The sequence below is a fragment of the Camellia sinensis genome, chromosome 6 (assembly GCF_055761805.1).
Source record: "Camellia sinensis isolate YWXY chromosome 6, ASM5576180v1, whole genome shotgun sequence".
Classification (NCBI taxonomy): Eukaryota; Viridiplantae; Streptophyta; class Magnoliopsida; order Ericales; family Theaceae; genus Camellia; species Camellia sinensis.
Genome location: NC_138966.1, coordinates 125,364,984 through 125,437,072, shown reverse-complemented (window position 1 = coordinate 125,437,072; position 72,089 = coordinate 125,364,984). Strand labels below are relative to the sequence as shown.

The 72,089-nt window shown below is 36.8% G+C and overlaps 3 protein-coding genes across 5 annotated transcripts; 2 read left to right on the top strand and 1 right to left on the bottom strand.

Annotated features, from left to right (window-relative positions):
* Positions 1-16,699: 16,699 nt before the first annotated feature.
* On the top strand, positions 16,700-17,491 carry LOC114292014 (uncharacterized). Its single transcript, XM_028235922.2, has one exon. The coding sequence runs from the start codon at positions 16,700-16,702 to the stop codon at positions 17,489-17,491; it is 792 nt and encodes a 263-aa protein (XP_028091723.2).
* Positions 17,492-18,254: 763 nt separating this feature from the next.
* Positions 18,255-68,120, bottom strand: LOC114292034 (WAT1-related protein At1g43650). Of its 2 annotated transcripts, XM_028235941.2 has the most exons (7): positions 67,829-68,120; positions 54,657-54,719; positions 25,694-25,810; positions 24,737-24,974; positions 19,039-19,197; positions 18,799-18,950; positions 18,255-18,655 (listed from the first exon to the last, which is right to left on the bottom strand). In XM_028235941.2, the coding sequence occupies exons 1-7, from the start codon at positions 68,059-68,061 to the stop codon at positions 18,499-18,501; spliced, it is 1,119 nt and encodes a 372-aa protein (XP_028091742.1). In that variant the 5' UTR covers positions 68,062-68,120; the 3' UTR covers positions 18,255-18,498. The 2 variants fall into 2 exon arrangements, with proteins under 2 accessions (XP_028091742.1, XP_028091743.1); XM_028235942.2 differs by lacking the exon at positions 54,657-54,719 and having other exon boundaries at positions 67,829-68,117.
* On the top strand, positions 19,838-24,641 carry LOC145792864 (zinc finger BED domain-containing protein RICESLEEPER 1-like). 2 transcript variants are annotated; one of them, XM_082874668.1, is made up of 3 exons: positions 19,838-23,371; positions 23,465-23,550; positions 23,698-24,641. In XM_082874668.1, exons 1-2 carry the CDS (start codon positions 22,396-22,398, stop codon positions 23,533-23,535), a joined length of 1,047 nt encoding a protein of 348 aa, XP_082730794.1. In that variant the 5' UTR covers positions 19,838-22,395; the 3' UTR covers positions 23,536-23,550; positions 23,698-24,641. The 2 variants fall into 2 exon arrangements, with proteins under 2 accessions (XP_082730794.1, XP_082730793.1); XM_082874667.1 differs by having other exon boundaries at positions 23,713-24,639.
* Positions 68,121-72,089: the final 3,969 nt, after the last annotated feature.

The window sequence follows — 72,089 nt, the reverse complement described above, 5'->3', positions numbered from 1 at the left end:
TTTATTACTATTTTATTAAATTGAATATTATATGTGTGAGGTCAGTTATACCTTTTAAAATGTTTTAGGCTTTAAAATAAAATATCCTAAATAATTCTTTCTTATTATTTTCTCACTCTTACTTAGAAAAGTATATATGCTTATTGTCCAAATATCAATATCGTTGTTAACTATTGTTACTTTAGAAATTAATATTTTGTCTATTTGGTTATTATCTTTATTAAGAATGGCTGATAAAAAATATCTAAAAAAAAAAAGAGGGTAAGATGGTGATTTTACATAGGAATCTTTGTCAACTTCTTACTTATTAAATTATGTGATTATCATTCAAAATAACATTTTTGTTGATTTAAGTCTAAATATTTTATATTCATAAGATATATTTAACATCTAAATGTGTAGATATATGTTTTTAAGTAATTTAGAAAAAGTGACCAAATCTTTACGATTCACGATTCGATTCGATTCGCGATTTGGTACGAGGCCATTTCGATTCACGATACGAATCCCGATTTGACAACTATGCTTGCAACTCTTTTAGGCAATTTGAATATAGAAATATAGTATCCTGGTAAACTGTCAAGGACAGACTTGATCAGAGTTAACCTACCAGCAAATGACAACAACTTCTTTTTCCATAGCGCTAATTTGGATCTAACCTTATCCGCAACAGGCTGCCAAGTCTTTTTCCTTCTTGGATTTGCACCAAGTGGTAATCCCAAGTACTTTAAAGGTAGTTTCTAACATAAGCAAAACAACTCTGAAGCAAAGGCTTGTGACTCTTCCTCACTAATCCCTACTCCACACACTATACTCTTGTGATAATTTATCTTTATCCTTGACATTACCTTAAAACATCTCAGAATTCTTTTCATATTCACCATTTCAATCCACTCTGCTTCACAGAAAAGGATCGTACCATCAGCGAACTAGAGGTGTGATAATCTCAAGCCTAATGTCCCAACAGATGCCCCTTTTAATAGCCCCAACTGTTTTGCTCTTTCCAATAGCACATTTAGCCCCTCCGTTGCAATGTTGAACAAAAAAGGAGAGAGCAGATCTCCTTGCCGAACCCCCTTTTGTGGACTAAATTCCTCCGTTGGCAACCCATTAACTAAAATAGACACTCTTACTGTGGTGATACATATTCTCATCCATCCCATCCATTTCTCGCCTAACCCAAGATTATTCAGCATAGAGAACAAATACTCCCAATTAATTGAATCATAGGCCTTTTCAAAATCGAGTTTGAGTATGACTTCCTTTTTTTTTGACTTCTTCCACCAATCTACCACCTTGTTCGCAATCATTACTCCATCAAATATATTCCTACCACCCAAACAAGCTGTTTGCGCTTCGCTAATAACCTTTGGTAGAACTTTTTTCAATCTTTTTGATAAAACCTTGGCCAAAATTTTATAGACCACTCCAACCAAACATATAGGCCTATAATCTGCCAACCCTTCAGGACATATCTTCTTCGGTATAAGGGTTATAAACGAACTATTTAGCCCTTTGACCAACTTACTATTAGTGTAAAAATCCTGCATAAACTGGAACACATCACTTTGCATAAACTTCTAACATTTTTGAATACAAGTTGTTAAAACCGTCTGATTTTGGTGCCTTATTACCATCACAATCTTTCACTGCTTCCCATATCTGAGTCCTTGTAAACTTTGCTTCCAACACCTCCACCACCTTTGATCTACTAATTGAAGCAAAATTTCCTACCAGTTTTGGCCTAGATTTCCTTTCTTCAGAAAATGCTTTGAAAAAATACCACAACACTTCATTGAATTATAGATTGTATTATGTTGAGGTTGCTTTCGAATTCTTGCCTTCATAGATGAGTTCATAGTTGTTATAATTATTAAACTTGTTGTATGTTATGTGGAGTGAGAATTTCTTATACAATGCTCCATTTGCTTTGGAAACTATTTTTTAATGAAAACCTCTTTATAAATTTTTTTTCCTTATAATTGGTTGTAATCTTAAAATTAATGTTTTAGTGATTATGGGGATGGTATTACAAGAAATTGCATTTTTTGCAGCGAAACAAAATATGTTGCTAAAAGGGAAAACTCGTCGGCAAAGAGTTTTGCCGTCACACAGAACAACGTCGACAGCCTGTAGGCAAAAATGAGTTGGCAAAAACTTATCAGTGCATTGGTAAAAGTAACTCCTTTAGCGACAAACATAGTCATCGATAAAAGCCTTCATCTATCGTCGGCAATTTACCTTGCGTCGGTATAAGTAGTTCAAATATGTTGACTGTGTGGCATTTTTTCCGACACAAATTTGCATTGGCAAAAAATACACTTTCAGCAACAAAATATGAGTTGCTAAAAGTAAATTTTTGGCTATACATTTACATCGGTAAATGTTACCTTTTGCCTACGAGTTGTTTGTCAAGACAGCTTCACTTTTGGCAACGACAAATTTTGTCACACCCCAAATCCGGGCATGACCGGCCGTGGCCCACAGGGACTTAGCCTAAGGCACACGTAAGCCTAAACACGAATCCAATCACATTGAACAACTGAACAATAGTCCAATAATAAATAACCAAAACTCAATCCAGACATGCCACAATTATAAACGGAAAAATCAACCGTAATCAAAAGCCATCCAAACTTATGAGATATAAACAACCCACATATCAAAAATAATCCTAAATGAACTTTGATAAGAATAAATATAAATATGCACAAACTTGACATAACACTCTAAACTAAAGGAATGTCCTAGAGGTCCATGCAATTGAGTCCCCGCTACGCCATGAGTCCACTCTAAGTCCTTCTAACACCTGGAAATGGTAAACAACTAAGTCAGCTGATAGCTCAGTGAGTAGCAACATGGATAGTAAATACAATTTTGAAAACAGGGTTCAATTCCAAAATAAGATATATATCACAGAAACTAGATTGGCATACAGTTTGGTAAATACAATCTGTTTCAAAAAGAAGGTTCCACAATTCAACACTTAAAATACTCATGTCTCGCAAGAATATGATAAACGACATTTTTCACTTAAAACAGATTATAACATGAACACCAATAATTTTCTGGGTACCAATAAAAACAAATAATCTGCCACACATTTCTCAGGCTATAAGCCCCGTTGGATCCAATACCGAACTAAGAGTCATCCTCAGGGTGGCACCTGGGCCTTTTCTCAAAGACGATCCGATTGAAGGTCACCTAGTTGTTTTTAAAGGTCTGTTCCTTACAATCGTTGAGCACTAGAGTCATCACGGCCCAACCCGGATCTGTTCCCTAGTGGCCAGAGTCACCACACACAGTGGAATAATTTTCCTAGACTAAATACACACATGGTCCCAATAATCAATACACATCAGTTTCGCAAAACATGGTAGTTCATCATTATAAACATGAGACCAAAACAAATAGTTTACAGTATGCCAAGTTCACACATGTTTCAGAAATAATTTGATTCAATTGATAATATAATAATTTATCAAAACAGCTTAATCATGAAACAACAATTTAATTTTTCAACAGTTCAGGGTAGGGGAACATTTATAAAAATACGTAGCATGAAACTACTCACCTGAAACGCAATAATATAATCCTCGAATACAGTGTAAAAGTCCAACTAGTAACCTGAACCAAGTATAAAAACTACGCGTCACAACTACTTTAAAAATACTAAAAAAAAAATAGGAACTAAGTAATCTCAAACTAAAACGCACTAACACGGCTCAACCCAACTCACCGTTACTCTTAAATATTACCTAAGTTCATATTCTTCAAGGTCTAAAATCACCCAAGACATAGATTCCGATCGAAACTTAACTAAAAATAACTTTAAGATGAAACAGTGTTTTAAACAAGTTTTCCCAATCTATTCGCTAACTTTGAAAATTACAAAATCCACTCCACGCTATTCGAAAAATTCCAATAACCTCCAGATATGATCTAATATATCCTAAGTTTCAAACCCAATTGGTTTCACTTGATTTTCTTATCAAAATAATTTTCTACAATTTATTATATCCAAACAGGTTGTTTTCTGCAGCACTTTAAAGAAATTGACGGTTCTCTTAATATACACGAGCAATCAATGCAAGGCCAAAAAGGTACGAAACTAGACTCGTAACCGGTTCTAATGACGGTAATTTGATAATTTTTGGATTTATACCCAAAGAGAACAACACTCCCGAATTTACTGTTTCGGACTGGTTTCCTGGACAGATTTGAATACCTCAATTTATATGGATTTCGACTCCCAAAAATTATGAAAAAAATCAGATATGCAATTCAATATGTAATTGATCTACTGTAAAAATTTCAGATTAAAATTCATCCGTTTGATATGGTTTCTTGATTTTTAAAGTTCGTGATTATGCGCAGAAATTTTTTTTTTTTAAACTAAGAATAATACCCATTCTTTATACATGAATTTAACTCCTCAAATTTCTTAACAATATATATATATATACAAAATATATAAACCTACAACCTCCATGAATGAATTAAATAACAATATTATTAGGATAAAGAACAAAGAAAGAAGAGAAGAAAACCTAGGAGGCCACACAGCACAACACACTCAAAGCTCTCCTTCTTGGCTACAACAATAATCTTGATGATTGAAAAACCCCTCTCTTTCCTTCATAAACCCACGGCTGCTAGGGCTGCTAGTGTTGTGGAAAACAGTTATAACAAGAGTTAGGGTTTGTGTTTATTTTATTTTATACTAGTGGTGGGCACACTTAGGTCAAATAGATAGATAAATATACAAAATACATATATAAGTTACATGCAACTCAAATGGTAAGAGCCTAACTTATTAATTATGTGGTCTAGAGTTCAAGTCACACCCTCTTCTCCATTTTTTTTTTAATAATAAATCTTGCTTCTAAATTAAATGCTTTCACCACAAATTTATTTTAAGTTTAAAATTAATTAAAGAATCCTCCAATAATATTTAATGTGCACTTTAGAATTCACCACCAAAATATTTGAGATTGTAATATTATTATTTAATTATTTACTTAATTTTTATATTCGGGTTCTCACAAATTTGCATCGGCAAAATCAATGAAAAATTATTTATATTGACTATAGGATTTCTTTTATCAATGATTGATTGTGTTGCTAAAAATATATAAATCACTGGCATATATAAACTGCATATATGATATTTTTTTTTATATAAAATGTTCTATGTGATTTGTTTTCCTCGTAACCTATATATACATACAAACAAATCTATATATAACAAACTATACAAACTAAACTTAACGCTATACATCGTAACAATTACTAATGCAACAAAATTAATCTGAAATGCATTCCAATATCAAACAATCCCAATTGCGTACAAATATCCAACAATGCCAAACATAAGAATCCTAAAATGTGTCCAAATATCCAACAGTCCCAAACATAATAATTCCAAAATATATTCAAATATTTAACAAAATAACCTATAAAATGAAACAAAGCAAAATAAAATAAACGACTACATTGTCGAACGACAAACTCTTGTATCTTTAATAACCATGTCATTACCCAAACCACGAACACCCATCACCAACCTGTCAATAAAAAGATAAAAACATGAGTATTTTATCAATGCATTAACTTCATAAATAATATACAAAAATAGTTAAAATTAATTGAATTAGCTAAACTTATTTCATTTTTAAGTGTCAAGTTCATATACGAAAGTTTGAGATTAATTTTGAAACTGCGAGTCTTGTGCTTATTCCATGAGTTTTTACAAGTCATTTTTTCCCTAATAAGGTGCTCAAACCAATTCCTGGGCATTTTCATAGCTATTACACAAATTTTCCCTTCGAAAATGCCTATTTTTAAGTCTTAAGTGTTCAAAAATACAAGTTTGAGCTTAATTTTGAAACTAGGATTCTCATGTTTGTTTTGTGAGTTTCTATAAGTTGCTTTTGTCCTTCCTCAAGTGTTTGAACCAATTCTTGTTTTAGAGAAAAACTCCAACACTCCCGATTTTTACCTCAGAGTGGGGCTAAAAAGAAATTTTCTATTTTATGGAGTCTCTTTTTCAATTAGTTTCTCCAAAATACTCTATTGTTTTTTCAATTCTATCTAAATATTCCTTTTTTTTTACCTTTTTAAATTTTAAGTGTGCAAATCCTTTTATTCATCATCCAATTCAATGTAGCAGATCAATTTTCCTATATCCAAAACCCACAAACTATTGGCAATTTAAACTATGAGCATTTAAACTACGTTATTAGAATTCACTACAACTATTTCAACTGATATTCCAAAAACAATCTAAAACATTGTGTAGTCTAGTGCCACCTCTAAAAATGCACTATATAAATTGGGTTTGCAACAACAAATATATGAAAGAACACATATCATAAAAAAATGGAAACAGAAAATAGAAAAAATATAAAAGAGGTGTTAAAAAATCTTGAGCTGTTTGTTCCCTTCATCATTTGGAGTTGTTTGGTGAAGAGACCACTAAGAGCAGTTGAATAAAAAATAGTTTTATATTTTTGAGGTTTCTACATTATTGACCATTAGAAGTTACTCTTCTTGAAAGTATATAAATATGTACTCTAGACTAAAGCTCAAGGTTTATGCCTTACATTCTCCTAAATTATATTTTCATAAGTATCATATATATATATATGTGTGTGTGTGTGTGTATGTAGAAGACAATTACAGACATGTAAAGTTTATAAGCACATATAGATAATACTAATTTTAGAGCTCGACACAAATCCCAAATGGGTTAGAACCATTTACTTACTTGTGCATCAGAAAGTGCAGGACCAATAATGTTATTTCAAGTAATTGAGGTGGCAGGCATTGGAACAGATTTCTCTTTGAAAGTATATGAAGCAACAATATCAAGATTTGATAATTGTAGAGTTAATTCTATAATCTTGACAATACATGCAAGTGTACTATCAATTTGCATTCATAAATAAAATTCAGGACAAAAGAACGAAAAAGATTGATAAATATTGTCAGAGACATAGATTGATTACATCGATTTGACACCAGAAGTTTGCATCTAACTTGTAATATTTTGGAGTGTAATAAACATACCAGTGAATCAATGATAAAGTCTGTCTCTTCCACGAAATGCTAACACTTTCCATCTTCATTGCGTACTCTTTCACACTATGAACTTGTTCATTTACTGACATCAAGCCCTGCTTGGCATGTTGGCACTTTCTTTCACAAGCTCTTGACAAGCAGAAAGCAGTTGCTTTGCAATCGCAATAGGTGTTTCAAGCTTAAGCTTCATTCTTTCAATTCCTGTACTTGTTGACCCATCTGAAAAGCTATACAAAAAAATTTCAAATTCAGAGAAACTACAGGTTCTCCAATGAGGATCAGTCATAGATAGTTCTTCAATCTCTTTTTGAACATGGTAAGCTGAGAGTCTTGCTTCGAGGGCAGATTGTGTAGATATAGGATATAATGTCACATGTTCTAAATTAAGCAACTACTATGTATTTTCCTTGACAAAAGCAATAGCTTCCTCGAGTTGCATCAAATCATGTAAAAGAATTGAAGATTAGAATTATTACTTCATTAGCAAACCTAAAGCAGGGGAAATTTGTCCATTCTTTATAGTCCTTCCTACAAGAAATCCCTTCGAATAAAATTAACAATCAAACTAGAGAATGCATAATTAAACCTCGTTAGAATTCTAATAGAGATCAGATTTATTCAACACAAACACAACTCTCTTTTTTTTCCACTGCTGAGTGTAACGGAGAAAAGAAACCTGGAAAGCACCACAAACGGAGCCAAAATTAAAAAAAAAAAAAAACAAAAACAAAATATTTTACATTAACTTAAATACTAAATGGACAATACACAATATATGATCTTATAACAAGAGAATACAGACATCAAGTTAACTACCCAAGCAACTAGTCTTACTAATTTAATTTCCAATAAAACCCTATACCCAAGCCCTAAAAATGGCAAATTTTTCACAATGACCAAATAAAGCTTCTCAATTTCTAAAATCCACAGGTCTCGAGTTCGAGTCACACCTTGGGGCCACTGGAGGTTTGCCCGGTCGTTAACTTCAGGGCCCTGAGATTAGTCGAGGTGCGCGAAAGCTGGCCCGGACACTCAGTTATCAAAAAAAAAAGCTTCTCAATTTCTCAATCCAATCATTCCTTAAACCAATTTAGAAAGTCGAACAAACAGTGAACCAATGCAAAAATCAAAGCAATTTCCACACAAACAACTAAATACACACTGTACCATGTCATTGGTGTAACCAAATCCGCCGAAATCAGACCAATCGTCATTGTAATGTCTTGCATCATTCTCTGCGATTGATGCACAAAGCAATTTCCATTTTTTTTACTATGATTGATGCACGACCCATCTTATTAGGTATGACTTGTTTAACAATTTTAATATACAGTAGTGAAAACTATTGTATAACATGCACTCAATGCCTTGAATACATAATTTGAATAAAAACTTTATTGCACAAATAATCTTATTTATACTACTGTATCTAAATTACATCAAAATTAAAATACCAAATACAACAAAATTTCAATTATTTGGTTAAGGTTTCATCTCTATTCTAAGAGAAGGTTATTTCCTAACACATATTCTAATATTTACAAACACTCCCCGCTTTTCTTCCTTGCCAAAGCCTCTGCCTGCTCCTTGCTGGAGCTCCCCGAACTCTGCTCTCTCTTTTCACTGCCTCTTCACTTCTTTTAAAGATGGAATGAGAGACCTGCAGAAAGAAAATAAATAAATAAAGTAATATTATTATATATACAAGTGAACGGGCGAAGTTGATGATGCCGACAGCACCTAGCAACAATAATTACAATAACAAAAGAAAAGAAAAGTAGAGCAATAACAATTAAAATAAAATGAAAAAAAGAAAAGATGGTGGACGGGGAGGGAGGAGAACTATGTTGTCTCCACCGAAATGTTTTATTATTATTTTTATTATCTTATTTTGTATTAATATTATCATATTAAAATATATTATTTATAATATGTACAAACATTCAAAATATGAATAAATACACAAAATTATATAAAATTATAAAATAACATAAATAAATAGACTAATAAAGTATATATTAACAAATCAATTGTGTAACATTTAGATACTGATCACACCCCCAACTTACACTTTTTTGCTAGTCCTTGAGCAAACCATTTTCATAAGGAATACGATTGCATTTAGCGTATACAACTAGTCTTTGAACCCCTAGGTTATCCCTAGTGGACGAGTTGTGATCTCATGAGGGTTTACCGTGAATATACCCACAATTTTTTTTTTTTAAATTTAAAGAAAATATTTACAGAGATTATTTTTAATTTTAATATATTAGCAAAAGAATTATCAAGGTTCAGAATACTAGCAATTAGTAAAAATAATTTATCTATCTCTATATTCGGCGTGTGTATAAATTATAGCCAACAAAAATATTATTCAATCTCAAAATGGAATAAGACTCTAGTTCTATAAGAGGTATGCTTTGACTCAAATCTCTCTAATTTACTCTCAACAAATGAAACACTCTGAAATGGCTCAGCTCACTAGTATATGTATGTGAGAGAAGATTTATGTTTAACAAAATGAAAATTTCTCACATTTAGAAATGAAGAACGTTGTATAGACAAAAAATAATATATAGTTTCATGATAGGAAAGCCGAAAACAATGAAATTATGCCAATTTGTCATTTGAAAAATCATGTTAATCCCGAGATCAAATAGGATTTTATTTTTTATTGTAATGTCAGGTTAAAGGGAATTATTTACAAAATTGGGTATAGGGTAGAAAACAAGTATCCATGAAATGAATTAAACTAAATCAGCATATATAAAACACTACTTCACTAACCCACCCTTTTAACTCCTTTTTTAACATGTGATTCACAACCATCTTAAATATTGTCGATTAATTTTTTTTTTAATCTTCTTGTTCTGCTCACAAGATAAGAGATAAAATCCATTTTTGAGACACCAGAAGAAATGGCTAAATGAATAACAAGTTTTTTTGTATAAGCTTAACAGACTAACAAGGAATAATTGAAACAATTTTTTTTTTTTTTTTATATTTTTAATAAGGCTTAAACAAAGAAAGATAGCTTAAAATCATTTCTCAAAATATAGCATGATCCATATGTTACAAGGACAAAACGACAGAAAAATGACAATTTCAATATTTTTTCGACCAACCTGAAAGAATAATTAGACTCACAACAACATAATGATCTGTCAAAGAAAAATTAAGAGTAAATGTCGAATAACCCTCCAAAAATAATGATAGGGTCAAAATCTCACATGGGTTATAGTCTCCGCATTAGATATCAAGATTTCAAGTCTAAGTCTAAAAACTAATCAAAGAATATTTCAGCGGCTATGTGCATGTGCAAAATCTGAATATGAGATAGAAAATTATTTTTAACCAAAAGATAGGATAATAAATTAAGATATAATTAAATTGCTAAGACAACAAAATTAACAATTAATCGCATTTTTTTTTCTTTTGTATCACAACACAAACAAGAACACATAGGAACACATTTTTTTTTTAAAAAAAAAAAACAAAAATTAAAGCACACACAACCGCGCAAACAAAGAAAAAAATGTTTTTTTATTTATTTTTATTTTTATTTTTTTAAACACAACTGCAGAGCACACACAAAGACAGTTTTTTTTTTCTTCTAAACAATTGAAAATAAAAATAAAATCAAATTTTTTGAAAATAAAAATAAAATTAAAACACACAATAAACTTCCCCCCAACTTATATGACATTGTCCCCCCAATGGGACACACCACAAAAGACTAACAAGAACAAGAGAAGAAAAATACAACAAATAAAAATTGGTTTTTTATCGTTAGATTTCAAGATAGTTTAAGGTTGAAATTTTATTCTCCTTTAAGTTATCCGTCTCAGATCAAATTTATTTAGTCTTACTCATCAGTTCTCCTCAAAGGTGCACTCGTCTATTTTGTCCTGACACACAATACTGAAAACATACAAAACAAAATAAACTAATCTATTTTACCTAAGGGCACCAATTCCACTTTCTCCACTTTTTATGATTTATGAGATATGGCTCATCCCAACAGAAATTATTTGACTCGTCCAAGAGAGGATAAAAGTGAGTTACAAAGTCATCTTTTAATAGAGCATGAGTAATATATGCAAATTTAGGGTATATGTCTTTTAGGAGAAAATCATGAAAACAAACCCTAGGAACAGAAATTAAAAGTTCATTGCCAATCACAAAATCCCAGTCTAAATCACTGCCAAATTCATTCAACTCACTCATTATTTTCTTAGGCACTGGATAAACAGGTGGAGGGGTTTTCATGGAGATAGTCTCGACCCTATCTAAAATCTCATTAGTATAATCTGAGGGGTAATGGTTCGGACTCCAGATGCGATACTTTCACACAAGACGAAAAAACTCTTCTAAAGAATTTTCTATCGGAAAACAGGAGACAAACTCGTTTTCCCTATCGAGTATTTTAACTATTTGCTCTAAATAGGCATCCATTCTGACAAAAGATTGACTCTAGAAATGCAACAACTCATAGGTGGAATCTAAGGTGCTTTGAAGAAATGTTAACACTCTATTCTCAAATTTTGTTGAGGTGAGATTTGGGAGTGTAACATTTGTGTACAGTGAAGAATTTGCAACACACTCTCATGAAAATAGGGAGAATATTGAGGTAATGGAGTACAATGTTGATATTGAAAATAATCAAAAAAAGGTTTCAAAATAATCGACATACTGACTCTCATATCCCCAAAAATTATTTCCAAAATATGCCACAACTCCACTATACGCAAGGCTCCAAAATACTAGATAATTCTAACTTTTACAACATATTTTCAATATGTTGATATTGAAAATAATCAAAAGGGGTGTCAAAGTAATCGACATGCTGACTCTTATATCCCCAAAAATTATTTTCAAAATACGCCATAACTCCACTATACACAAGGCTCCAAAACACTAGACAATTCCAACTTTTACCTCTGTCAAAAGGATTTTACAAGAATACTCAACTCACTTTTTTTTTTCTTTGAAAAGCACGCTAAAGAAACCTGTAAATTAATACAAAGCAAAATAGAACAAAAAAAAGGGTAAGTTTGCGATAAATAAAAGTGTAATAAAATAAAAGGGAGTATAAAACCTCTCAAAGAAGGGAAAAAAATGCGATAAATTAAATTGCAATAAAATAAATGTTAGTAATCAGTAGTTAGCAGTTAGTAGTCAGAAATTTTTTTTTTTAAAATTTTTTTTTAATCTTCGAAGTTATATGTCCAGCAAAGGTCATCCATAATGTCCAGCACAGGTATTTCCTTTGTGTCACAGTATGGATTTTTTTTATGTTTTTTTTTGGTATTTTTTATTTTTTGGTTCACCCGGACAAGACAATCTGCACACAAGAAGGGGGAAAAAATTAGTAACACTTGCACAAGAAATATATATATGTATATATATTAAAATAAAAAATATATATTACAATACAAATTACCTCTAAACCAAACAACTTACCTCTAGTCCACAGCAACGGTGCCATAATTTGATGCGCTATCATTTGCACACCAAAAATTCTATTTAAAACCAAGTAATAACTACTATTCCGAAGTATAGCGATTGAGACCAGGTGTCGATCCTTAGGGACTAATCGAATTGTGTTGTTTCAAAAATAATAATTAAAGTAATTTAAAGAAGATTGGTTTTGAAAATAATAAAACTAAAATTAATAAAGCATAAAATAAATCAAATAAAATAAGAAATATCTTAGGATTTTGAATCCACCATTAACCTTAAGGAGTTATTGATATCTAGTTTTTAAAAAATCATTGATTTAGATATTGTGATATAAGTTTGTAAAAAATAAATGTATAAAGAGAGAATAAATTGTGTATATATTGATATATGTTATTGTGTATTTACAAGAGAATAAGTTCGCTCTCTTTATAGAGAGGAGAAGGAGACAGTTGGAATACTGGCTCACCGAAAGCATACAAATATACATTAAGATAATGCAAAGGCGTCTGAAGGTGGTAGTGGGTGAACTCTTTACAGCCTACAAAGGCACTACAATTACAGCCTACAAAGGCACTACAATGCATAGTATAATATATACAAAAGGCACTATAATGTATAATATAATATATGTTAACAGCCCCCCGCAAACTCAAGGAGGGTAGGAACTAACCAACTTGAGTTTGGAGAGAGTAACAAAACAGAAAAATAAGCTGACAAATAAAATTAAAAAATGGGATAGGAGACACTGTATGGTTGTGTCAGACCGTTGTAGAAGACACGGTATGGTCGTGTCGGACCGTTGTAGCAGACAGTTTACGGGGTCATGTCGGACCGTTGTAGCAGACACTGTGTGGTCGTGTCAGACCGATGTAGAAGACAGTTTACGGGGTCATGTCGGACCGTTGTAGCAGGACAGTTTACGGGGTCATGTCGGACCGTTGTAGAAGACAGTTTACGGGGTCATGTCGGACCGATGTAGCAGTTGACCGGAATCAATGTCGGGACAGTTTATGGGGTCATGTCGGACCGTTGTAGCAGACACTGTGTGGTCGTGTCAGACCGATGTAGAAGACAGTTTATGGGGTCATGCCGGACCGGTGTAGAAGACAGTTGATGGGGTCATGTCGGACCGTTGTAGCAGACACTGTGTGGTCGTGTCAGACCGATGTAGAAGACAGTTTATGGGGTCATGTCGGACCGATGTAGAAGACAGTTTATGGGGTCATGTCGGACCGTTGTAAAAGCTTGTGGTGGTGCACCAAGGAGGCGACTTAGGGAGTGCGCCATGGGGTGGCTTGAGTGGTTCCCATGGTGTGTAACCATGCTCACCATGACACATGTATAACCCCCCCTCAAACTCAAATAGGTGTGAAGATAGAAACCTATTTGAGGTTGAAACAAAGGGATTGATAAAGCTGGCCGGTGTAGAAGACACTGCATGAGTGTGTATATAGGCTGCCCAAAAGATATACATGGATGTAGATATCGAGCCCTCAAAAGTCGTGCCCTCAAAAGGTGTGCCCGCACCCTCAAAAGGCGTGCCATCAAAAGGCGTGCCCAAATGCATCAAAAGGCGTGCCATGAAAAGGCGTGCCAGGTTGTCGGCGAGCGCCGAGCGGCGCAAGATGCGCGTGTCTGCCTTGGCTATATAACCAAGACGAAGGCTGAGGCTGAGGCAGAAGCAAAAAAAACCCTGCGAAATCCTCTGTAAAACTCTTCGTTGTGCTGAGAGAGAGAGGCTGTAATACCGTTGTGCTGAGAGAGAGAGTCTGTAACACTCTGTTGTGAGAGAAAATGGCTTCTTCGTCCCGCCCTCTGCTTACTCTCTTTCCCGACCTCAACGAGTCCACAAGAGAGATAACTGGTGCGGTGTCCCGTGAACCTCAACCAAACACCACTGGGTTTGCTCCGTTGAACTTTCCGATGCAGTCGGTGGAGCAAAAAATGGCAGTGCAAACGGATGTGGAGGCGAATCAGTATACTTTGAAGGCATGCGTGGAAAGCATGACGGCGGTCACAAATTTGTCGAACCGGCTGCAGAGTAGGACAAATGAGGTGCAGCATTTAAACTCCCAGCTGGCTCTGCTCCAACGCATGTATAAGGATGCGCGAGCAGAGATAAGCGTTTTGAAAGCGGAAAACAAGGAGCTGAAGCGAAAGGCCACCGTGATGTTCCGATTTGGAGGGCCGCCATATGCGACAGTGGAGGAGCAGGGAGTGAATGTGCTTGGTGGATTAGGAAGCACAGAGGCAGCACCGTCAAGGACCGCCCAGGACGGAGGCAAAAAGAAGAGACCGGCGGCAGAGTAGGTCGGTGGGTGGCCCGTCTGCAGAAAAGAAAACAAAGCTGTTGTTGTTGTTGTTTTTTTTTTTTTTTTTTTTTTTGTGTAAAATGTGGATCAGGGTTGATCCCAATATGAATAAAATGAGTGTATTGTGCAAATCTGTTTTTGCTTTTTTTTTTTTTTTTTTTTTGTTTTTTTTGTTTTTTTTTTTTTTGTTTTGGTAATAAGAATAATAAGAATAAGATATTAAAAGGGAAAGAAGGTGCACTGGTGGGTGAATAAAAAAAAAATGGGTGGAATAAGGAATCATAAAGTGCATGTGGGGCGGTGGGTTGAAAAGTAAAAAAAAAAAAAGAGAGAAAGAAAGTGGGGTTTGCAGGTACATTTGTGACTGGCAGTGAGCATAATGATGAGTTCTTTGTAGATGAAAATGGCCGAATCAGGACAAGAACAAACCGTTCTGGTGGGATCCAGGATGGAATATCCAATGGAGAAATAATAAACATGAGAATAGCTTTAGCGTCTGGAAAGAGCAGAAAGTGTTTGGCTTACAAGGTTGTATCTATGTAGGTATGTATATTTATGTGTTGATAGAGGTGACAGCGGAATAGGTTGAGGTCCGGCGAGCGGCCAAGGCGAGGTTGCCGCCCGCCGGTGAAGCGAGAAATACTAAGATCTTAACCTTGCTCTGATACCATGTAAAAAATAAATGTATAAAGAGAGAATAAATTGTGTATATATTGATATATGTTATTGTGTATTTACAAGAGAATAAGTTCGCTCTCTTTATAGAGAGGAGAAGGAGACAGTTGGAATACTGGCTCACCGAAAGCATACAAATATACATTAAGATAATGCAAAGGCGTCTGAAGGTGGTAGTGAGTGAACTCTTTACAGCCTACAAAGGCACTACAATTACAGCCTACAAAGGCACTACAATGCATAGTATAATATATACAAAAGGCACTATAATGTATAATATAATATATGTTAACAAAGTTGATCAGAAAATATATCGTCAAGAAGATTTGTATATTAAAATCATAAAGTCACGAATCATCTTCGCTTAGCACGGACTATCACCACCATACTACGATTGTTGCATGACCCCTCTTTCTAGGTATGACTTGTCTAACAATTCTTATATACAGCATTGAAAATCATTCTATAATATGCACTCAACGCCTTAATCTGAATAAAAACTTTGATGCACAAATAATCTCAGTTATACAACTATATCTAAATCAAATCAAAACTAAAAATACCAAATATAATAAAATCCCAATTACTTGATCAAGATTTTATCTCCACCCTAAAAGAAGATTATTTCCTAATGCACATTGTATAATATGCACTCAATACCTTAAATACATAATCTGAATAAAAGAAGATTATTTTATTTACAAACACTCTCACTCTTTCTTCTTTGGCCAAAACCTCTGCCTGCTCCTTGCTCGAGCTCCCCGAACTCTGCTCTCCCTTTTTACGGTCTCTTCATTTCTTTTATAGATGGAATGATAGACCTCCAGAAAGAAAATAAATAAAAAAAATATTATTATTATATATACAAGTGAGCTGGTGAAGTTGATGATGCCGACAGCACCTAGCTACAATAATTACAATAACAAAAGAAAAAAAGAAAGTAGAGCAATAACAATTAAAAAATAAAATAATAATAAAAAAAGATAGTGGACGGGGTGGAAGAATGATGACTCCATCGAAATGTTCTAAGGCTCCATTTGGGAAGTGCTATTTGGGACTTTTTTGATTATGGTAGTCATAAAAGATAAAATAGATTATTTTAGTTACAAAAAAACAAAACATCCTATTCAACTCATAATCATTACACTCTTCTTGTTCCAATATCTATGGAAAAAGAAAGGTCATTGAGTTCTTTCATGCAAATGAGGGATAGCTTAGGGGTTTGGAAGTTACTGTTCAGAAGACCACTTCTTGCTTGGGAGGAAGATGAGGTTAGTAGGTTGCAAGTATTGATAAGAGATGCTCTTGGGCTTAATATGGGGCTGAAGGACTTTATTAGGTGGAATGCATCCCTGGATGGTCAGTTTACTGTGGCAGGAATAAGAGAATGGTATGAGTCGAATCAAGGTCCAAGATTGCAGGTCCCTAGGTTGATTTGGAAAGGTGTAGCTCCACCAAAAGCTCAGTTCTTGAGTTGGTTGGCATGGAGAGGAAGGGTGAAAACAATTGGTATGTTAAAGAGGTTTAGGGCTGTGAGTAGCAGTGTAGAGAATCTATGCCCTTTCTGTAAGCTGGAAGAAGAATCAGTAGATCATATTCTATTGCAGTGCTCTATGGTTTGGAAGGTTTGGAAGGTTTGGTCCTCTCTGCTGAATTGGTGGGGCTTATCTTGGGTCACACCTGCTACTGTTGATGGAGTGCTGCTATGGTGGCTAGGAACACAATTCAAGAAGACAGTTAAGAAGATTTGGCGGCTTGTACCAGTTGCAATGCTGTGGTTAGCATGGAGGTTAAGAAATGACTGTGTTTTTCATGAGAGGCAACCGAACTTGGAGAAGCTTGGTGAAATTATAAAGGTAAGGATTGGGTTGTGGGTGAAGTCTGGGTTGCCTGCGATCCCTTATTCAGTGCATGATTTTGTGGAGAATTTGAATCAGGTATGCTATTGTGTGAAGTAGGGACTCAGTTTTGCTGCTGCTGCTGTTATTGCTAGTTTTTTGCGAATGCAAAGCTGCTGCTAGGTGTTGTTGCTACTGCAGAGTTGTTTTTGCTTGTTTGGTTGAGGTTTTTTTTTTTTTTTTTTTTTTTTTCTGGCTGTTTGATTGGACTCTCTCTAATCTTAGGCAATGTGCTGGCATATGATTAGGTTGGCTCTTTGGTATCAACCTAGTTGGGATTGTTGAGTTTAACTATGATATTTGTTGCACTCCCTTGCTTTATTGATGTATGTTCTCCGCTTGTATATAGCTTCTTCATTAATAAAGTTTTTCTTTTTTGCTGATAAAATATATATATATATATATATATATCCCAAAAAAACTCTTTAGTGTAATTTTTTCAAACGTAATACTTCAATTAATGCAACACACAAAAACTCTTTACTATATTTTTTTTCAATTGTAACACTCTAATGTAACACATTATAAAAATTCCATAGTGTATTTTTTTCAAACGTAACAATGTAACATTTAAAAAAAACTCCTTAGTGTATTTTTGTCAAACAGAACACTCAAATCAATGTAATACACAAAAATTCCTTTATGTACTTTTTCCAAACGTAGCACTCTAATATAACAATACTCCAATTAACACCAGAAAGTCACACAAAAAAAATCAACCCCCCAAAAGAATTTTCCACACCTCACTTTTCCATTTCTATCTAAAAAACGAATCAAAAAATTAGAAAAATGAATTACAAAAGGACATTCACCTAAACTTAAATGGCTCCAAATCAAATAAATACAACTTTCTAAAAAAAAATAAATTCATTGGTTCATAAGAAAACTCTTACGATTAAATGATCAACATTCCCCTATATGAGATTTATTGGTAAATTTTTTATTTTTTTTCCTCGACATGAAATCATGGACAAGGTAATTATGAAAGTCAATAATATAGTGTGACTCACACTCAAGTTCTTGACATGTTAGTTTTTTCGAGTACACAGTATTTTGATTGTACACCGCTATACGCTTTCCTCTTTTGTTTCTAATTTCTGTTCAACTGATTTGGCTTCTTTTGTTTCTGATTTTTGTTCAAGTAATAGTTTGGCTTCTGCTTCTTTGTGCTTCCCCCACAAAACACCATAGAGGCCTCCCACTAGCAGTAAAGCTCCACAAACACTGCCACAACATGAAAATTTTATTTCTCTCACATTGACACAACACGAACACGAACAAACAAACACAAAAAATAAAATAAGTAACAATTGAAATTACATGGACACAAACGCATAAAACAAGAGTTGAGAAGAGAGAAAATGGACCTTCCCCAATGAGGGGTCTCCTTCCACAAGATTGCTGAGAAGATGGCTGTAACAATGAATGCTAATGGATTAAATGCAGCTGAAAAAACCGGGCCTCTCTTCTCTATCACCCAAATTCTCAACCAGTATGTCAGCGCTACAAAAATTACACCCTGCCATTTTCATTAACACTTAATTCAACCCGAAAAGAGAATTTAAAAAAAAAAGAGAAGAAAAAAAAGGTTGAAGAAGATATCTTACACAATAGGCCACAACAAGAAGGTTAAGATCCCAACCAAGTTTCCATGCTGATATGTTCCTCTCAACTGCCAGAGCCCATATTGCCGATTGTATGCAGCTAAAGAAGCATTGTATTGTTGTAAGTCTTAGTTTATCTGGATATATCTTTGTAAGAGGACCCTGAAAGCCAATCAATTCATACAAAATAAGTCTAGGAACAAATAAATCGATTGCAAAATTGTATATATAGATAAAAACAAATTTTGTAAAATCTTGTCAATTCATGTGTATTTTATATTTTACTTTTGTGTTTAAAGTAAAATTGTTCATGGAATGAGTTTAGGAACACAAAAACGGGTCACAAAACTAGACATAGAATGGAAAAAACTATTAGTAGGTTCTAATGGTTAGACTTAATTCTCATTAAGTCCTATTGAATATAAGTCGCTAAAAGTTGACAATTAGCAATTTTTTTTTTGCCACAACTGTTATAAATTATCGCTAAAAACTTACAATTAGTGACGTTTTTCTATGAAGAATTTTTCAAATTTTTGCTGAAAGTTGAAAATTAGTGATATTATTTTAAACTGTCGCTAAAACTTATAATTAGTGACATTTCTTGTGACAAAATTTTCAAACTATCACTGAAAATTAACAATTAGTGACATTTGTTAGTAGTGTTTGATGAAAAAGGCCATTAATAATCATAGGATCTATTGGATAGTAAGTCCACCGATTAGGACTTGCACGTAAGTATCCTAATAGAATATAGGGCTGGGCATAGGGTTATCCAACCCGCCCAAACCGCCCTACCCGATTCGACTCGCACGCATATGGGCAGTTTCGAAAATACATTAGGGTCGGGTGTGGTTTGGATTTTGGCTGATTTTCGGGTTGCAGGCGGGTCGCTGGTTTGAACCGTACCCTTCTAACCTGCCCACATTAATTTTTTTTATTTTTATTTTTATATTTCAAATATGGACCGTTCATCTTCACTTCATCTATACCCAAACCAAACAAACAAAAACCCTAATCTAAACTCTCTAAACACATCTGCACAGCTCTCACTCTCTCGTTTTTCATCTGGACCGATCAACCTCGCAAAAGATCAACTCTCTCTCATCGTAAGATCGACCGATCGATCTCACTCTCTCATCGCACCGGTCGACCTCACAAGATCGAATTTCTCTCTTCAGCTATGTGTCTCTTTGTCTCTGTTTCTGTCTCTCTCCCCGATCTCTATTTTTATGTGGGCATTCAGATATGTGTCTCTTTGTGTGTAGCCTCTCTTCTAATCTCACTCTCTTGTTCTTTCATCTGTGTGTGTGTGTATGTGTGTGTCAGCCGGCGAAGAGACTGATTGACCTTCGCAAGATCGAATCTGCTTTGTAACTTACAGAGGTAAGCCTTTCTGTCTCTGATTCTCTCTCTCTCTCTCTCTCCCTCCCCGACCTTCTATTCATTTTTGTCTCTAAGTCTGTTTTTTATTTTTTATTTTTTTTGTTCATCTCTATCTTTGAGTTTATTTGTTCATTTTTGTTTTTTTTTTCTTAAAAAATTCTATTATTCAATCTGTGATTCAATTTGTGTTAAATCTGAGAGTTGGAATTGAATCTGTGTTATTGGAATTAAATCTGTTATAGAATATGTGTTACTGAATCTATTAAAGGGTTATTTGTTCATTTCTGTTTTTTTTTTTTAAATCTGTTATTCAATTTGTGATTCAATCTGTGTTAAATCTGAGAGTTAGAATTGAATTTGTGTTATTGGAATTAAATCTGTGTTATTGGAATTAAATCTATTATGGAATATATATGTGTTATTGAATCAGTTAGAGGGTTAACATTTTTTTTTTTGTTTTAAATCTGTTATTCAATCTGTGTTAAATCTGAGAGTTGGAATTGAATCAATTTTATAGGAATTAAATTTGTGTTATTGGAATTAAATCTGTTATGGAGTATGTGTTATTGAATCTGTTAGAGGATTATCATTTCTGTTTTTTATTTTTATTTTTTTAAATCTGTTATTTGATCTATGTTAAATCTGAGAGTTGGAATTGAATTTGTGTTAATAGAATTAAATCTGTGTTATTGGAATTAAATCTGTTATGAAATATGTGTTATTGAATTTGTTAGAGGGTGATTAAATCTGCTATTAAAGCTGTTACGTTATTGAATCTATTATGTTATTAAATCTGTAATTATGTTGTTGATATTGAATATGTAATCTGTTATGTTATTGAAATTGAATTTGTAATTTTTGTAATCCAATTTAAATTGAGGATAGTGTTCAATCTCTCACAATCAATCTTTTACCTCTGGAATCCTTTAATTCTCAAATCAATCCCCTCTTAGTCGAACCCGAACTTGAACCTAAACCTCCTAGACCTCCAAAGAGAAAGAGTGAGGGTGGAGGGGGGAGAGCACCATCCACAGTTTGGGATCATTTTGATAAGGCTATAAGGATCGATGGGAAGCGTAGAGCCGTATGCAAATATTGCAAAAAAGAGTATTTGGCTGACTCTAGACTTCATGAGACTAGCAATTTGAGGTGTCATACACCCAATTGTAAAGAATATCCAAATAGGGATAGAGATGGTCAACAAACATTAAATCTTAAACCGAAACAAAATGAAAAGGGTGTTGAGGTTGTAGTAATAACTTTTAATTTTGATGCTTATAAAAGGTCTCTTGCGAAGATGGTTGCCATTGATGAGTTGATTTAGATTTGAAGAGGGAGTTGGATTTAGAAGATTTTGTAATGTCATGCAACCGAAATACACACCAATCCCCTCTCATCATACCATATCTAGAGAAGTGCTTAGCATATTCAAGAATGAAAGAGATAAGTTAAAGAAAGCCATGAAGGGTCGTAGAATTTGCTTTACTACAGACACTTGGACATCTAATCAAAATTTGTGTTACATGTGTTTAACTGCTCATTTCATTGATGATAACTGGAAACTTCAAAAAAGAATCATAAATTTTCAACAAGTTAAAGATCACAAAAGAGAAACATTAGGTAGGAAAATTGAGTCATGTTTGATTGAGTAGAACATTGATAGCATATTCACCTTAAAAGTTGATCTAATAATCTTACCATTCAATATTTGAAAACAATAAACAAAGATTGGAAGGAGACTATTTTGCAACATGAGTTTATTTACATGCATTGTTGTGCACATATTCTTAATCGCGTTGTGAGTGATGGGTTGAAAGAAATGGATGATTCTATTTCCAACATTAGACTTGCGGTGAGATATGTGAGGTCTTCTCCTCATAGGCAGATGCTTTTAAGAAGTGTGCAGCCACACTCAAACTTGATTCAAAAGCTCTTGTATGCCAAGATGTACCAACTAGGTGAAACTCTACCTATTTGATGTTGGAGGCAGCCGAAAAGTATGAAAAGGATTTTAACCGCTTGAAGTTTGTGGATTCTAATTTTGAACATTATTTCAAGGATGTTGATAGTGGCATAAGGAGAAGTCCTAATGAGTTGGATTGGAAAAAATGTAGATTGTTTTTGAGGTTTCTAAAATTATTTTATCTTGTAACTGAGAAGTTTTCGAGGTCTCTCTTTGTTACTTCCAATGCTTTTTACAAAGAAATGTTTGTTATTGAAAGCAAAATTAACCAATTAATTTTGGAGGAGGATGATACTTTGAGCACAATGACAAAGTCTATGAAACAAAAGTTTAGCAAGTATTGGGGGGATGGAAGTAAAATCAATTTGTTATTGTATGTTGCAATTGTTCTTGATCCTACCAAAAAAATGATATACTTGGATTTTTCCATTTCAAATTTATTTCTTGGAGATAATAAGAAGGTGGAAAATATGGTAAACAAGGTTAAGGGTTGTTTGAGTCGTTTGTATAGTCATTATGTCACACTTTATCTTTCAAATGAGAAACTTTCAAGTGTGAGTGAAGTTGTGAATATGGTGGAAAATGATGATGATGATGATCCTTATTCTTTGGTTGACTCCCAATTTAATTCCTATTTGGAGAGGCGATGCACTAGTGGATCTAAGTTGGAATTGGAGCAATATTTGTCCGAGATTGAACATTTTGCGAAGAATCAAACAATTGAGATTTTAGATTATTGGAAGGAGAATGCAACTAAATATAGAGTGCTATCGCAACTTGCAAGGGATGTGTTGGCCATGCCTACTTCTACCGTTGCGTCGGAGTCAGCTTTTAGTACGAGGGGGCGTATTCTTGACCCATTTCGTAGTTCACTCTCGCCTTCTATGGTTGAAGCTTTTGTATGTGCTAAAAATTGGCTTCGAAGAAACCTTCCAAATTCTCTTCGAAAGGCGATGGATGATGTAGAGGAATTTGAGCAATATGACTCGGGTAATATGAGAATTTAATTATCTTCATTTTTATTTGTATTGTTCATTTTCTAATGTAAGTTTTATTGATCTTCTTTTGTTGACTCTTAATTAGGTACTTTGGAGTCAAGCTCATCTTCAAGTTCAATCTATAATGTTCATGTTAATACTATAATTGAACTCTAATCCATTTGCTCATTGGTAAATTTTTCATATACTCAACACATTTTCTTATTATATTGAGATGCAATATATAGACATTTGCTTATCTTTTCATTCCTTTATTCTTTTACACTTTTTTTGTCAAAGGAATTATGAAGATTGAAGATTAAAATTTTTATTTTTTAGTTTGTTTTTGTGCAGAGTTCATCAACCAAATGCATGGAATTGAAATTTTTGGAACTTAGATGTGATTCATGATGATGGAGTTTGAGATATTGTGTTGCAAATGTTTTTATTTTATTTGACAACAATTTTAATTTTTTTTATTGCATTTTGGGTGAATGTAATAGTTAATGAAGAATTACTTTTAGGTAAGTTTAGGATTTGGAATGATTTTATTTTAATTTTGTATTATTGGGTAGTAGTAGTAGATGGAGAATGTTAACAAAGTAGTTGGAGAATGAGATTGATGATTTAGCTTAGGATTGTGGATGATTTTACTTTAATTGCATTGTTGGGTACTAGATTAATTTTCAATGATTTTAGGATTTTAAATGATTTGTTTGTCTTAGGAATTGATTTTATTGTGTTTTTAATTTTATAATTTTTAATTCATCAATTATTAATGTTGAAGCATTTTAGAAAATTAGAAGAAAATAACCCAAAATAAATATTCACAAAATGGGAAAAAACACTAAAAAATTAAATTTTAAAGAAAAAAATTCAAACTGCAAACCGCCTACACATTCGCAAACCTTATCTGCACAAATCGCAAACCGCACTGCGGGCGGTTGTGGTTTGACTTTTCCCCAAACCACATACGTGCGGACGGATCAAAACCGAACCGCAAACCGCACAAATCGGATCCGCTAGCACCCCTAATAGAATGTATAGAAATGGCCAAGATTTTTCAAATCTCACCAATAAATTCTATAAAATTTTATCTATCCATGTGTATTTTGTATCTAATTTTTGTGCTTTTTACAAAATTGATTAAGAAGAATACAAAAATTGATCACAGGATTAGACAAAAAAAGTATACAGATGAAGAAATTTAATAAAATCTTTTTCGTTCATATATTTTCTATGTTTAATAATTTTTATATTTGTAGCAAAACTGATTCACGAGAGAAAGAGAGAACCTGCATAATAAGCCACAAAGATCAAGTAGCCTAGGCAGAGAGAGAGAGAGAGAGAGAGAGAGAGAGAGAGAGAGAGAGAGAACCTGCATAATAAGCCACAAAGACCAAAGAGCCTGGGCAGAGAGGGCAAAAAGAGAGCCTTTTAGGCACTGTGCTTTGGTGCCACACCCTGTATATGAGTGTGAATTTTGATCTTGGGTAGCCTGTGGATACACAGGAGGCCCCTTCACAAAAGAATACACCACAGCCCCACCAACACATAGCATTGTACCCAATACCTTTGCCACTCCACTCCATTCAGTTATGGCAACGCTTTCCATCCTAAAAAAAATGCCAACCGCTAGGTTTGTCGTTAGCTTCTTGGTAGTACTTATGAAGATAATTCCTTTAGAAATAACGATAAGATTTATTATTAGCGTACAAGATTGAATCGTGAAATCAATTTCTTTAGTAATATTAATAAGATTGTGTACACATCTTATCTTTCCAGACCTTGGTTTAGCACGATTTATATTCTATCAATTGCATGATTGGAATTGAGACTTTCATTTCATGCATAAAGTTGCAATATGTCATTAAAATCCAAAATCAAGGGGTTTATAATTGTTACATCAATTTGAATTTTAAATCTCCCTTAACTGCTTTTGAATTTAAAATAAAAATATGTTGATGTAGCTCTTTTATAACTATTGATCACGAAATAGATATATCTCCATTCTATTCATGTAAAGGAGAGAATCACATCGACTTTAGTAAGTGCCAAGAGCTTGTGCGCTAAATCACTCTTTATTTGTTTAGTGTAAATTATACTTTTCACACTGTATTTTGCTTCAAAATTCAATTTGGTTCCTAAAGTTTAAATTTGGCCTTTATGTTCAAAATGGAAATAAAAATCACAATTTTTTTGACATAAACGAGTCACATGGGAGTACAAGTAATTAACATGGTTCAAATTAAAACAATAAAACTAAAAGTAAAATTTGGATTAGATTACAAAAATAAAAAATATAATTTATTTAGGATTTTATTTCTTGATGTACCTTAAAAGAATGGCGATGATAAAGGTAATAGCAGGAATTGTGTTAGTAGTGGCAGAAGCAAATGTTGCTGGGACGTAACAAAATGAAGCATTCAAGAGATTTATGCACAGTGTAATCCTGAAAACATTAAATATAATTAGAGTAATACTATAAAAACAAAATAAAATAAATCCTACATAATTTTATGTACGTTTAGAATTTTTCATATAATTAACATGGATGGTTAGATTAAAGAGTAAATTAATTTCACGTTTGGATCCAACATTCTTTGACATGTTATCCTTTGTTTTAATAAACAGTGTTTTTTTTAAGACAGAAAACTGAAAATGAATGAAAAATATTTTTCCTAACCAATAGAAAACAAGTTTATTTGGTAAAGAACATTTTTTATTTTAAAATATTAAAATTATTTAGGTAAATTACACTTTGCCTTTTTTATGTTTGGTTATTTTCTCACTTCGGCTTTTGAAGTTTTTTTTCCCACTTTGACCCTTCATGTTTTAAGTTTTTTCCAAATTATTTTTAAAACTAATTTCTATTCAAAATTAAACATAAAATACCACGTTACTTGACATGTGACATAGAAATATAGGGTAAACTACCAATAGGTTCTAATAGCTAGACTTAATTCCCATAAAGTCTTATTGAAAATAAGTCCTAATAAGTAAAAATAATTTTTTGTGATAATTTTTTACATATGTTGCTAAAAGTTAATAATTAGTAACCTTTTTTTTTGTCACGATTTTTATAAATTGTCGTTAAAACTTACAATTAATGACATTTTTTTGTGACAAAATTTTCAAATTGTCGCTGAAAATTGAAATTTAGTGACTTTTTTTGTGACGATTTTTTTAAACTGTCGCTAAAATTAATAATTAATGACATTTTTTAATAGTGTTTGATAAAAAATGCCATTAATTCTTACATAACCTATTAGATAATAAATCTATTTATACTACACGTAAATCTCCCAAAAGTATATTATTATATTGAAGTTTGGGTTTATGTAGGGCTAACGTGGTATTTTATATCTAATTTTGAACATAAATTTGTTTTAGGAATATAAATTGAAAAGAGAAAAAAAACTTTATATATAAAGGGCTAAAATTAGGGGTGCAACTTAAGCGGGTTCGGTTGGATTGGGAGGCTGTCCAAGCCCAGCCCAAGTTGTGCTGAGACCTGCCCAAATCTGCCCAAGCTCGAATTGTAACCCCGAGGTTGTCTGTCCAAGCTCGACCCGCGTGAAACTCGAATTGTCCAAGTTGCCCAAATTGTAAATGAATTTTAATTTTTTTTTTTTTGGCAACTACATTATTAAATTATTAAAATTTGACTCTATTTATAATTTTTTTAATAGAAAATCATTAATACCATCAAAATAAATAATTTATATAATGTAAGAGAGATACCATTATAGTAGTCCTTACAATTTATGAGTGAAAATAAAAAGAAAAAAAAAAGATTTTATGTTATTTGTATATTGTTGGCTACATATTTTGTAAAAGCCAGTTACAGTTCGACACGTGGCAGAGTAAGGGTAATAAAGGAAGGTTATTCAAGCCTTTAATCCTGATCGTACACGTGGCAATAAATATTGGTCCTCACATGATCTGAGTAACACTAGATCAATAACGGGATGCAAGATGACATATCTTCAACGGTTACTCATATTCAAATTCAAGTACAAGAGGGAAGCTCAACTGCCAGTAATGGCGTAATGGAGCTACTTGTAAGGAAGCATGATCAGCGATCATGGAGGAGCAGTTCGACGGTTCGAAGTGCAGTTCGAAGGTCATCACTGACGAGTATAAATAGCAGGGCAGCCCCAGAAAAAAAAGAGGGACTCAGATCATACAAATCAGTCATTTACTTCATATATTTTCTTTTCCAGTCTTTTACATTTCCAGTCTTTAAATACCTGTTCTTTAAATACCTGCACTTTAAATACCCGCACTGTACTTCGATTCATAGGAGTAGCTTCAAGTAGATTCAAGTAGATTGCTGTTGTAAACCTCTCCGAGGCTGAGTTTGGACCATTGTAAGTGTTCATTTTTATGAAATACTTCAATTGTTCTTCGTATTACTGTTATTTCTCTTAATTTCTCCTAAGTCAAGCCACCAGTAAAAGTCCTCTTCATTGAGGCTGAAAAGAACTAAAACACAATCGTCTGATAATTGGCTGGCAATCACAATTTCTGTAAGGACTGATTGATCCTTGCTGGCACGCTCACATTTACAAAATACCCTTCGAAGAGGACAAGGAGAAAATGAACGCTTGGAAGAAGGCGTGGAAGGAGAGGTAGAAATACCAAATCCAGAGGATAATGTGGTAACACATCCTGTGGAAACTCCTATATTGTCAGAACCTATGGTCGAACAGACAAGTACTTCTGGACAAGAACTATATGTTCATATTACTGGACGAAACCAAGGAATTGGACCATCCACTGTGCCATTTACTCAACCAACAAATCCATGGGATGGTTTAGTAAATGCCATGGGACAACAATTAATGAACACAATGGAAAGGTGGGCAACATCCTTTTTGGATCGAATGAATAACCACCAACCCACAAACACAAGACACACGGAGGAAGTTGTAAATGTCCCCCAACAAAGATTGGCTAGAGAAAAACAGCCTATGCAAGTTAATGGACATTCTAACGGTCAAACTAGTACCCAAAACTTTGAAAGACCATCACCTCAGTCTTGGTATGAACCCATTTCAAGACCTATAGCAGGCCAAAATGCCTCAGTACTTAATAATGAAGCCACACAAGTTGGTGGATCTGGCCAAATACAAGAAACTGGCATAAGAATGGTTACAAATCCCATGTTCGAAGCCATACCTGGCACAAGGGAGTACACTAATCCCTTATTCGAATTTACACCCGGGGGGTTGGAGGGTTTTCCTACAAATGGTAGAGACACAACACCTGTTCCAGCACCTTTTGCAGGTCCTTTCGCAGGTCATGCTCAAAGAGGTTACCCATACCCTCAACAGCAACCTGCACCGCAAGGACAACCAGCCCCAAATTTACCACCTTATGGACCAAGAGGACCACAAGCACAAGTTTGTCCACCAAATCCTGTGTTTGCCCCTCCAGTAGTGGTTCAGCAGGCACAAAATATGGTCCCTAGAGACCAGATTGCTGATATTGTTAGGGAGATATGTGGACCAATGGCTCGGGGGGTCCAGACTCCTATATACAGAAAACCATACCTAGAATGGGTGGATAGGGTACATGAATACCCAAGGGGATTCAGGATACCAGATTTTACCCTTTTTTATGGGACTGGAAATCAATCAACGATAGAACATATTGCTAGGTTTGCTGCTCAATGCGGTGAATTTACTAACCATGACTATATGAAACTGAGATTATTTCCAAATTCCCTAACGGGGGGAGCATTTGTATGGTACATCAACCTTACACCTGGCTCCATTCAAAATTGGCAACAAATGGAAGAGGCATTTCATGCCCAATTCTTCCAATCAGAGCCAGAAGTATCTATGGCAGATTTGGCTAGATTGAGTCAAAGGCCTGAAGAAAAGGCTACTCAGTTTATTGCCAGATTTAAAAGGGCTCGAAATAAATGTAGAGTCATCCTGCCAGAGCCAGAATTCGTCAGATTGGCTCAAAATGGTTTAGAATTCAGGCTTCGAAAGAAGTTTGATTCAACTGAATTCAGAGATTTGGTCGAACTGACCTATAAGGTGTCTCGATATAAAGCATTATTAGAAGAGGAACAAGATCGAAATAATGCATCATATAAGACATATTATAGAGATCCTAATTATGAAATAGATGCAGCAGAGATTGTAGGCAAAGAACCTGTAATCTGTGAAGCATTAATTCATAAGGATACAACTATAGACCAGCAGTTTAAAAAGAAAGACTTTCACAGAAAATACTCTTTCGATTTAACAAAAGCAGATGACATCTTTGATCATTTGCTCGCGGCTAATTTCCTTAAGTTACCTAAAGGAGTAAAACTACCATCTCCAGATGAACTGAAAGGAAAAGTATACTGTAAATGGCATAATTCTTGGTCTCACTCGACTAAAAACTGCATTGTTTTTCGAGACAGGATCCAAGAACAGATTCGAAAAGGAAGTTTGAAGTTCTCAGCTAAAACAGAAAAAGCCATGGGAATTGACAGTGATCCCTTTCCAGAAGTTGGAGAGGCAGCAGCCAATGTCATTACATCAGACTTCCAGAACTTGTCCTTGACAGAATTGGAGGAAGTCAATGTGCAGATGCATGTTGCTAATCCGTAGACACCCCATTTTTGACCGACCTTAAGACTCAGACGTCACCGATTGAGCGCTTGGTGATGTTGCATATCGTGCTCGTTCAGAAGTCTCAGAGTCGCGGCCGTGAGCCCTGCCTCCAGACTTCCGAACCCTCTTCTGTGCCTTGTCTCGGTTTGCGAACCAGACTCGGTTTTCTCTGTTTCTTTTCCTAAGGGAAGGGAGAGGTCCCGTAGACCGTCTCTCAATGTCCGTAGGCTACATTTGGTGGCCGTAGGCCATTTTGCCCATTTCGGAGTCCGGTTCCCGGTTTTCGGGACCGTTGGCCGTGTGCCTCGGTTCGGGACCGCTTAACCATCTCCTATTGCTCTGATTTTTGGCATACTTCCTATTTTCTCCCTGTTGAGGGACACTGGGGGCTGAGAAACCCACTTCGTGGTCGAACGCCATTTTCGGTGCTTAACAGCCCATTTTCGGGACCCCGAACTGCGTGTTTTGGACCCCGAGCATTCGTTTTGCAACGGTTTTCGTTCATTTTTGGCAGGTACCTCTGTTTTATCACTGGAGAGGTCACTAAAGGGTGGGAGGCCAGCAATTGTTGCAGCAGCCAGTTATACATCCTCCGGAGCCTCCCGGCGCCCGTTTTTCCAACTTCCGGGCTAATGTTGAACACCCTAGGGTTAGTGTTGCCAACTTTCAACCACATATCTGTGATCTACACACCTGGGAGGCCCCTAAAAGTTGGTGGCCGGCCATTAAGGTTACCTGACCCTTTTGACCCCTTTCTTCCGGGCTAATGTTAAACCCCTTGGACCTTTTTTCTTGAACTTTGAACCACATATCTGTGATCTACACACCTGGGAGGCCCCTAAAAGTTGGTGGCCGGCCATTAAGGTTAATTGACCCTTTTGAACCCCTCTTTTCGAGCTAATGTTGAACCCCTTAGACCCACTTTCTTGGAATTTTAACCACATGGTTGTGTTGTACACACATAGGAATACCTCCCCAGTAGCTGGCCGGCCAGAAAATCTCATTGAACCTTTTGACCCCTAGCCGGCCGGCTAGGGGGTGTGGCCGGCCGGCCACCTCCAACAAAAGTGAGAGGCCGGCCGTGTTCCTTGCACTGTGCACTTTACAACTGTGGGGCAATATCCCCCAGACAAGATATTTATCCAGGGGATATTTTGTGGGGGAATTTTGCTCTCCTTTTCCCCCACCTTTACACCCCCTTTTGAACCCTTATAACCAGCTGGTGGCCTCCTTTGTTGGGGTTAGAAAATTTCACCTTTAAGCCTCCATACACAACTCCATCTCCATACCTCTCATTTCTTGAAAAATCTGTAAGTCCCTAACCATCATTCCTTCTACACCACCAAGCTCTACCACTACCACCTCATTTCCAGCAACAAGGAAGGTTTCTCAAAGGCCAAAGAAGCTGCAAATTGATCCAAGAAGCAACAAAAGTTTGAGTCTTCAAGGGTAAGTGATACTTTTCCCCTTTTGACCCTTTTTCTTGATTTATTTGTAAGCCCCACTTGCTTTTTGTTTCAAGCTCCGGCCCTAACTGAAAAGGGCCCTCTTTTGAGCTCATCTTCACTTTTCATTAAGGACTCAACCCTGTTTGAGCCCTCCATGATACACTTGCTTCATTGATCCTCTTATATGTCATAATCTTGCATGCTATTTTTTGCCCATGAGAAATCTGTTTTTGAGCATGTTGTAAACTGATATTAGGCTTATTTTGAGCCCCTCTTCAACATTGAAGAAGGGCTCAACACCATTTGGGGTTTCCATGTTATACCTACCTTTATATCTCTCTTTTATTCCCCATTCTTGCATGTTTAGTTAGCCTACCATGCTTTTGTTTTTGGCCATTTTACAGTTCTGGAAAAGTTCTTATTTTGGTCCATACTTCATGTTTCATTTAGGTCCTTTCATGGTTTGGGGCCTCCATAGGTCACTTCATGTTATATCTCTCTTTTATTCCCCATTCTTGCATGTTTAGTTAACCTACCATGCTTTTGTTTTTGACCATTTTACAGTTCTGGAAAAGTTCTTATTTTGGTCCATTCTACATGTTTCATTAAGGGTCTTTGGCTGTTTGGTGATTATTTTGTATACCTCATGTTATAGCCACTTTTGAGCCTTATTTTGCATCACATTTCTATCATGTTTGTATACTGATTTTGGGGCTGTAATATGCTGTAAATATTCATATTTTTGGTCCCTCTTCAATGTTGTAGAAGGAAATTTTTCAGTTTGGGTTTTGCTTATATCACTTGCTTCATTACCCCTCTTTTGGCCCCTATTCTTGAATGCTATTTTTGCCATACCTATGCTTGCTGTTTGGCCATGTTTATAACTGTGAAAGTGCATCTTTTGGGACTTTCTAGCTTCTGTCTTTGCATTGCATGTCCATATTGTGCATGTTTGGCATAGCTATAGGTCATTTTGGGTGCCTAAATTCACATTTCGGGACAATTCCTTGCATTTCATGTCATTTCGCCTCATTTCGGGACTGTTTTCCCCCATATTTTAATGCTGAAATTCCATTAGAATGATTGCATGTTGTTTCTATGTCATTTCATCGCATTTTGTCATTGCCTCGGTTTGCGTGCCCGTGTGCACGCATTTCGAGGCACTTCATTTTTATCCGCCAGCCTCTTATGTGAGTGTGGCTGAGGCTCACTCATGTTAGTATAAGTCCATGTTGCATTCTATATGCCATTTTTGCCATATTGCATTGCGTATGCCATTGCCTCGATTTGCGTGCCCGTGTGCACGCATTTCGAGGCACTTCATTTTTATCCGTCGGCATCTTATGTGAGTGTGGCTGAGGCTCACTCATGTTGTTATAAGCCCATATCATGTTTCCATGCCATTGCATCACATTCCGTCATTACCTCGGTTTGCGTGCCCGTGTGCACGCATTTCGAGGCACTTCATTTTCATCATTCGGCATCCTATGTGAGTGCGGCTGAGGCTCACTCATGTTAGTATAAGTCCATTGTTGCATTTTCCATGCCATTTTAGTCATTTGCATCGCATTCTACCATTGCCTCGGTTTGCGTGCCCGTGTGCACGCACTTCGAGGCACCTCATTTTCATAGCATAGTGCATACTAGGTTGTATCTTAGATTGCATTCTGTCATTTTTTCGGTTTGCGTGCCCGTGTGCACGCATTTCGAGGCATATCATTTTCATAGCATTGTGCATACTAGGTTGTATCTTAGATTGCATTCTGTCATTTTCTCGGTTTACGTGCCCGTGTGCACGCATTTCGAGGCATGTCATTCCATAGCATTATGTATGTTAGGATTGTATCTTAGTCGCATTTCATGCATATCATGCATTTTGCGTCATGTCCAGAATAGGAGTTAGCCCGGGCACAGGAAGCGAGGTACATTTCGTACTCCGAGTGACGGAATGTGTCTCAATTCCCCAGTCACCGACACTCCGGATTATCCATGATGGAGTTAGGTTTTAGCTGTAGTTTCATGTGCATTCATCCTATATTGAATTGTGCAATTCGACTCCTCGGCCATCATGCCTCGGTATGCGTAATTGGCGGCACGAGGATCGAGGCATGCATATATCTGTGCAAATACATTGCTATGCCCCTTTCCTGCTCTCTGTTGTAGCAAAACGAAGAATCAGCAACTTTTCGGGGCTTGGCACGCATTTCAAGAACAGGTGTAAACAGAGGCTAATTGGGGCATTCCGGTGGATTTCCGCGCAAGACAACCCGGACATGCATCATCCATCAGAAGCAAGGCAGTCCCTGGCTTGCATGCCAGTTTTACAGCTTTCTTAGTTAATTTGTTAATTAATTAGGATTTTGTATATTATTTGGACTGTAATATTCTTTTATTCGGGACTGTAATATTTGGACTGTATTATTTATTCGGACCCTCTGCGCGAGGGCACAACTGTAATAAGTGTGCGTGAGTGTGATGTATGTCTTCCAACCCCACGTCTTTCTCCCTTTTATTTATCCGCTTATGATGGTTAGATTAGGGCATATTTAAATTAGCATACAGTATGACAGCATGTTTGCATTCATTCATCTGTATTGCATGCACCGGGCTCGGCGCATCATACTAACTGCATTGTACTTTCAATTTCAAAGTTGAATACATGATAGTTGTAACATTTCATATGCCATCTTAGAATAGCCGAGCCTGCTATAATTGCATTTTGCATGTGTTGCATTAGGCATTTCTGTATAATTAGGATCATGCATGATTTCTAATGAAGTTTCTATTTTGGCTTGGAGTACTCGGTAAGCTTTATGCTTTAGCATCCTTGCATGCGTGTGAGTGAATGCCATGATAGCATGCTTACCATGAGGCTATGTGCTTATCTGATATATCTGCCTGAATGCCTGTGGGTGAAGGTTGGGTTATCTGAATTGGAATAAATCATCAAATGTTTTAAAGCCTACCTGCGGGTAGCAAACCACTTTAAAAAACAAGCATGAAATGTTTCGTTCCAATTCAGGCGACCCGGTCTATATTTGTATACTGTGCGCATCACATAGTAACCTAGACTAAAAACCAGTATAAGAACTCACAATGTTTTCAAAAATTGATATCATGGTTAGTAGAGGCCGGTCTATGATCGGGCGAGCGGGGGTGCTCACGAAGTGACCTTCCCCAATCGTACCCAAGTTCCCGAGCCGAGGCAACTTTGGTGATGACGGACACGTGGCCTTTGGCACCGAGTCAGGGTTTCCTAAATTTCCCATTAAAAAACATTTAGGTGGTGACTCTGTATCTGGCAAAGCAGTCCATGTTTGGCACTTCTTTCAAAAATCTGTTTTCTCAAAACGATTTGCCAGATTTGGACTCTTTGGTTCAGACTTAGAACCGTGACTACAAATCGAGTCCGAGCTATAGCGAGGTCCCCCGCGGACTTGTTACAGTTTCTGGTGACTCTGCTGGGGATTTAGAGAACTTGACTCGAACTCGTGATATCTGTTTTTGACTACACTTGTGTGTTTCTTTGCATTGCATTTGCATTGGTGCGCCTAGGACACCGTGTTTGCCATCTGCTATTCCTGAACGGTTTGCCGGAGGCTTGTCTTGTCAAGGCATGACCATAAGGCTGACCGGTTGTGGGCTCTGCCAATATGGGAACATGAACCCTGGTTTTACCAGGGCACCCTCTTTGACCATTCAACCTAGTGCATATTCGGATCCATAGTGACCATTCCAAACTAGGACAGGTTGCTTACCCGTTTATAGGTTGTTTGAAGCCGCTACGTGCGTAGTGAAACCCTAGCTCCTGACAAAATAGGACAGGGAAACCCTACCCCAACATAGGGGTGTTTTGGCTCACACTTATCTGTTATGTGCTTTAGAGTGCGTCTCTACAGGAATGCATGTATCAGTGTATGAATTTGGGCGTCAAGCCTGCGGGCACCAGTTTGCGAATTTTGGCATCAGGCCTGCGGGCATTACTATCAGTATTTGGGAGTCAGCTTTACCTGTGGGTATCAGACTCAGATTTGGGGCAGAATGTTGGGGCAGAATTCAGTAGAGAGCACACTCATTCAAATAGGCTCATATCTATTCAGGTGGAATTAGGCTGAGATGCTGTCTGTTTTCTCTTTTGCAAGGTAGTCTGGGAACCATAGCTTCAGAAGGCTCCGATATCCCCCGAGGTTCATCGAACTTGTGCTGATAGACTTTGTTAGGTCAGAAATTCAATTCAAGGGCAACCAGTGTTCTTTCGCTGAGGCAAGGTAAAGAAAAGCCGGTCAGGGCTCATCTGTTCATCTAATCCGTCAGTCGCCAGTCACATCATCTTTGTTCGGATTCAGCAGACCGTGATGGCACAAGGTTCGGAAGAATTTACGGCCGTGACAGCAGCGCTAAATCAGGGAACTGCCATGCAGGCTGAGACCAGTATTGAAACGCAGCGCCCATCTGGGGCATCTGCCTCACATCCAGCTTTGGGACCCCAGCCGAACTTTGACCCAATTCCGCCAGTTGAAGATTTGCAGTGTCTGAATCCTCGAGAAGGGTCGACTCAAGCTCAGGTGCTCAGACCCCTGGTGCAGCCTGATGAGAAAACTCAACCCTTTCATGTTGATGAGTTCAATCCGACTGCAGTGAAAATTGCAAACCTTGAGAAGCAATTCAAAAAGGCACAGGGCCTTAACTCCATTCCTGGCATTGAGGATGGGCACACCGAGGCTTCCATCCGGCTCCCAGACAGATTCAAAATGCCATATATCGACCGTTTCGACGGGTCTGGAGATCCAATGGTACATATCCGAGTTTTCTTAGATGTCCTGAAGCCGATGGGTCTGACTAAGCCACATAAACTCTCTTTGTATGGAAGAACCCTGTCGGGTGTGGCAGCCACTTGGTATACCAAATTGGAGGATACAGTGAAGCAAAACTGGGAAGAACTGGCTGAGGCTTTTGTCGATCAATATTCCTACAATACCCAAGTTGAAATGACCATCCAAGAGCTTGAAGCAACTCGCCGAAACCCAACAGAGCCTTTTGTGGAATTCATTGCAAGGTGGAGAGCAAAGGCAGCACAAATGACAGATCGTCGCCCTTTTGAGAAGGATCAAGTGCAGATGATGGTCCGAAAACCTCGAGCATGATATGTTGCAAAAGTTGATAGTCGCTCCACTATTCACTTTCAAAAGTTTGCATGAACTGGGGGTTCAAGTCGAGAATGCGTTCAACAGCGGGATCATTCCCAGGACAAGGGAACTGACAAGGAAGGTGATTTCAAGGAGTACCAACGCTGGTAGTAGCGCTATTCCCAAACCCACCGAAATCAATACGGTCGCCACAGCCGACCCTTTTGCCAAACCGAGCCTACAAACAGCTGGCCCAGCCCGAACTCAGGGTAGAACTTTCACCCCCCTCTATATGAGCCTGACTAGCACACTAAAAGCCTTGATGGAAAAAGGGCATCTCAAACCCCTCGATCCTCAACCTCTTCCCAACCCACTCCCAGCCAGACATAACCCCGCTAAGTACTGTGTGTACCATCAGCAGCGCGGTCATGGCACCGACCGTTGCTACCGCCTTCGTCATGAGATCCAAAATCTCATCGACAACCGGACGATAGCTCCACCTTCGGACCCCAATGACCAAACATCTCCTGCCTACCTCAATCACATCCACATACTGCCATCCACCTTTGACCCCAGTATATACATCACCCTGGCCCATCTACCCAAGCCTGAGGTGTTTGTCCCAGAAAGCATGGACTTATGCATGATGGGTGCACCCGAACTTCAACCATCTCAAACCCGTGAACCCACTACTTCTGAGTTGATGGGAATGATTAAAGATCTTCAAAAAACCGTGACGGATCTGGCCTCCGGGACATTGGCTCCATCATCGACCACACCACATACCAGGAACTTCATGCCAAGAGACTCCCCGATGTTGGGACGGGCTGCATTTGAGGAAAGCCAATCCCTTGGCAGAATGGAGGTGAGTGGGAGGAACAAGATAGGGGCGGACATGGATCCCAATGAACATCTTCTGTTGGCTGTTGAGACTTTGAAAGCCGAGGGACTGAACAAAGAGCAAGTCCTCGCAGTTGTTGCAAAAGCTGTGGATGACACTTTCGCTACTCAAGTTGGAGGCAGTCCGAATCAGAAGGAACATCGGGGGAAGGGCTATCATACCAGAGACGATCCTGCTATCTCTAATCCTCCACTCGGAAGAGATCGGCAAACCAGGCCAGCATCTGCCAATCCTCCTGCTGGTGCGTCCAGCAAAAATCCACAAACCTTGAAATACCAACCCCGAGGTCGAAGGGTCTTCCATGCCCTCTATATGCCTTTGTCCAAAGCTCTCCAAATCCTTGTTGGACAAGGCCATCTCAAACCCCTTGAGCCTCGGCCTCTCCTGAATCCTCTTCCGGCTACACATGATACTACCCAGTACTGCGCGTACCATCAACAAACTGGCCATACTACCAACCCCTGCTTCCGTCTTCGCCATGAAGTACAGGATCTATTTGACAATGGGGTCATCCCCGCACCAGGTCCTGCAAAGTCTATCGGCACTTGATCAGTGAATTTGTAGGGGATAATGTGATGTGATTGGAGGGATGAACCACCTGCGGGCAGCGCTCAGTTTACTCCAGATATGGTGGATGGCATGCACTGTTTTGAGCATTGGCGAATGCCGGTTTCCGACTCGGGTATTGGGTCAGTCTTGTTGTTTTGTTTTGAGTCTGTCTTTTTGTTTTGAGTCAGTCTCTTTTTATTTTGGATCTGTCTTGTTGTATCGAGTCAGTCCTGTTGTACAGGAGTCGGGTGATTCCGGGGGGGTGTTACCTCGGGCGTCACCATTTTGTTTTGTGTTTGTCTTTTCGTTTTGTTTTGAGTCTGTTTCTGCTAGGGAGCCAGTTGTACCAAAAGATTTGAATGAACAACAGTAATATTTGCACTTCTATGTTCGCTTCTGCCGTGTGCCAATTGTGCCAGAAAGTTTGAATGAAACGACAGTACTTTTCGCCTACTCTTCTGCACCCCAAAATCATTGCATTGACCTAAGTTTTTTAAAACTTTTTGAACACTGCGGCGAAAACGAAGAAGAAGTAATTCCTCGGGTTTTGCAAAAATTTGATCATTTGAGAGAAAGAGAGGCGTGCTAAGCCTTTAACGAATGGAATCATGCTTGTTAGCGTGAGTACTGAGAAGGATCCTGGCTTGATCTAGATTGGTTCTACACTATCTTCAGCGCCAGCGATTTGTCGCTTTCTTAAAAATTTTCAAAAACAAAATGTTTTGCGCGGTCCTGTGAAGACTTGTGTGGAATCGCTCTTGAGATTGTGCAGCTTAGGATCGCTCTCAGCCTCGAGACTCGAGCCCTTGATTTTAAACCTTGGGCCCATTCAGAACGTTCAACGGTTAACTACAATGTGAAGCATGTGTGGCCAGATTCAAAGCAGCCCTCGAACAAGAGGCAAGGAAGTCGGGTCAAGAAGATCAGGTCTCATCAGAAGAAGTTTACGAAGCTAGAACAGCAGCCATTCTCCTGGATTCAGATGACTTCGGGATCTCAAAACCATTTAAGATGGACAAAGCTACACTTTTACTCTTGAGAGGCTCGCTGGGCCGAAAACCCAGAAGGGCGGCCCAGGCAAAAGTTAGAGTAAGAAAAAAGAAAGATGCAAAGAAAAGAACAAAAAAAAAAATCAAAAAAGAAAAGAAATGAAAAGAATTGAAAAGAAAAGAAGAACAAAGCTCGCAAGGTCGAAAACCCGCAACGGGCGCCTTGGCAAAAGTTAGAGCCTAAAAAGGAGAGGTTAATACCCGAGTGTACCTTAACCCCGAACTACGTGAGGCTTGATTCCCATCTTTGGGATACGTAGGCAACTTCATTCTGAAGTCCAGCCATAAAACACTTCAAACTCAATCATGTCCATGTAATGGTTCTGATAATCTTTGCCTTCCCTATATCTGAGAGTCTGGTTGCGTTCGTCGCTCTGAGGACTGACTACAATACACTACGGTGCCATTCAGACAAGGGGCAACTTTCCGTTGCCATTCAATGCACCGCGGTGTCATTCAAACAAGGGGCAACTTTCCGTTGCCATTCAATGCGCTGCGGTGCTATCCAAACAAGGGGCAACTTTCCGTTGCCATTCAGAACGCCGCAGTGTCATTTCAAACAAGGGGCAACATTCCGTTGCCATGCAGTGTCCTTCAGACAAGGGGCAATTTTCCATTGCCATGGATCCGAGGTTGCGCATCTCAAGAGTAGGTTCCATGCTCGTTGAGCAGTGGTCGTTTGCGAAAATAGTTTTTGAGAATTTTTACTGAGGTTGACTAATCTTCTCGAAAAGTATTCCATTTTCAAAACTGGACCATTTCTTGGACCCAAAAAAGGAAAACTCTCAGTGCTCACTGCCTAACTTGCATGATTTTAAATCAGAAAATTGAACAAGTATGTTAATCTAACTCTCATTTTGGTCAAATTTTTTTTTTTTGTTTAGGAGAAAACTAAAACTAAAAAATGGTCAAAATGATGAACTACGGGCACAGTTGAGTCAGGCTTCCTGTCTTTTCCCCATTGCCAACATACTTGCCAGAGAGGCCACTCTACCCGCCAAAAAAGAAGAAGGGGGATGACCGAAGTTAACAACAAAGGGCTGAAAGCTCTCTCATCCTCCAAGCAGCGAGGTATCAAGCCGAGTGCGAAGCACGAATTGGAATGGATCAAGATGCTCCATTCCCTCATCCGGCGCATCGACAGATGTCACCGAAGGAAATAGCCGCGAGCTGATTATGTTGGGCGTGAGCCCGCAACTTCCTGTTCATCCGTCAACCACCCAGGGGAGGGATGAAAAACGAGAGATTGAAGAATAGAGAGATGTACGATGAGAGAAAAAGTGAGAAAGGGGCTTTTTCAGAAAAAACAGAGCTTGAGGGCCGAGTGATGTGAGAACCACAAATAAGAAAGGGTGGGAAACACTACCCGGTGAAACAGGCTCCCTGTGCACATTTGAGTGTTGTGTCTTTTTGTTTTATCTCGATTCTTGTTTTGAGTCGTTTCGAGTGTTACCCAATGTGTCTAGGTTGTATGCCTTTTATTTCCGTGTTGAGTTGTCTTACTGTGTGCAGTCGTAGGCTCAATACCCGGTCGAGAGCTCATTTATCAATTCCAAAATCAAATCGTTTTATGCTCCGAGTGCCGTGCCGTTCTCCACATCTGTGCAAAACAAGATTCATTCTTTCATAAAACCGCAGGGTTCAGCCCAAGTCATGTCAGAACAGCAAAACAAGGACCTATCTGAAGCTATATAAGTTCCGGACTACGAAGCAAAAGAAAATAGGGAAAATTTTGAGCATCTGAGTGTGTTTCACCTTCAGAAAATTCTGAGATTGCATTCCATATGTAACTCTTCAGGCCTTGCCAGTGCCCTGAAGAATGAACGTGCCTCTGCTCCAAGCTTAAGCATGCTTCAAGCCAGAACGGCAATTAAAGCAGCAGCAGCAGATGTTATCTCCCGCCAATATGAACAGGGTGTGCCCCTTTTGAGCTGAGTGTGTTGCAAAGTCCTCTAAGAGGTAAATCAGAGGCACCAGAGTACATATTTGATGCTCCTCTACTACATGGAATGTGAACTTTCATATACACTGTTGTTGCATACGTGCCGCGCATCGTAATGATTCATGCATAGGATATGCTTGCTTTTGATTCCGCATAGAATATGCTTTGCTTGTTTTATGCATAGAATATGCTTGCTTTCAATATTGCATAGAAAATGCACTCTTCCATACTTGCATAGAAAATGCACCTCATTTGCATAGAACATGCATTCACTCGCACTATCTTGTACACTTACACTTTGTATCTCACTAGCACTGTCTTGTGCATCTTGTGGTTGTATCTCACTCGCACTATTTTGTGCATTGCATTTCAATCGCGCTGTTTAGCGTATCGCACTGTCTTGTGCATTTCAAAATCAATCGCGCTGTTTAGCGTATCACACTGTTTAGTGCATTTCAATCGCGCTATTTAGTGCATTTCAATCACGCTGTTTAGCGTATCGCACTGTCTAGTGCATTTCAAATCAATCACGCTGTTTAGCGTATCGCACTGTCTAGTGCATTTCAAATCAATCGCGCTGTTTAGCGTATCGCACTGTCTAGTGCATTTCAAATCAATCGCGCTGTTTAGCGCATCGCACTGTCTAGTGCATTTCGAATCAATCGCACTGTTTAGTGCATTTCAATCGCGCTGTTTAGCGTATCGCACTGTCCTGTGCATTTCAAATCACTCGCGCTTTCTTGCGCATTGCACTGTTTTGTGCACCTTACTTGCATTTTGCATGCATTCCATCGCGCTATCTTGCGCATCTCACCTGTACTTGTTAGTGCATTGTATCGCGCTATCTTGCGCACCTTATTTGTATCAACCAACATTAAGAAGAATACTAGAAGCCCACCAGTTATTGAACAGGGTTTCTCGCACCAGATGGAACGTTCTGATGAAGAATCACTGGATGATGATTCTTTAGAAGCAGCGGTGATGCAGAGAATGTGCCCCAGGTGCAGACTCAGTTACAAGTGGTTGAAGGGGCTTCCAACTGATGGGAAACAATACTACAGGGATGTTCAGAGACGTCCTAAGTCAACCAATGCTTACAACAAAAGGTCGTATCCGGCTAGTGATAGGCAGAGACCACCAGTGGTTGAGCCTGTGGTGAACAGAATGCATGACAAAGGCAAGAAGCTCTTGCATGAATCCGGGCCACATAACTATTATAGAATGGAGAGTAGCCATTCTGAAAGAAAACTGGAGAGAGGTTCAGTTCATAGAATCAAAGCCAGAGATTGGCCCCCTAGACCAGCTTCATGCAGGACAGAAAATGGTCACCCTTATCGAAGGTCTGAATCAGATTCAAAACATGAGGACAAAACCAAGCACTTACCTTCACGGCCAGTTTCGAAGATGGCTTCGAAGGTGGAAAAAGGCAGGTCAGCATCTGAATCAGCAAGCTCATGGGTACCTGGAGTCCCAGACTGGTTTGTAATGCAAAACAAACCTAGGGAATTGCCTATTCGAGGAGATGTTGTAAACCAAGGCAGGATGATCAGGCCTCCTATGGTGGCTCCGAATAACTGGGTGCTGCTTAAACACCCAAAGACGAGGGAACCAGGCATGGTCCCAGTCATCTCAAGATCACAGAGGAGAAAAATTCAGCGCAGGTACACCCAGTACCAGAAAGATCTGAAGGGTGGAGAAAATTCTTCACCAGTCAAAACGGAAGGAAGGAAGAACCCAAAGTCAGACCATGCTCCAAAGCCGGTTCCACAGAGCAAAGTGGTCTGCAGCCGAGAACAATTGGCTAAGGTTCATGCCGAACTAGCAGCCAGAGAGAAGTCTAGTTTAGCTGGTTTGGAGAAGACTCTGATGGAGAGTGATGGTGAGACGGAAGAAGAGATTGGCACAAGCCAAAAGAAAGAAATGATGGAAGAAGAGATGTTCGAAGCCTTCATGGCTGAACAAACGTTTCTGACTGAAGAGCCAGTTGAGAAAGATCCTTCGAAGGGATCAGTTAGCAATGAAATACCAGAATGCATCATGCAGGATGTTTCTGAGGGAGTCGACCAATGTAACCGAGAGGGGAAACAAGTACAGCCAACCATCCAGTTTGGCTCGTTTCCCCCAGTATCAGTGAACATGGTACACATACTACCACAGGAATTCCAAGCTGGAGATGAAAATCAAGAGGGGCAGGAAGCTGATCCAGTTCAGATCTCTAGTGAAGACTCACAAGCAAATATGGTGCAAGATAATTTCGAAATGGTTACCCCGATGGAAGATGAATATGAAAGTGAGGAAGTGATGAGCATCAATCTATCGTATCCATTTGAGTACCCCTTGAGTTCGATGACGCAGCACGTCAAGCCTTTGTACATCAAGGCTTTCTTTGATGGGATACAGCTGAACCGAGTCCTGATAGACAATGGGGCAGCAGTAAACCTACTCCCAAAATCTTCTTTGAAGAAACTAGGAAAAAAGAATCCCAGGTTGATACCAACCAGCACAACCATTGCTGGTTTTGCAGGAGATAAGCAAATGGCTCAAGGGATTCTATCCATTAATTTAAGTGTGGGAACCAGGGATTGTATGAAAGCATTCTTCGTAATCGACAGTAATGCTAAATACAATGCTTTGCTTGGAAGGGATTGGATCCACACTAACAAATGTGTGCCTTCTTCTTTACATCAGAAAATCATGATGGCTTTAGGCAATGGAGAGACAGAGGAAATCGATGCAGATCCTCAACCCTTCATAGCCTGTGCAGACTTTGCGGAGGCTAAATTGTATATTGAGGGAGTGACACCACTCAGTATACTGATGAAAGATGACAGTTCAGCCGAAGTAACGGCTGATGAGGAGGTGACACACCTGAAGCACTTAGTCCAAGAAAGTGCTGATGAAGAGGTTGTCCTTAGAGATGACAATGATGCCTGGTTATAGGCAAAGAGAGGAACCACAAGAAGCCAAGTCCTTGGCTTTGATTAAATTTTCAGCATTGGATATAAAAGCAATAGTCCAGAAAGTTCAGGAGCAAGAGAGAGAGGCCATGATAATTGGCTGCAAACAGCAGAAGCAACAGGCTAGAGTCTTGACTCTTGGTAAGTACTATGCCTTGGACATTGAAACAAAAGTCTAGGAGATACAGGAAGAGGAAGCCTTGTGGACAGATTTTGTCTATGAAGAGGAGGGCAGAGATATTGAATTGAAGAACCTGGGGGCAGAACCAAGCTTGAAGATCACTTCAAAGGTAGAAGAAACCAGAGGGAGTTCTCATGCACAAGACCCTTTAGAAGAAGTAAATCTAGGGGAAGGTTCTGTACAACAGCCCACTTATATAAGTGCTTGTTTGAATGCTCTGGACAGAAACCAGCTATTGGTTGTTCTGAAGAAATACAAAGATTGCTTTGCATGGTCTTATAATGAACTACCAGGATTGGATAGGTCATTAGTGGAACATAGGCTCCCCATGAAGCCTAATTTCAAGCCTTACAAGCAGAAACCAAGGAGGATGAGTCCAGAAGTAATTCAGAAGGTTAAGGAAGAGATCCTTAGACTCCTCAAGGCAGGGTTTTATTAGAACAGCCAGGTATGTCGAGTGGCTATCTAATATTGTGCCTGTAGTCAAGAAGAATGGCAAAATGAGGGTATGTATCGATTTCAGAAATTTAAATCTGGCAACTCCCAAAGATGAGTACCCTATGCCTATAGTGGACTTGCTGGTGGACAGTTCAGCAGGTCACCAAATCTTGTCAATGATGGTTGGGCATTCCGGCTATAACCAAATCTGCATTGCAGAGGAAGATATCCATAAGACAGCATTCAGATGTCCTGGGAATATTGGCACCTTTGAATGGGTTAAAATGCCATTTGGTCTAAAGAATGCTGGAGCTACATATCAAAGAGCCATGAACACTATCTTTCATGATCTTATTGGAGGATATTTGGAATGTTATATTGATGACATTGTGGTTAAATCCCAATCCATGGAAGAGCACCTGTTTCACTTAGAAACAGCTTTTGAAAGGATGAGGAAGTTCAAGTTAAAGCTCAATCCTCTTAAATGTGCTTTTGGTGTATCATCTGGAAATTTCTTGGGCTATGTTGTTCACAAGAAAGGAATACAGATTGATCAGAATAAAGCCAAAGCAATCATTGAAGCCAAACCCCCATCAAGTAAGAAAGAATTACAAAGGTTCCTTGGGCAGGTTAACTTTCTTAGAAGGTTCATTTCCAACACTGCAGGGAAAACTAAAGTATTTTCTTCCTTGTTAAGGCTGAAAGATGAAGAGGAATTTGTGTGGACAGCAGAGCATCAAATTGCTTTCGAAGGTATCAAGGCCTACTTGGCTAACCCTCCAGTGCTGATGCCACCAAAGGGGAACAAGCCCTTGAAGTTGTACATAGCCGCAGCAGAGGATTCATTGGGAGCTTTCTTAGCCCAAGACAATGAAGGAGGCAAGGAGCAAGCTATTTATTACCTTAGTAGGTTTTTAAATTCTTGTGAATGTAAATATTCAGCTGTTGAAAAGCTGTGTCTTGCTTTGTATTTTGCAGCAATAAAATTAAGATATTATCTTTTGCCTACAACTGTCTTGGTAATTGCAACCACAGATTTGGTTAAATATATGTTATCTAGACCAATGTTGAGGGAAAGAATTGGCAAATGGATGCTTGCCTTATCAGAATTTCATCTAGAATATGTCCCTCAAAGGGCAGTAAAAGGGCAGGTTTTAGCCAATTTCTTGGCAGATCATCCATCTCAAACAGAGAGCCAGGAGATAATGGAACTTGGTATGGCCAGTGTTGAGCCATGGCAAATGTGGTTCGATGGGTCGAAAGCAAATGGGTTAATTGGAATTGGTATTGTAATCAAGTCTCCACAGGGGACAGAAACTACCCATGGTTTTAGAGTAGATGAAGCTACCTGTTCCAATAACCAGGCTGAATATGAAGCCTTAATTGTGGGATTAGAGATTCTTATTGGATTACAAGTACATGCAGTTGACATATTTGGAGATTCTCAATTGGTGGTTAACCAAGTGAAAGGAATTTTCAAGTGTCAAAGCATAAGTATCCTGCCATATTATGTTGTTGCATTACATTTGCTTTCTCAGTTTCAAATAGCAAATGTAACCCATGTTCCAAGATTCTTGAACACTAGAGCCAATGATGTGGCTCAAAAGGCTTCGAACTTCAAGAGAAGGGATAATACCCAAAGGGACATAAGCCAAACAACATATCAGAGATTAATACAACCTTTGAATAAAAGGAATGTGATCTTGGAAGTCAATCATAATGACTTACAAGAACAAGATTGGAGGCATCCAATAAAGCAGTACTTGACTGGTCCATCTTCGAAGGCCAGTAGAAAAGTTAAATTGCAGTCTATGCAATATATGATATATGGTAATGCTCTCTACAAAAGGGGGGGAGATGGCTTATTGTTAGAATGTCTAGGCCCGAAAGAAGCATTAACAGCCATGGCTGAGGTTCATGAAGGCATCTGTAGTGCTCATCAACCTGGTGTAAAAATGAGGTGGTTGCTTCGAAGGCATTCCTATTATTGGCCAACCATCCTTAAAGACTGCATAGAATATGCAAAGGGGTGTCAGGCATGTCAAAAGCATGGCACAATAAGGCACGTGCCCATAACTGACCTACATGCAGTAGTGAAGCCTTGGCCATTCAGAGGGTGGGCCATGGATATGATGGGAAAAATACACCCACCTTCTTCGAAGCATCATTGTTTCATTCTAGTGGCCACTGACTGCTTCACTAAATGGGTCGAAGCTAAGCCATACAAGGCTGTAGACCAAACAGAGGTTATTGGTTTTATTAAAGATTTGATCCATAGATTTGGCATCCCGCAAACCATAACAGTTGATAATGGAACTGTGTTTGATGGGAAGATGGTGAAGGCTTTTGTTGCAGAATTTGGAATTAGCCTTATTAATTCCACACCCTATTATGCACAAGCTAATGGTCAAGCTGAGTCATCCAATAAGTCCTTGAAAAAAGGAATACAAAAGGTTGTGGATGACAATCCCAGGGATTGGCATAACCTATTATTGGATGTTCTGTGGGCATATAGAACCTCACCGAGGTCAAGCACAGGAGTCACTCCCTATGCCTTGGTGTATGGACATGATGCAGTCTTACCAGTAGAGATTAATGTTAAATCTTTGAGAGTAAGATGTCAAGATCAATTGAATCCTGAACAATACCATCAAAGTATGTGCTTAGAATTAGAAGGCATAGATGAAGCCAGAATTTTGGCATTAAATAGCATTCTTTTCCAAAAGAAGAAAGCAGCCAAGAATTATAATAAGAAAGTCAAACACATTGGCTTTGATGAAGGTGATTTGGTATGGAAGACAATACTCCCAATTGGGATTAAAAGCCATAAGTTTGGCAAATGGTCACCTAACTGGGAAGGACCATATCAAATTCATAGGGTTCTGCCTTTTGGAGCATACCATTTAAGAAATTTGAATGGTTATGTACATCCCAAAAAGATTAATGGCAGATATTTAAAACCTTATTTTCCAACCATTTGGGAAACAGAAGGGATAGAGTAAACATCATATGCAAGCATCATATGCAAAAACACAAGCTTGCTCAAATGATATACAAAATATTGTGCTTTCATAAAGAATCAAGTACATTGTGCCACAAATTGGCCCAAAAATCATTACAATGCTTTAGTTGTTTTTGTACAATAGCCTTCCCATTGCTAAGGGAAGGAAATAATTGGATAGCCACAGCCATGTCTTCTTTTCGATTAGCCAGCCCTTGATTGGTGATGTGCAGTTTCTTATCAGTTCGAACCAAGGCATGGTTTACTGCGGCTAACTCTTCTTCAAGCTGAGCTTTCTTCTCCAGAAGTTGGACTCGAAAGTGGGAGGCAAAAGAGTGTTGTTCTTTCAGAGTCGATACTTCAGTATGCACTTGAGAAACAAAACTCTGGTCCTTAGCCAGCTTCTCATCCGCAGTCTTAGCAGCATGACAAATATTGAGATAAAAATCAATAGTAGCTGCAGCCTGAGATAGATGACTTGAGACACTCATGGCAGACTGCTCAGCAATGTTACAGCATTGAAGGAACCCATTCCTGATGATAGGCCTTTGTAGAGCCTCGAAGGGGATCCTTGAAAAAGAAGTCAACAGTTGCAAGCATGTGTCCAAATCTACTGAAGGTGCAAAAGGCTTGTTGCTGGAGGAAGGAGAACTCTTGAAGATTTCCAGTAGGGAGTCAGCCAAGGCTAATGGTTCAGCTTCAGCAGTAGAGGTGGGAGAGGTAAAAGGTATGTCAAAGAGACTAGCTAGTCTTCCTTCGAAGATGTCTACCTCGTCCCTTGACATGAAGGGCATAGAGAGTGTTGTGGTGGAAGACACAAAGGGCTGCATGGGGATGGGAGAAACGGATGGAGCATCTTTGGCAGCCTCTATGGTCTTAGTCACCAGCAAATCAAGTGAAGAGGGGCTGGAAGTTGGCATTGGTGATGAGCCATGAATTGAAGAGCTACCAGTGTCCTCTGTGGAAGAATCAACTGCCACTAGGAATGGAGCAGCAGTTGGAGTTTCTGTAAAGGATGGAAAAAGAGCATGGCTCGAAGGAAAAGTAGACTGAGGTAGGTCACGAGCCAAAAAAGGGAGGTATGGCTTTAATCCAAGAAAAGAAGATGCAGGAATACTGGGACTTAAGGAAGGTACGTCAAATATAGGTTTTGGAAGTGGAAGTACGATTCGAACAACCCTGACATTTTTGCATTTGATCAACTTCAACCGAAATTGAGGAAGGCCTTATTGGAAAGGTGAGTGCAGTAGTTGTCGCTGCAAAAAGAAGAAATGCAGAACAATGTTGAACTTCAATACCACAAGCTGACAAAGTAAAAAACAGTAGAGGTATGAAAGGAATTACTTGTTCCAGAGGCACTGGTACTGATGGGAGAACTGCGAAGAGAATAGTGTCCAGCAGTCCGTTGTTTTCTGGCTAGTTCCCTTTGCAATGCATCAGCAGCAGCAACTCTCTCTCTTAAAATTTGTTGTTGCCGTCTTTTCTCAGCCCTTTCAAAGACGACTATGGCTTTGGAATGTTCTTGTTCCACGGCCTTGGCGGCTGCCTCATGAAGGGGATCTTCAATCAAGGCAGTAGTTGAAGCAGCCATTTTCCTTCTCTTTCCTATGGCTTGGGCGATTGTCTCAGAATCAGAATCCTCATCAAAGTTGGAAGGGGAGATATCAAACTCAGAAGAAGAGACAGTAATCTTTCTTCTCTTTTTTCTTTGAATTGGCATTGTCTGCTCCTCAATTGTTTTCTCAGCTCCTTCAGCTTGAGGTTCGGATTCCTTAAAAATAATCTCCTCATCTACTTCCCTAGTGGTTGTCTCCTCTTGGGACAAATCAATCGCCCTTTTCCTCCTCATCAAGGGTGACTCATGCTCTTGATCTTGGACATCTTCTTTTTCTTCTTCTTGCACCTTAATTGTTTTCTTCTCAGGCTCAAGCAGTCTCCGCTTCTTTTGTTTCTGATCACCTTCAACTAAATAAACTTCCATATTACTCACCCACCAACTCTGATATCTCTTCAAAAAGGTGCCTTGAGGTATGAAAGGGATGTACTCAAAAGTGGCCAAATCATCCATAAACTTGAAGGTTGCCTCTTCTAGCCTTGACTTTCGAACCTTCAAATCTCTCTTGGTCAGAGTTAAGTTGGTGTTGCTGCAGAGAGGTATTGGAACTCCTTGTGTGAGGCCAAATTGTCTAGCAAATTGAGCAGGACAATAAGGCTCAGCTATGCATTTATAGGCTCTGGGGTTGGTGGTCCCAATAAACAGTTCTCTGGGGATCAGTAGGGAAGCCCACATGTCTTTATGAATAGGCAAGGCACAGAGCCTGTCACTGAGGAAGTGATTCAACCAGGCTGGACCCATGCTAGCTTCGAAGGGACGGAAACGGTGATCAGGAAGAACAGCTGGTAGTTGATGAAAGAAGGAGAAATAAAAGGCAAAAGTAGCTGGATAAAGTGAAGCATTGGCTAGTTTTATGCCATGAGTGAGAGAGTGTAGCCCAGAAAATTTAAGGCATTTGGATTGTAGTTCAGTAAAATAGGCAAAGAGCCAAAGCTGAAGGATCCAAAATGGTCCCCCTTGACTAGCATCTAAGGGTTTCTCACAAAAGAGGGAACAAACTCTATATACATGACCCAGAATGTATGGGGCTAAGGCTACTCTTTTCTGCAAAACCAAGGCTTTGGCAAGAGGAGCAAATTCAGGCATGATTCTTTGGGAGGAGGTGCAGAATAGAAATTTGCAAAGCCAATATAATAAAAAGGAAAAGAATTCCCTATCAGTTACTGGACTCGGCTCTAACAAAATCACTGTAAGATGAATTAAGAGAGAGGAGGGAGAAAGGGACTGCTAAGTCAGGAAAATCTGGTGTGATGGGGGTACCAATGGGGGATACTCCTAATAGATGGCAAATATCAAGAATAGTGGGGGCCATCATCCCGCATCTGAATTGAAAGAAATTGAAGACGGGGTTCCAAAAGCACAAAGCAGTAGGAACTAGGAAAGGGTCCTCTGAGATAGTTACCCTAGATAGTCAAAGAGCATCGAGGAGGCAGAGCTCCTGGAGGTCCAGTGTCTTAGCAGGAATGATCCGATCATACCATTCTTGCCATTCCGGTCTTAACGTGGGCCAGCATCGATGAGGACGATTGCTTCTCCAGTTCTTCCAGTCAAGGCCACCTTCATAAAGGAGACGTTGGTCCACCAGACGCGGATAAAAGGTTGGGAGCTCAGCAAGGACTTCCTTGAAAATTGGTCCAAGCACGTAGTTCTGCTGCTCATGACGACGAGGGACGAAGATACGCCCATCGATAGCGCTTTTCTCTCCAGCCTTGTACTTCTCACATTCTGCGTCAATAAGCCTCTTCAAAGCTAAAGATGAGCTTACGCGCTCTGGGGCTGGTACTTTTTGTGAAGAAGAAGCCATTGATGATACACTCTTCAGAAGATGAAGACCGAAGCAAAGAGGAACCAGTAGAGAGAAGGGTTTGTAAAAGGCAAGAGATTTCGGAACACGAAACGAGAAGGTTTTAAAATCTCTGTGTCCGAAATTATACCCCGTGAGTCGTTAAGTACTAAAAGTACGAATGCGAGGAGTCTCTTCCAATTTTGGTAGTTTTGGAGGGAAGAGCTTATTCTGGGATTGGGGCCAGCTTCGAAATGAAATATTTGGCTTTGAAGACAAGAAGTTGGCGCTAAAAAATTAAATAACAGCGGCTTCGAAATACATAAGCCGGCTTCGAAGCCTATTATATGCGTAAAGGTGCTAAATTGCTTGATTATTGGTCTATTTCAAAGGGTTTAAAGACCTGTTTAGGGATTATGAATCAAAGTAACGACCTTCGGAGCAAACCCTAATATTCTCTGAGTATGAGAAACACTGTTCAAAGCATCAGAACCAATTGTTGGTTTTTTATACATATTACTCTTCGAAAGAAAAAATGGTCAATTTGGAATTGATTGATTATATTAACCATGACCATATGTTGGTTGTAATTGGTTTTGAGGAGTAATATTGTTAAAATTTAAAGCATTAATTCCAGACGATATCGGCCAGAATTGTCAATTTTACTCCATAAATTGGAATAAGACATGTTGGTTCTTTTAGTACTTCATTAAACAATTGACTCGAAGGATGAGATTGTTCAATTCGAAGTTATGAGTTAGCTGTTAGAGATAAAAGGAAACAGAGTCAAACAGTGTTAAGTACAGAAAGACTTTGTTTATATTAAAGCCAAGACGATTACATTAAGTGACCCTATCTGGGTACAAATTCAAGTTCATAAAAATAAGGAATAGAATAAATAACGAGGTCATGAAATTTTGTCCAACAATGGTCAATAAATTTCTGTTCTTTCTTTATTATTTCTTCTATCTCTTCTAAAGTTGGTTGCATAAGCTGATGAGCTCTCACTTCATAATAGAGTTCTTCAGCCTTTGTTTCGAAAGCCTCTTCCCTCGATTTTTGTTCCGATTCATCTATAACCAAATCGTCCCAGTACGCAGAATCTTTATTCTTGAAGTCATCGAACTCTTCGATAAAATTTTCTGCTTCATACTGGGCATGAATTCAGAGAGATAAAAGTTGATCCAGATTTTGGATGGTGATCTTAGAATTCCGATGCCAGTAGAGGAGCACTGGGAGTTGGTCCAAAAACAAATGAAGCTCTGCATGGGCAAGAGGGTTGAGGACATGACCCCTAGTCAGGACATCACAAGCCCATTGAAAGTTCTTAAGAGGAATGTCATCCTCAAGAACATTGAAGGGCAGGTGGGAGAAAGCCGCGAGCAAAAGTTGAGCTTGCTTTCGCTCGGCTGGAGAAGGGGGTGACGGAGGTTGGTAAGGTGGAAAAACTTTGTCCATTGGAAGGGCAAGTCTTAGTTTCTCTGTCCAGGAAAGAATGGGAGAAGGAGAAGGAGAAGATGATCCTGCTTCGGAAGATGGGAAGAGAGTAGATGGCTCTGCTTCAGAAGACAAAGGGGAGGGAGTAGATGTTTCTATCTCAGAAGATGCAGAAGAGGGTGTGGATGCCTCTATCATGGGAGATGGCACGGGAGCAGAAGGAACAAAGGCATTAATGTAATCAAGCCAATCAGAAGAACAAATCTTCGCCTTCTTGGCTAAGAATGAAGGGGTGTACCCTTGTGCTTCTTCTGGACGCCGGGCAGGGTGCATTATCTTTGTAGGCATGGAAGAAGTATACCAAGCCACAAGCAGAGTCTCTTCCAAGCTACGTCGAAGGTCAATGGGCACGTAAGGGTAGACTACTGAGCTTCGAGCGTAGGAGGGAAACTCCAAGGGGTCAGTGAACTCAACAAAATGGTGATTGATTCGCTCCCTTAAATCATAAGTCTCAAGAGTTGACTAGCTTGTCCAGCCAGAAGCCCCAGAGGGTGAAGTGGTTACAGTTTCATCCCATGCAGAGGTCTGTGAAGAAGAGTTTCCTAAGTCCATATTTGCAACTTGTCGAAGCAAAGGCTTGAGAGTAGTTCGGTCAAAATACAAAGGGAGTTTAGGGGAAGAACTCTTTGTATCTGTAAGTTTATAAACCAAGGGATTAAAGGCAATGTGTTCGTAGTCCAAAGGTTTATAATCTGCAAAAGCCTCCATAACCTGAATAGAGAAGGGCGGGTAAAGGTGGCTAATGAATGCGTGGAGGTTCTTTCGAGGGGGAATAACATCACTCAAAGGCTCTTCATATGCTTGATCAGTAGTAAGGGAAGTTGATGCAGCCATAGCCTGTTCGAATACTAAGGTATTGGGATGTTCGACGAGTTAATGCAAATGATCACCAAATGGATGATGGTTGTGTTTCCAGAATTTGGACTCCATACACGTTCTAGAGGCGCGGGAAAACTATAATCCACTAATATCACCAAGTATTGGGTATATTAGTGCGGGGGGTAATGTTGGCTACATATTTTGTAAAAGCCAGTTACAGTTCGACACGTGGCAGAGTAAGGGTAATAAAGGAAGGTTATTCAAGCCTTTAATCCTGATCGTACACGTGGCAATAAATATTGGTCCTCACATGATCTGAGTAACACTAGATCAATAACGGGATGCAAGATGACATATCTTCAACGGTTACTCATATTCAAATTCAAGTACAAGAGGGAAGCTCAACTGCCAGTAATGGCGTAATGGAGCTACTTGTAAGGAAGCATGATCAGCAATCATGGAGGAGCAGTTCGACGGTTCGAAGTGCAGTTCGAAGGTCATCACTGACGAGTATAAATAGCAGGGCAGCCCCAGAAAAAAAAGGGGGACTCAGATCATACAAATCAGTCATTTACTTCATATATTTTCTTTTCCAGTCTTTTACATTTCCAGTCTTTAAATACCTGTTCTTTAAATACCTGCACTTTAAATACCCGCACTGTACTTCGATTCATAGGAGTAGCTTCAAGTAGATTCAAGTAGATTGCTGTTGTAAACCTCTCCGAGGCTGAGTTTGGACCATTGTAAGTGTTCATTTTTATGAAATACTTCAATTGTTCTTCGTATTACTGTTATTTCTCTTAATTTCTCCTAAGTCAAGCCACCAGTAAAAGTCCTCTTCATTGAGGCTGAAAAGAACTAAAACACAATCGTCTGATAATTGGCTGGCAATCACAATTTCTGTAAGGACTGATTGATCCTTGCTGGCACGCTCACATTTACAAAATACCCTTCGAAAAGCCAAAAAGCCAACATATATATAATATATATTCAAAATGATTTAATAATATAAATTACTTTAATATCATGTAATGGCTAATAATTTATGTGTATATTTAATATTTTTATATATCTATATATATAATTCGGGCTTCGGGTTGCTCGGGTTGTTTGACGTCTTTGCCCAAACCCTCCAAAATTTAATTCGGGCTTCTGAATTTTTGCCTAAGCTTGTACCAAATTTGAAAATATTTTGTCTAAGTCCTAAAAAAATTCGGGCTGGGCTCGGATTGCTCGGGCTAAACCCGCCCAAGTTGCACCCCTAGCTACAATGAAGAAAAAAAATTTAAGGACCAAATTAAAAAAATAACCAATCATAAAAATGACAAAGTATAATTTAATCAAAATATTTCTGTATTAACCTTGCACGTACCCAATCAATGAAACCAAGAAGATCTTGCAGAGTATGCTGCATGATAGCGGAGCAGAGTTCTTTCTGCACCAGTAGAATTAAAGAATAAATAAATAAATTCACAAGACAACAAATTAACATTTGGGTTAATTAGCTACCAAGTTGTTGTCCTAATTGGTTAAGGCCTATAATTTTCATAATTATGGAGTTCAACTTTAAGATTGGATCAATAGTGAAAAAACTCCTTGAAGTCACTGACTCGGACTTTAAGGTTGTAGTTAGATTTAAAATTTAAGGAGTGATTTATAAGGAAAAAAATGGCACAAATTTAGTTTATATTTTATTGTTTTCCTCATATATTTTTGTTTACTTCTGTAAATCTCTCCTTCAATCTTAATAAGAGTGGACCAACAGTAAAACCTTCATTCTCTATTTTCCTTTCAAGGTGAACTATCAATAGGTTATAATAGTTGGACTTAATTTCTATCAAATTCTATTAAAAATAAGTTATAATAAAATCGTCGCTAAAAATAATTTTTTGTGACGATTTTTTACATATGTTACTAAATATTGGCAATAAGTGACTTTTTTGTCACGATTTTTATAAATGAGTTAATTACTTAAAAGTCATATTTACAAATGTTATGGTAGCTATGGTTCTATTTAAGATTTTTGGAACCAATTAATCCTATTTAGTAAAATTGAGAATATTATCAGTTTTTTCTAATTTTTAAAACTAAAAAAATTATCAATTTTGCATAATAATATTTCAAATAATTGTTTCACTAACTACTAATGAAAAAAAAAAAAATAGAGCACGAGATTAAACATTTTTACCCTTCTATATATTGGTTTGATTCAGTTATCCAATAATACTGAGAACATTATCAGCTTTTTCCAGTTTTAAAACTGAGAATTTTATTAGTTTTTTCAAATTTTTTTTTCAGTTTTGCACAAAAAAATAATTCAGTTTTTTGAAAAACATATGTGTATATATATATATTTTTAGTTTTTGCAATTTGAAAATTGATATTTTAAAGTTTTAAAAATCAAAATAATTGTCAAATCATCATGTTCCTTTATAGATAATCATAAATGATGAATAATCATTGTTTGAAGGGCAATTTCGACCATTAAAAATTTAATGGGACTTGAATGTCCAAATAATCTTAGTGATGATTTAATGGAGTATAAGTTCATAAATTAGGACTTGTGTGTAAATATCCCTTTATAAATTATAGCAAAAATTTATAATTAGTAACTTTTTTGTGACAAATTGTTTTAACTATAGTTGAAAGTTGAAAATTAGTGACTTTTTTGTGACGATTTTTTTAAACTATTGGTAAAACTTATAATTAGTGACATTTTTTGTGACAATTTTTAAATGGTCACTGAAAATTAACAATTAGTGATGTTTTTTAATAGTGTTTGATGAAAAATGTCATTAATTGTCATATACTCTATTGAACAATAAGTCTATATATTAAGACTTATATGTAAATTCCCATTTCTTTTTAAGGTTACCTAGGAAAAAGGCCCGATAATCACCAGCTATATGTAGGAATGGCAACGGGCCGGGGTGGAGCCCAGAATCACACTCCCCGTCTGAAATCCCCGATGGTGAAAATTCCCCCGTTCTTGGCCCCAATCCCTGACAGGGAACCTATCACCGTCCCCGCCCCCGCCCCCTAACGGGAATCGGGTTTCCCCAACCCTAAAAATTCCCCGGTCCACAAAAAAAAAAAAAAAAAAAAAAAACTATAACCAACCCCAATGAATTACACCAAACAGGGCCGAGATTGTGGTAATTCAAGTAGCAATTCATCACAAAGAAAACATTTCATTATTTATAGTTGTTTCTGTTGGAAATAATTGGTTTTTTATAGGCTTATTTTGGGCCAACTTTGAATCCAAAATTAAGACGGGTCCACATGTCTTTTGAGGTGGGTCCGAAGAGGTGACGTGTTCCTTGCCGCGTGGCAAGTCACACGGTGAAGACGGTTCGTCAAAACCATTTATGAGTGAATGAGAACTTGACGTCGTTTTTGGGTTCGTAGAATAGACATTTAAAGAATTAAATGTGGGTTTCCTTGAAATGGGTTGTCCTACATTGAAACTTTAAGAGAGCTTTTGTGAGTATATAAGCTCTTGGTGTACTAAATTGGGTTGGGCCCCAAGGGGTACCCCAAGTTTGTAGAAGGGAGGAGTTATGGACAAAGTGAACCTTAGCCCAAACCACCACACACGCGAGCGCCGTTCATTCGGCTGTGCCGTGCGCGGTTGTGGGTCGGGTCGGTTCTAATATTAATTTTTTGAGGAAATTTATTTGAATTTTTTTCAAAAGTTCTTAACGAAATTAATTCAAACTTGAATTTAATTTCCTGTTCAATGTTTCCTCTTCTAGTCCAATTTTTCCAAACAGGTTAAACAGCCCAAACAGTTTTCAGATCTGTTGGAACCCGAACAGATTTAAAACTACCAGACATATTCAAATCTTCCAGTAGTTTTTCCAACAGATATAAACTGGCCAGCAGTTATCTATTTATATTGTTCTGCACTTGTTGGATTCAAATTCCACTTGTTCAGTCTTACAAATTCTTAGACATTCCAACAGATTTTTCCAGATCCGAAAATCATCATTTTGCTGTCCGATTTTGTTCATTTGTGTAAATTCTTGTCATATTATTTATAGGAAAATTAAAGAGAATATAGAACACTAGGTTTTGTTTGTCGTACAAGTTGTTTGGAGTGCTGCTACAATTTGTGAAGATCATTGTATCCTGAGATATAGACGCCACTTGTCCGTAAGCACCGTAGCGAGGCGAATCTGTCTTAAGAACAGAGTGTCAAACACTCAACTTGATCATTTTATTATACATTCGGTTCGGTAAAATAAATTTGGTATGTTATTTATTTTATTTGTTTGATTTAGTTTCAATTTATTTATTGTACACAGAAGATTGTTCCAATAATCTTAAGACAGATTCGAATTATTCTATTTACAGAATTTTTCGTTTATTTCCCTTTCTCTTTCTTCTTCTTACAGAAACTATTTTCTGTGATTTTACAATATAATATTCTGGTTGGAAAACAAATAGTAGTAATATACTATCTATTTTCTTTGACAACTAGTAGTAATATACTGGTGTCATTAACAATTCAGAATATTTATTTGTGAAATTTTGTCAGAAATTAATTTTGGTTTTCATAAATTAATCCACTCTATGGGTGGACCACCAGTAAAACTTTCATTCTCTATTTTCCTTTTAAGGTGAACTATCAATAGGTTATAATAGATGGACTTAATTTCTATCAAATTCTATTAAAAATAAGTCATAATAAAATCGTCGCTAAAAATAATTTTTTGTGACGATTTTTTACATATGTCACTAAATATTGGCAATAAGTGACTTTTTTGTCACGATTTTTGTAAATGAGTTAATTACTTAAAGTCCTATTTGCAAATGTTATGGTGGCTCTGGTTCTATTTAAGATTTTGGAACCAATTAATCCTATTTAGTAAAATTGAGAATATTATCCGGTTTTTCTAATTTTTAAAACTAAAAAAATTATCAATTTTGCATAATAATATTTCAAATAATTGTTTCAATAACTATTAATGAAAAAAAATAGAGCATGAGATTAAACGTTTTTACCCTTCTACATATTGGTTTGATTCAGTTATCCAATAATACTGAGAACATTATCAGTTTTTTCCAGTTTTAAAACTGAGAATTTTATTAGTTTTTTCAATTTTATTTTTCAGTTTTGCACAAAAAAATAATTCAATTTTTTGAAAAACATATGTATATATATATATATATATATATGTTGTTTTAGTTTTTTCAATTTGAAAATTGATATTTTAAAGTTTCGAAAATCAAAATAATTGTCAAATCATCATGTTCCTTTATAGATAATCATAAATGATGAATAATCATGTATGATGAATAATCATTGTTTGAAGGGCAATTTCGACCATTAAAAATTTAATGGGACTTGAATGTCCAAATAATCTTAGTTATGATTTAATGGAGTATAAGTTCATAAATTAGGACTTGTATGTAAATATCCCTTTATAAATTGTAGCAAAAAATTATAATTAGTAACTTTTTTGTGACAAATTGTTTTAACTGTAGTTGAAAGTTGAAAATTAGTGACTTTTTTGTGACGATTTTTTTAAACTATTGGTAAAACTTATAATTAGTGACATTTTTTGTGACAATTTTAAACAGTCACTGAAAATTAACAATTAGTGATGTTTTTTAATAGTGTTTGATAAAAAATGCCATTAATTATCATATACTCTATTGAACAATAAGTCTATATATTAAGACTTATATGTAAATTCCCATTTCTTTTTAAGGTTACCCAGGAAAAAGGCCTGATAATCACCAGCTATATGTAGGAATGGCAATGGGCTGGGGTGGGGCCGAGGATCACACTCCCCGTCCGAAACCCCCGATGGTGAAAATTCCCCAATTCTTGGCCCCAATCCCCAACAGGGAACCTATCACCGTCCCCATCCCCCACCCCCTAACGGGAATCGGGTTTCCCCGACCCTGAAAATTCCCCGGCCCACAAAAAAAAAAAAAAAAAAAAACTATAACCAACCCTAATGAATTACACCAAACAGGGCCGAGATTGTGGCAATTCAAGTAGCAATTCATCACCAAGAAAACATTTCATTATTTATAGTTGTTTCTATTAGAAATAATTGGTTTTTTATAGGCTTATTTTAAGCCAACTTTGAATCTAAAATTAACTGGGGTCCACATGTCTTTTGAGGTGGGTCCGAAGAGGTGGTGTGTTCCTTGCCGCGTAGCAAGTCACACGGTGAAGACGGTTCGTCAAAACCATTTATGAGTGAATGGGAACTTGACGTCGTTTTTGGGTTCGTAGAATAGACATTTAAAGAATTAAATGTGGGTTTCATTGAAATGGATTGTCCTACATTGAAACTTTAAGAGAGCTTTTGTGAGTATATAAGCTCTTGGTGTACTAAATTGGGTTGGGCCCCAAGGGGTACTCCAAGTTTGTAAAAGGGAGGAGTTATGGACAAAGTGAACCTTAGTCTAAACCACCACACAAGCGAGCGCCGTCCGTTCGGCTATGCTGTGCGCGGTTGTGGGTCGGGTCGGTTCTAATATTAATTTTTGAAGGAAATTTATTTGAATTTTTTTCAAAAATTCTTAACGAAATTAATTCAAACTTGAATTTAATTTTCTGTTCAATGTTTCCTCTTCTAGTCCAAATTTTCCAAACAGGTTAAACAGCCCAAACAGTTTTCAGATCTGTTGGAACCCGAACAGATTTAAAACTGCCAGACAGATTCAAATTTTCCAGCAATTTTTCCAACAGATATAAACTGGCCAGCAGTTATCCGTTTATGTTGTTCTGCACCTGTTGGATTCAAATTCCATCTGTTCAGTTTGAATAATTAAACCTGTTCAGTCTTATAAATTCCTAGACATTCTAACAGATTTTTCCAAATCCGAAAATCATCATTTTGCTGTCCGATTTTGTTCATTTGCATAAATTCTTTTATATTATTTTTAGGAAAATCAAAGAGAATATAGAACACTAGGTTTTGTTTGCCGTACAAGTTGTTTGGAGTGCTACTATAATTTGTGAAGATTATTGTATCCTGGGAGATAGACGCCACTTGTCCGTAAGCACCGTAGCGGGGCGAATCTGTCTTATGAACAGAGTGTCACACACTCAACTTGATCATTTTATTATTCATTCGGTTCGGTAAAATAAATTCGGTACGTTATTTATTTTATTTGTTTGATTTAGTTTCAATTTATTTATTGTACACAGAAGATTGTTCCAACAATCTTAAGACAGATTCGAATTATTCTATTTACAGAATTTTTCGTTTATTTCCCTTTCTCTTTCTTCTTCTTACATAAACTATTTTCTGTGATTTTACAAAATAATATTCTGGTTGGAAAACAAATAGTAGTAATTTACTGTTTGACAAATAGTAGTAATATACTGTCTATTTTCTTTGACAACTAGTAGTAATATACTGGTATCATTAACAATTCAGAATATTTATTTGTGGAATTTTGTCAGAAATTAATTTTGATTTTCAGAAATTATTTTTGGGTGTTCGTTAATTAAAGTTCTGTTTCAGTATTTTAATTATTGAAGTGTTACATAAATTTAATTTTCTGTGTGGAATTAATTTGGTTAAATAATTTGTTTTTTTTCAAATTAATTGAAAATAAAAGTTATAATTCTTGTTTCTTTTATTTTACAGAATTTAATTCTGTGGTTTTGGTTTAAATTTTCTGAGTATTATAAAATTATAATTATAATTTTGTTTTATAATTTAGAATTCATGGTTACTGAAACTGGTCAAACTAATACTCAAACAAGTATTAGTGTGGTGGCTGCAATTGTTCAAACTCCTCCTGTTGTGACTATACCAGTCAATCATAGTGAAAAACCAGAGAAGTTCTTAGGAACTATTTTTAAAATATGACAGAAGAAAATGTTATCTAAAAAGGAGGGGAAACAAAGAAGTACAAGTTTAATGGCATGTGTTACATTTGTAACAAAGAGGGATATTGGGCCAAAGATTGCCGTTGCAAATGCAAAGGCAAAAGAAGATCAAGTAAGAAGCTTGTTCAAGCCAATATGATCGAAGTGAACAAATTTCCAATGGTATCGATGATATAAATCTTTCTGCAGTTGTTTCTGAGGAAAACCTTGTCGAAAATCCTAAAGAATGACGGGTGGACACTGGTGTTATTCGCTACATCTGTGTCGACAAAAAGATGTTCACATCTTATTCAGTGGTGGACAATGGTGAACAACTTTTTATAGGCAACCCTTCGACGTCTAAAGTTGAAGGACAAGGAAAGATTTTTTTGAAGATGACATCTGGAATGGAACTCACTCTCAACAATGTGCTGCATGTATCGAACATTCACAAGAATCTTGTTTCCGGATCTTTGTTGAGTAAAAATGGGCTTAGGCTTGTTTTTGAAAGTGACAAGTTTGTACTTACCAAAAACGGGATGTATGTAGAAAAATGTTACATGTTTGATGGCCTTTTCAAAATGAATATAATGACTGTTCTACCCTCTGTTACTAATAAAAATGCATCTTCTTCTTACTTGCTTGAGTCTTCAAATTTATGGCATGGTAAACTTGGACATGTTAATTATGGATCTTTGCGTAGATTAATTAATATGGAATGTTTACCTAAATTTGACATTGATTTAAATCATAAATGTGAAATTTGTGTTGAGGCTAAATTATCCAAAACTCCTTTTTCATTCAATTGAAAGAAGTACGGAACCACTTGAATTAATTCATAGTGATATTTGTGATTTTAAATCAATTCAAACTAGAGGTAGGAAAAAATATTTTATCACTTTCATAAATGACTATACTAGATATAGTTATGTTTGTTTAATTCGAGGCAAGGATGAAACTTTGAAAACTTTCATTCAATACGAGAATGAAGTTAAAAATCAACTTGGTAAGAAAATTAAGAAACTTAGAAGTGATAGAGGTGGTGAATATGAATCACCTTTTGGGGAGTTTTGTAAAGAACATGGAATAATTCATCAAACTACCGCTTCTTACTCACCTCAGCAAAATGGAATTGCTGAAAGGAAAAATAGGACTTTAAAAGATATGATGGATGCCATGTTAATGAGTTCTGGATTACCTCAAAACTTGTGAGGGGAAGCAATGGTTTTTGTTAATTATATACTTAATAAAGTATTCCAAATGAAAATGAATCAAACACCTTATGAATTGTGGCATGAAAGAGTACCATCCTACAAATACTTAAAAGTGCAAGGGTGTTTGGCTAAAGTGGCTATTCCTAGTCCTAAAAAGACTAAGATAGATCCTAAAACTGTTGATTGCATTTTGATTGGTTATGCCAAGAATAGTAGTGCATATCGGTTCTTGATTCATAAGGCAGGACATTCTGAAATGCATGTAAATACTATTATTGAATATCGAAATGCATCGTTCTTTGAACATATATTTCCAAACAAGACTGGACAAGAGACTAGTACTAATAAAAGATCTTATGATGCTATTACTAGTCATGATCAAGAACAAGATCAAGAACAAGAGCAAGAGATAGATCAAAATGAGGAAGATGAACCTAGGCGTAGTAAACGTACTAGAACCTCAAAATCTTTTGGTCCAAATTTTCTAACATTTTTGTTATAAAATGAGCCTTCAACTTTTAAAGAAGCTATGTCCAGTCCTGAGGCTCCTTTTATGGAAAGAAGCTGTAAACAACGAAGTTGAATCTATCTTGTAAAATCACACTTGGGAATTGGTAGATTTGCCACCAGGTTGTAAACCTCTTGGGTACAAGTGGATTTTCAAGAGAAAAATGAAATTGGATGGATCAATTGACAAATACAAGGCAGGACTTGTGGTCAAAGGTTTTAGACAAAAAGAAAGTCTTGATAACTTTGACACATACTCACGGATTACTAGAATAACATCCATTAGAATGTTAATTGCTATTGCATCTTTGTACAATCTAAAAATTCATCAAATGGACGTGAAAACCGTTTTCTTAAATGGTGAGTTAGATGTAGAAATTTACATAGAACAACCAAAAGGATTTTCTGTTCCAAGAAAAGAAAAGAAAGTGTGTAAATTGGTTAACTCATTATATGGTTTAAAACAAGCACCAAAGTAATGGCATGAGAAATTTGACAAGGCAATGATGTCAAATGAATTTAAAAATTAATGAGTGTGACAATGTGTTTATATTAAAAACACAGACAAATGTTATGTTATAGTATGTCTTTATGTGGATGATATACTCATTATACGTAGTAATAATGACATGATTAAAACTACTAAGAAAATGTTGAATAAACATTTTGACATGAAGGACATGGGCATTGCTGATGTAATTCTTGGTATGAAAATTACCAATACATTAAAAGGATATGCTTTGTCACAATCTCATTACATTGAGAAAATACTTGACAAATTCAACAAAAATGATGATCATCTTGCTAGAACACCTGTGAATGTTAGTTTGTTTCTTTCTAAGAATGTACAAGATAGTATTTCTCAATTAGAGTATGTCTAAATTATTGGAAGCTTAATGTACTTGATGAACTGCACTCGCTCGGATATAGCTTATGTAGTAAGTAAATTAAGTAGATATACGAGTAATCCAGGAGTAGAACACTGGAAAGTAATTATAAGGGTTTTAAGATACCTTAGATTTACTCGTAACATTGGGCTTAATTATATTAGATATCAAGCAGTACTTGAAAGATACTATTATGCAAATTGGATATTAGATACTAGAGACTCAAAGTCCACCAGTGGGTATGCCTTTACTCTTGGTGGTGCGGCTCTATCTTGAAAATCTTCCAAACAGACTTGCATTGCTAGGTCTACTATGGAATCAGAATTCATAGCTTTAGATAAAGCTGGGAAAGAAGAAGAATGCTTTTGCCACTTCCTTGAAGATATTCTAATGTGGCCAAAACCGGTGCCTGCTATATGCATACCTTGCGATAGTCAATCAACAATAGGTAAAGCACAGAGTCATATGTATAACGGTAAGTCGCGACACATTCGTCAACATAACACCGTAAGATAACTACTCTTTAATGGAATTATTTCCATTGAATATGTGAAGTCTAAAGACAACATAGCGGATCTACTAACCAAAGGGTTATCAATAGAGTTAGTTGAAAATTCGTTGGAATGAGACTTAAGCCTATTAAATAATAGTTACCACAACAGTAACCCAACCTAGTTAACTGGAGATCCCAAGATCTAGATTCAAAGGGACAACCAAGTTGTGTATGACTCATAAGGATCACTGGGGAGTCAAACTCCCATCCATTTCTATGATGAAATAGTGATGTCTGCAGCATTTTAGGTTAAGTAAAATTTTAATGATTCTTATATCTAGGTAAACCTAGTGGAGTATGGCAAAATACTCTTCATAAAAATCACCTATGTGAGTGTGAACTGGGTTGGTTCTATGAGATTTGTAAGGGGCTACAATTCTCTAGAGCACTCATGAAACACCAGGTTGTTCAGGGTCAAGATGAAGACAATAGTGAGAACTAAACTGTGTCTGGGGATATACTGTGTGAATTCTATTGTTTTGCTTTACACAAACGGCTGAAAAGTTCAAGACATCTTGTTCACTAGTTAGCTAGTAAATCCGATAGTGTCTCTCACAAGGAAAGGTTAAAAGCCAACAGCTACCTATCCTTTATAGAATATTTTCAATTTTTGTGCTCTCTGTAATTGGATCATGTTGTTGCATTTTCTCTCTGTCAAATTCTATTTATGTAGGGTATTGTTGGAAATAATTGGTTTTTTATAGGCTTATTTTAGGCCAACTTTGAACCCAAAATTGAGTGGGGTCCACACGTCTTTTGAGGTGGATCCGAAGATGTGATGTGTTCCTTACTGCGTGGCAAGTCACACGGTGGAGACAGTTCATCAAAACCATTTATGAGTGAATGAGAACTTGAAGTTGTTTTTGGGTTCGTGGAATGGACATTTAAAGAATTGAATGTGGGTTTCCATGAAATGGGTTGTCCCACATTGAAACTTTAAGAGAGCTTTTGTGAGTATATAAGCTCTTGGTGTACTAACTTGGGTTGGGCCCCAAGGGGTACCCCAAGTTTGTAGAAGGGAGGAGTTATGGACAAAGTCAACCTTAGCCTAAACCACCACACACGCGAGCGCCGTCCGTCCGGCTGTGCGGTGAGCGATTGTGGGTCGGGTCGGGTCGGTTCTAATATTAATTTTTGGAGGAAATTTATTTGTATTTTTTCCAAAAATTCTTAACGAAATTAATTCAAACTTGAATTTAATTTCCTGTTCAATGTTTCCTCTTCCAGTCCAATTTTTCCAAACAGGTTAAACAGCCCAAACAGTTTTCAGATCTGTTGGAACCCGAACAGATTTAAAACTGCCAGACAGATTCAAATCTTCTGGTAGTTTTTCCAACAAATATAAACTGGCCAGCAGTTATCTGTTTAAATTGTTCTGCACTTGGTAGATTCAAATTCCATCTATTCAGTTTGAATAATTTAACCTGTTCAATCTTATAAATTCCTAGACACTCCAACAGGTTTTTCCAGATCCGAAAATCATCATTTTGCTGTCGGATTTTGTTCCTTTGCATAAATTCTTTTTATATTATTTTTAGGAAAATTAAATAGAGTATAGAACACTAGGTTTTGTTTGCCGTACAAGTTGTTTGGAGTGCTACTACAATTTGTGAAGATCATTGTATCCAGGGAGATAGACGCCACTTGTCCGTAAGCACCGTAGCGGGGCGAATCTGTCTTAAGGAAAGAGTGTCACACACTCGACTTGATCTTTTTATTATTCATTCGATTTGGTAAACTAAATTCGATACGTTATTTATTTTATTTGTTTGATTTAGTTTCAATTTATTTATTGTACATAGAAGATTGTTCCAACAGTTTCTGTTCATGATTCAACAATATAATCCACCAAAAAAAAAATTAATAATAATTGCAAGGAAAGGAAAAAAAAAAGACAAAAAAAGCAACAACCAAGATCTGGGATTTTACCAATCCCCTAATTACAAAACTATAAATTTACATAAAACAACCTAAAATCTGCAAATTTAAGCTCCAACTCAATACATCAAATACAAAAAGGTGTGATCTAAAAGTTATTAATCACACTTAAAATGCGTGATCTAAATATTATTAATCACACTTAAAAAGTGTGATTAAAAATGACCCCTTTTAATCACACTCTCAAATATCACACTTTAATAAAACTTAAAGAGTGTGATTAAATAACATACATCACACAAAAAAGAATGTGATCTTTATCTGTTTTTGTAGCAGTGAAAATAAAAATAAATAAATAAAAAAACAATTAAACGAATAACTTATAGATCGAGACAAAAAACAACAAAATCATCATACACAACAGATCAACTACCAAAGAGATCAAACTAGGATGAGATCGAAGAGAGTGCCATGATTGTCTTCGAAGTCGACACATGGTGATGGTGGTGGTGGTTTGTGTGGTCTCTACTTCCGTATTTGAAAACCCTAACCCTAGGTGAGAGAAAGAGACCGACAACAACTTGAGAGAGAAGATGAGAAACTTGTCAGAGGAAGTGGGGTGTAAATCCAAAGCCTTCACATCTCAGATCTATCACAGATCCAACAGATCTAGAGCCTTCACATCCCAAATTCAGCGATCACGACGACTAATGTCACAGGCGATAATGATATCAACACCGCCACCGATAAAAACCGTGGTTCTTCGATTGACGACTAGTGGTAAGTCGGTTACAAGGCAACAACGGAGGTGAGGAGAAGAGAGAGAGAGAGGGGGGGTTTAGGGTGAGACCAAGACGAAAACGAAATCTAGATTTGGGTGTGAGTGTGTGTGAGAGAGAGAGAGAGAGAGAGAGAGTAGTGTAAAGAAGAGAAGTGATTGAGTGAATAGAAAAGTATATATATACGGGGATAGGTTCAAGGATAGGTTCGGGGTAGGGTCAGGGCGGGAGAACCTATCTCTGTCCTCGGCCCAAAAATTGTCCGGGATCTATTTTTTAATACCAACCCCGGTCATATGGGGGTAATTTTTGGAAAAAAAACTGTCTTATCGTGACGGGGTGGTCTAGGTCCCGTTGGGCCAGATTTAAATTGCCATCCCTATATATATGTGGGATGAAAAATTACATTTACTCAGGTGAAACTCTAGACAAAGTTGTGAGTAAGCGGGCAAAATTTTTGTTTCTCAAAGTCACGGACTTGAATTTTAAGAGTGGACCAATAGTAAAAAACTTCTTTCTTCGTTCCTTTTGATGCTACGAGGACATAGGCCTAGTAATCACTTGCTCTATATGGGATGAAAAACTACGTATACGGGTGAAACTGGACACCCTCGCAAACAAAAGCGGATAAAAAAAAAAACTCTCTCAAAATCGCAAACTCAAATTTTAAGAATGGAGCAATAGTAAAAAATTTGGTTATGGGTTCCTTTTGAAGGTGTTTCAGGACAAAAGGCACCATATTCGCTTGCTATAGGGGATGAAAAATTATATATACTCTGCTTAAACTCTAAACACCATCGTGAGCGAAACACACACACAAAAAACAAAAATAAAAATAAAAATAAAAATGAAAAATAAAAAATAAAAATAAATAAAAGCTGACCTTTCAAGGTAGAAAGCAAAAGGGGCCAAGGCAAGAGTGGCAAAAGCTTGACGATAAGCACCAAAGATATAAGGGTTCATTCCTTTAGAAATTACAGCTTTTGCGAACAAGGCCATCCCTGCAAATATAATATTGCACACCACCATGCTTATATAAGGCAAATTGTTCTTCATCAACATCATCAAATAAGACCACCCCAATATTGAATTACTACTCTTCGTCTTCATGTTCATGTCAATTCACTCTCTCTTTGCCTTCAGTCGAGAGAAGAAGACTACCACAACACCCAAACTCCACTATACTCCTACTTATATGAGATGAGAGAAATTATGATAGGGTTTGGTAGAGTTTTAGAATTATGATTTAAGAATAAAGTTATATTTTGAATTTGTAAGTTTTGAAATTAGGGTTTGAAAGGAAAAAATTTGTTTGGTCATGAGTTTTAAAAAGAATTTTGAATTTTTGATGTGACATATGAAATGAAAAAAATTGTTTGATTATGAATTTTAAAAAGAGTTTTCAAAACTTATAACTCATAATCAAACACATAATTCAAAATTCCTTTTAACATTCAACTCACAAGATTTATTTTACCTCTTTGCTTATATTTGTATGTGTATTTATGTAATAAAAGTCATGGGTATATGCAAGAATTACTGTATTTAAAAGTTAATAAAATTTATTACATCACGTAAGAAATTACATAGGAAGTGAGAATTTTAATAATATGATTTAGTGGTAATATTTTGACACACAACGAGTGCCAATTCACTAGTCCCTTTTTCTTTTTGTTTTTTAGATAGTAAAATCACAACTAGTCTCTTGGCACACATAATGGCGGTGTTTTGGCAAGAATATTTTTTGGGCTTTTTTTTTTTAATTTTTTCTAATAAAAGAAAAAAATTTGTAAAATAAAAAAAAAATAAATCCAAACAAAATATCACATCCAACCTCATAATCATTTCATTTTTTTTTTTCACAAACATCATATTCAACTACAAAAAAACCCAACTATCTTTTCAAACACAAAAAAAATTTTCTCCAATAATATCCTACAACTAAAAAAACTTACATAAAAACCCACTTCTTAAACACTCACAATGTGTGCAAATAATTAATCATGTATTGGAAATGGCCATAGAATACGTGGAAGGTTTACATTTATAGTTTGAAATTTTTAAAAACAATTTTATGAATTTTTAATCTGTATTTTTTGTTATTAGAATTTTTTGATTCATTTAATCTAGATACAATTAAAAAGTATGAAATTTGTGCAATTAAATATGATAAATTTAAATTATTAGAAAAATAAGCTCAATTCCAGTCTGGAGGGAAGCCCCAGCCATAAAGAGGAATTTGCTTTATGTTCAGAGATTTAAGTACCCATCTTTTGGAATAAGGATCTCCTCCTTAATTTTTCTTCTTAATTTCCTACTTGCTAAGTCATTAGGCTTACTTTTGTACTCAATTTTGATAATCCGAACTGTTCACATTTTAAAATTAGTTGAGTATATCATAACTGTAAAAAATTAAGTTGATCAGATATCAAAAACTATGTGTTCTGATCATCAAATTACAAACCATTTTTTAAAAAAAATTAATAAACAGTTTTCCGAACACATACTTTTTGATATCCAATCAACTTAATTTTTTATAGGTATGATGTACTCAACAAATCTTAAAATGTAAACGGTTTGGATTATCAAAATTAGACACAAAAGTGGGTCTAATAGCCTAACAAGTAAGAAATTAAGAAGAAAAATTAAGGAGGGAATCTTGATTCCATCCTTTGTGGTTGAAAAGCAACACTGGTAGAACTTGTGCACGTCTAGTGGTGTGGAGTTGGAATGGATTCTTGCCCAATATACAGCATAAGGCACTCCAAAAAAGAAAATGAGAAATTCTACTAGTTAGATTTAGTTCTTATTAAATTTTAGAATAAATTTTAATAAAATTGTTATTAAATATATATTTTTGTAACGATGTTTAACATACGTCATTAAAAATTAACAATTAATTACTTTTTATCACATATTTTTAATAAATGGTCGCTATAAGTTACAAATAGTGACATTTTTCTATGATGAATTTTTTAAACTGTCGCTAAAAGTTAAAAATTAGTGACATTTTTTGTGACGATTTTTTTAAAACATTGCTAACACTTATAATTAGTGATATTTTTTGTGACAATTTTTAAATTGTTGCTAAAAATTAATGATTAGTGACCGTTTTTTAATAATGTGTAATGAAAAATATTATTAATTATATTGGACAATAAATCTACCTATTAAAAAAATATGTTAATAGAAAAAAAATACGATTATTTTAATTTATATTCTAAGTATTAATTATTCTAAAAAAAATTTAAAAATACTTTTTTGCAAATTAAATTTATTCTAAATATTACCCACATCACATTTAATTTATATTTACAACATATAATTTATTCTCGGGATATTTTTAAGCAGTGTATAGTTTTTCGGTAAGTTTCCGACCTCCGATCAACAAAGTAATTGAAGTCTCGAACTTTTCTTAATTAATTACAAATTAGGTCTCTCTTTATAAGAAAACTATTAGATACTTTGAGAGTATTATTTGTTATTATTCATGCGATTATTTTCAGCTAATGATAAATCGTAACATATTTTTAGATAAATTATTTTTTACCCCTTAACTATCTAATAAAGTTTACAGCTTCTCTCCCTACTACAACTGTGGACGAGACTATTTGGCTTTTCGATAAATTTCCCACCTCCAATCAACAAAGTAATTGAAGTCTCAAACTTTACTTAATTAATTACAAATTAGGTCTCTCTTTATAAGAAAACTATCAGATGCTTCCTGAGTATTATTTGTCATTATGCATGCGATTATTTTCGGCTAATAAGAAATCACAACAAATTTTTAAGTAAGTTATTTTTTATTTCTTAACTGTCACTACGCAAAAATTGGGCTTTAGCGGCGGGTTTTTACCGTCGTTAAAGGATGTAAAACCGCTATTAAAGCCTTTAACGGCGGTAATTTAGGACCGCCGTTTATAATCGTGCCGGAAAAGGTACAATTGTCGTAAAAGGATAAATTATCGTTGTTAAAAGTCGATAAAAAACGGCAGTAATATAGGACCAAAAACGGTGATTCCTTGCCGCTGTAAATAGATTCAAATTTTAAAAAAAATAATTCTCTCTTCTTGCACCTCCCAAGTTTCGAACCCTTGACCTCTAATCCACACACACCAACCACTCCACCAAAACCACTCTATATGATATATGTTCCCTAAATAAATATTTAAACATTACTTTTGCTTTATTGTAGATGGTCATGTTCAACCTCTGGCCGCGCGTGGTCGCCACTCGCCGAAGTTCCGCCGGAGCTCCGCTGGCAAAGACCGCCGTCATTAACGGCAGTAATGAGAGGGCTTTAGCGGCGGTTTCGTTACCGCCGTTAAAAGAAGGCTTTAGTGGCAGTTTTTTTAACGACGGTTTCATTACCGTCATTAAAGATACTTTAGCGGCGGTTTTTTAAACGGCCGTAACGAAACCGTCGTTAAAGATACATTAACGGCGGTATTAACGGCGGTTTCATTACCGCCGTTAATAGTATCTTTAATGACAGTAACAAAAATCGCCGTTAAAAAATCGCCGTTAATGCCCTGTTTTGGCGTAGTGTGTCTAATAAAGGTTATAGCTTCTTTCCATGCCACAACTATGGACAAGACTATTTAGTTGGGCCTATGAGACCTACCACGGCCTAATTTTAATAATTCGACTATTTAGTGGGGCCTGTGAGACCTACCACGGCCTGATTTTAATAATTCGACTATTTAGTGGGGCCTGTGAGACCTACCACGGCCCAATTTTAATAATTTAATTTGTTTATTTTGTAAGTCCTTATGTGTAGATTGTGTATGGAAAAAATCATATGAATCTGACAACAAAAATGTTAAAAACTCTAAATGAATTATCAAATATTTTATACAATACTCACACGGGAGTGAGTCTCAGGTGGTGTGGGTCTCATACCTATGTGAGTATTATGTAGAATATTTGGTAATTTAGTTGGGATCCCTAACATTCCTCATCCGATAATTGTAATTATATTATTTTGCTAAATGTGTTTTTTACAAAATAGACAATTTAATTTCAAAATCATTTTTATTGTCCATATTTTTGAAGAAAAATATAAAGAAAAAAAATATGATTATAATTATCAGATCAATTTAATATTTTTCGTAGACACATAACGATATACAAAATGAACTAAT

Coding starts and splice junctions, on each gene's coding strand:
- LOC114292014 (XM_028235922.2), top strand. CDS start 16,700: ATGGAAAAAGAAAGGTCATTGAGTTCTTTCATGCAAATGAGGGATAGC.
- LOC114292034 (XM_028235941.2), bottom strand. CDS start 68,061: ATGAACATGAAGACGAAGAGTAGTAATTCAATATTGGGGTGGTCTTAT. Junction 54,720..67,828: donor TTTGCTTTCTACCTTGAAAG/GTCAGCTTTTAT, acceptor CTACTGGTGCAG/AAAGAACTCTGCTCCGCTAT. Junction 18,951..19,038: donor TTCTTGTTGTGGCCTATTGT/GTAAGATATCTT, acceptor TGAAAATGGCAG/GGTGTAATTTTTGTAGCGCT.
- LOC145792864 (XM_082874668.1), top strand. CDS start 22,396: ATGTTGGAGGCAGCCGAAAAGTATGAAAAGGATTTTAACCGCTTGAAG. Junction 23,372..23,464: donor ATTTGAGCAATATGACTCGG/GTAATATGAGAA, acceptor ACTCTTAATTAG/GTACTTTGGAGTCAAGCTCA.